The sequence below is a fragment of the Loxodonta africana genome, chromosome 1 (assembly GCF_030014295.1).
Source record: "Loxodonta africana isolate mLoxAfr1 chromosome 1, mLoxAfr1.hap2, whole genome shotgun sequence".
Taxonomy (NCBI): domain Eukaryota; kingdom Metazoa; phylum Chordata; class Mammalia; order Proboscidea; family Elephantidae; genus Loxodonta; species Loxodonta africana.
In genome coordinates, this window is record NC_087342.1 from 94248217 (window position 1) to 94320305 (window position 72089).

Consider the following 72089-nt stretch of genomic DNA (forward strand, 5'->3'; position numbering starts at 1 on the left):
ACGGTAGTCAAAATAGCCTGGTACTGGTACAACAAGAGACACCTAGACCAGTGGAACAGAATTGAGAACCCAGATGTAAATCCATCCACCTATAGTCAGCTAACCTTTAAGAAAGGACCAAAGCCCATTAAACGGGGAAATGACAGTCTTTTTAAAAAATGGTACTGGCAAAGCTGGATGTCCATATGTAAAAAAAAATTAAACAGGACCCATACCCCACACTATACACAAAAACTAACTCAAAATGGATCAAAGATTTAAATATAAAACTTAAATGATAAATATCGTTGAAGAAAAGATAGGGACAATGCAGAGGCCCTCATACATGGCATAAATTCAGTACAAACATAACTAACAAGGCACAAACACCAGAAGATAAACTAGATAACTAGGAACTCCTAAAAATTCAACACTAAAGTTCATCAAAAGACTTCACCAAAAGTGTAAAGAGAAAACATACATACGGGAGAACTTTTTGGCCATGACATATCTGACAAGTGTCTAATCTCTAAAATCTATAAAGTAACACCTCAATAACAAAAAACCAAATAATCCAATTAAAAATAGGCAAAGGATATGAACAGACAATTCACCAAAGAAGACCTTCAGGTGGGTAACAGACACATGAGGAAATGCTCACGGTCAGGAGTCATTAGAGAAATGTAAATCCAAACTACAATGAGATACCATCTCACCCCACTGCACAAATAAATTAAAAAAAAAAAAACAGAACATAACAAATGTTAGAGAGGTTGCGGGGAGACTGGAACTCTTATGTACTGCTGGTGGGAATGTAAATGGGTTCAACCTCTGTGGTTAAAGATATGTCGCCTCCTTAAAAAGCTAGAAATAGAAATATCATGTTGTTGTTCTTGGGTGCTGTGGAGTCGATTTCAACTCATAGCAACCACATGTGCAAAAGACCAAAAATACTGCCCGGTTCTGCACCATGCACACAATCGTTTTTATGCTTGAGACCCTTGTTGCAGCCACTATGTCAATCCAACTCCTTAAGGGTCTTCCTCTCTTTCCCTGATCCTCTACTTCACTAAGCATGATCTTCTTCTCCGTATAATCCAGTAATCCCACTCCAAGAATACATCCTACAGAAATAAGAGCCATCACATGAACAGACATATGCACACCGATATTCATCGCAGCATTATTCACAACAGCAAAACGATAGAAATAACCTAAATGCACATCAAAAAATGAATAGATAAAGAAATAATGATACATACATACGATGGAATACTACGCAACAATAAAGAACAATGATGAATCTGAGAAACATCTCAAAACATGGATGAATCTATGCTGAGTGAAATAAGTCAGTCACAAAAGGACAAATATTGTATGAGACCACCATTATAAGAACTCAAGAAAAGGTGTACACAAAGAAAGAAATAATCTTTGATGGTTACGAGGGACGGGAAGGTGGGGGAGGGGAAATCACTAACTAGATAGTAGACAAGTGTTAACTTTGGTGAAAGGAAAGACAACACGCAATATAGGGGAAATTAGCACCATTTGACCAAGGCAAAGCCATAGAAGCTTCCTAAATATATCCAAACACCTTGAGGGGCCAAGTTACTGGGGTTGATGGTCTCAAGAGACATCTAGATCAACAGGCATAAGACAGTTGAAAAAGAAAACTTTCTACATCATACTTTGTTGAGTGGTATCTGGGATCTTAAAATCTCGGGAGCAGCCATCTAAAATGCATCTATTGGTCCCATCCCATCGGAGCAAAGGACAATGAAGAAAACCAAACATAAAGGAAAATCTCAGTTCAAAGGACCAATGAACCAGAGTGTCCACCAGCCTGAGCCCAGAAGAACTACATGGTGCCCAGCTACCATTACCAACCACTCTGATAACAATAGAGGGCCCCAAGCAGAGTAGGAGGAAAATGTAAAATGAAATTCAAATTTACAAAAAAAAGATCAGACTTACTTGTCTGACAGAGACTGGAGAAACCCCCAAGACTATGGCCCCCAGACACCCTGCTAACTCAGAACTGAAGCTACTCCCCAAGTCCAGCTTTCAGCCAAAGATTAGACAGGCCTAGAAAACTAACAAAACACATGAGGAACCTGCTTTCTTAGCTGAATCAAGTATAGGAACCCAAATGGGCAACACCTGCCCAAAAGGAAAGAGGAGAAGGCAGGAAGGGACAGGAAACTAGGACGAATAGACAAGGGTGTAAAGGGAAAGGGGGAGAGTGCTGACACATTTTGGGGATTGCAATGTCACAAAACAATTGCTGTGTAAATTTTTGAATGAGAAATTGATTTGTGCTGTAACTTTCACCTAAAACACAATTTAAAAAATGACATCTCTGAGTTCAATGATGGGAATAATGAAAGTGCTCCATAAATCCAAACTCTCCATTCTGTCACTTCCTAGCTTGTAACTATATTTGTGTTACCAAAAAAACAGTTTCCTGGCTGAGTTCCCTTTCTACATGCAACTATACAATTCTTTTCCCTTTGCTAATATGGTTTCACTCTGCATATCCCTCCCATTTCTTAAGAAGGACTTTCGCTCACATCAGACAGGACTTCTCTCTAATCACCACTTTCTGCCCTCATCATCTATTGTCCCTGCCTGTAATTTCATTATTGTTTATTTGCCCCTTCTTTTGCCCTAATCAATCTGAAACATACTCTTTTTCTCCTTTTGGGAAATCTTATGTTCTCACCACACTGAGAACTCTAATCTTTAATTTTTAATGTACTCATAGGTTGGTACAACATCTTAAAAATTTGTCTTCTTTTGAAAACTACAGTCCCCACCAATTTGTGTTTCCATTGCACTTCGTAAACAAATCTATTGTAGCTCCTGTTGCACTGTGTAACAGCAATTTTATGTAGGCTCTGAACTCCTAGGACACAAGATCTGGAAATCCCATTAATTTGTGTAATGCCAGCACCTTGAAGAATGCTTTTGTACAATAGAAGCACTAATACATTTTAATCAATTTTTATTCCCCAAAAAGAATAAATACTTTTTCTTTGTGAACTTAGGATGTATTTCCCTTATTCCCACTGTCACCTCCCAAAGTGGTGTAAAATGTTATTTGCAGAGTTCTTATGAAGATTAAAGGAGATAATTGGAAAATGCCTAAGCAAGACCTATAACTACTGATTTCATTTCCCAACATTGTCCCTGCACTTTCCTGTGATAACCAGCAGGTGGGTAGATGACCCTCAACCAATCTCTGTCTCCCTGTCTCTTTCTTCAATCTCCCCCATCTGCATCAAAGAGATTAATTTTCAGCCAGCAATGAAAAAAAACAGATACTAGCAATTTCGTTTCCATTTAATTCTGGTCAGAAGCTTCCCAACGACACCTGAAAAGGAACAAGTATTCTTATTCCAGCATTCATCAACCATCCAAGCAATCCTTCAAAACTGGAAAGGGGAGAGTTCTTGACAACCCACATAGCCACATCCTGTTTCTTTCCACAACTCCAGGTATTTGACCATCTCCACGTGACTCATAATCTGCCGCTTCCCCACCTTCTCTCAGGGGCTTCGAACTAGACTAATGTTAGTGCTAATGCTATAGAATTATTTGCTGGAGACAAATGATGTTACTTTACTCCTTGGTTGTGTACAAAGGCAGCTGATTTCCATAAAGGCCTTTGTCCAGCAAGTTGACCTGCTTCAACCTAAAAGACAGAGCCCAGGGCTCAGGATAGAAAGGCAACATGGTGTTCAAGGACAGAGTCTTTGGATGCTACCTCTGCAAGAAGAAAAGAGACAGCTGTAAAAAGCTCCACATTTTCTTTCACTACTCATCCAATAGTACCTTGCATAATTTTTGGAAGGTACAAGACACTCAGTAATATTAGCCCTCTAGTCTTACTGTCACCTCCCTAATCTCGAAGCTGTTCCTATAACCATGGGACACCTGGGTTACCAACAGTTCGTATTGCTGCTTTGCTTTAGCATATGTCAATTTAGTAAAGAAGTAACTGCTCCACCCAGCACCCAAGGCCCTTACTACAAGTAGGTTGTCTCTGTTCTTTAATGTGGGTGTTCACTCCGGTCAGCAGGTCTTCTCCCTAATCCACCTCCTCTTCCGACTCCACCCAGTACTGCTCTTACTCATGTGGCTCATGACTGTTCTTTTCCCCTGCTGTCCCTCTGAATCATATCTTCCTTCTAGGCTGGTTCAGGTCTCACTTCTGCAAATGAACTATATTTTCCAGTTTCCTGTAAATACTCCAACCTATGTGCACAGCCCTCTTCTCTGCTATTTGTTACTTTTAAATTAATACCCATTTGTGCTTTCATTGTAATTTAGACACATCTAGATTTATTCTCAGTATATTGTTTATTAAATCAACAGCTATTAACGATTACTCTGAACTAGGTATTATTCTAGGAACTGAGAGAAGTGTGCACCAAGGATATAAAGTCTCTGACTCATGGAGTTCGTGCTCTATGCATGTTTCTTTCTGTCCTAGTGGATATTGATCTTCACGAGATCTTCATCCTGGTGTTCTCAGCCCCTAGCGCATTCTTTGGAACCTAGCAAGTGTTCAATAACTGTTCCCCTTTCAATTTCACTCCATGGTTCTGTGGTCCACATAGCACTTATAATCTTGGACATTTCTAGATGATCCATTAAAATGTGCTGTTTAATTGATATCTTGCATGAAGAGGAAAGTGAGATGACCCTTAAGGGACATTTTCCTTTTCTGACTTTGAAAGTGATGATTAGGAAGGTAATCTCTGCCATGTCACTCTCACCCCACCCCTTTGATTTTGCACATTTGTTTAGCAACTTCCTAAAGAAGCCTCCTACCAACTGATTCCAAAATCAAAAACGGTGAAATCTTTAATTTACAGAAAAGAATACTTTAGTGACCAAAAATTTTGACAAGTATTAGACCTGTATATTAGAAAATACTGAACTTATAATCATCAATCAAAGAAATATTCCTTGGGCCCTTGAGTATCCTTTATTCACTCCTCTTCTTCAATTTTAATATAATCAAAAAAGCATTCATCAACACCTGTGCTGCTGTCTCTCAGATTTACCTGCCCCTTTCCCTTCTGCGATTTCCAAAATATCTGAGGGATGTTTCTCTGTCGTCATTTTTTCTCTTTTTCCTAGCCACAAATATTGGAGCCCAGGCAGGTGAGAGGCTCTTAGTATCAGCATTACACACTCCTTTTAGGTTCTCCTCAGGAGCTCTGAGTACATGCCATGGCACTCATCGGTCTTTCCTGGTCATTTCTCAGTGTCCCTAATTAAATCCTTTATGCTTGTAACTACTGGATAATCATTAATCATTTTCTTTATGATTATTTTTGAATCCTATTTTAAGACTCTTTTTCTACTTCAAGGTCATGAAGATATTCTGTAATGTAATCTTTTAGAAGTTTTATTCTAATTTTTTATGTAGAGATACACATGGAATTATTTTTTGTGTATCATGTCAGACAGTTGTCAAAATTCCTTTTTTTCCCGTAAAGATATCCCAATGATCCAGCAACATTTATTGACAAGACCATCCTTTCCTGGCTGCTCAACTGAAAACAATGAGATCACAAAAGAGAGCATACTGTATGATTCAATTCATATAATGTTGCTAGTCATATGAAGGGATGACTATTAGGTTGTAAAGGTACACAGAAGAGCAAGGAAGTAATTGCTATACAAGTCTGGATGGTGGGGTATCTCGGGGTGGGCGGGGGAGGCAGAGGAGTGTGGATAGGAAGGAGCATGGGAAGGGCTCCTGGGGTGTTGTCCCGGTGCTCTGTTTCTTGATCTGGATGGTGCTTCCATGGATGGTAGCATGATAATGATCTGTGAAGTAGTACATTTATGGTTTACAATTTTTCTACATGTGTGTTCTATTTCACAACAAAGTGTTAAAAATATGTTTAATTTCCTGACCAGTCCCTAGTTATCAGTATTTATTGACTACTACAAAGCTATCAGCATATTTCAAGTCTCTGGGGATGTAGCAGTTAACTGAAAACATAGTAATACAATACGACCATTGCAAGGCTATGGTGAGAATTCAGTGAAAGAAAGTATCTGGAAGGGCATAACTCAATGCCTGGCAGAGAATAAGCAATAATACATTATTTGATTTCCCTTAGTTTTTCCCATGACAATCAGAGTTGGGATAATAGATCTCTTTGATGACAGGAATAACGTAGAAATAGCAGCATCTTAACTTTTTATTTTTACTTTTAGTCGTAGCCAGGGACTTCCCATAGAAGCATGCTAAGTCAGACATCATGTCTCTGATCAGCCTACATGCCTAGCTCTTCCATTCTGCCCTCCACATTTTACTTCACTCTGCAAAGTGCAGTTGCCAAGCTAACCACCTAACCAAGTCTAAATTCAATCCACTAGAGGAAGCTTTCATCCTTTTTTTCTTCATCTAACTTAGTCATCATGCCCTCCCCTATCTTCTCCCCAAGACTTTAGGTAAGACCTTCTGAGTAAATGTATCTGCTAGAGACAAGTGATGTTACCTCACTCTTTATCCTCATTGGTTATAGGAAAAAGAAAAAGTTATCTGAAAAGGGATGGAATTTCCAGTAAAGCTCTCTTTTGCCTCCAAAGTGGCTCACCTAGAAAGAAAGAAAAACTACAAGGCTGGTATGAGGACTGGGCCTCTGGTTGCTACCTTTAAAAGGAAAGCAAACACATTTCTTCTAAATACCTCATGTTCTTCCCTTATTCATCAAATACCAGTTTCAAATGTACATCTGGGAACCCAAAAGGTGCACAGTAAATATCCACCTTCCATTCCTATTGTTACCACTCTAATCTGTATGCCCAACCCCTTATAACTACCCTTGGATTGCTTGAAGTTTCCATAGTTAATGTTGTTTTCAGTTGTCATTCCCATCTTTCTAGATGTATCATTTTTGCCAATTTTTCAATGCCTTTACGAGCATAGTTCAACTCTGTATACCCATTCTGATCCCCCACCACTATTTAAGAAGAAATTCCAGTTCCAGTCAAACAGGACTCCTTTCTACCACCTCCAGACCGCACCCTATAGGCCCTCATGTGTTTTTCATTACTGTTCTTTTTCCGGCTGGTCTCTTACCAGCCTGAAACATAACCCCTTCCTCTAAATTCTCAGTCTCACTTCCTCTGGGAACTCACATCTATACGTATAAATGTTTCCTTTTGTTGTAAATATAGGTTTGTAACTAAGCTTAACCATTTTGTTCCGTCTTTAAAATTAATGGCATCAATATGTGTTTTAATTTTTTTTAGATGCATCTATCGTAGTTCTTGCCACGTTGTTTTACGTTAATTTTCTACATCTGTCTTTAATGTGGGCTCTGGTTTCCTAAAAAGCAGGAACTAAAATCATATGGACCGTTGTATTCTTGCATTAGAAGACTCCTTTGCACGTAGGAAGCACTTAAACTTTTTGTGAATTGAATATCCCCAACTAGATTGTATTATGTAGATATATAAATTGTGGCTTCTCAGTCAAAACAGTAAATGGCAAATGACTAAAATCGTTGCATTAAAATTATGAGAAATAGACATCAAGAATATTTTTCTGTGTGAGGGTATTAGATTCAGAAATACTCAAGGAAGATACAATTCCTTCCACAAAACTCTTTTCACCAAATTACTGTTCACTGCTGCCGTCCTGTGTGGCTCCAACAACAACTTCTGCTCTGTGGAAATGAATAATCATTTCTTCCTTGAAACAAAGAATGGACTGACTGGTGGCCAGGGATTAACCAGCCTCAGAATCACTTCCCAAATGATACACAATACTCATTTCATCATTCAAGTATCAGTCACAAAAAATCCTCTGGATGCTGGTTGCTTGGATCTTTGAAAAATACCCAATTGCTGTCGAGTCGACCCACGTGTGTCAGACTAGACCTGTGCTCCAAAAGGGATTTCAGTGGCTGATTTCAGAAGTCGATCCCCAGGACTTTTTTCCAAGGTTCTTCTGGGTAGACTTGAACCTCCAGCCTTTTGTTAATAGCCAAGCAGGTTAACCATTTTCACCACCCAAGTTATTTCCACTCTCCACTATTCCCCTGTATATCCACAGTCTTGCCAAAACTGGATCCTGATATTTCATAGAACTACATGGTTCAAACTTTCTCGAGATTCATCTCTCATTTCTCCATAGCAAAGGTCAGTGAAGTTTTCCTCAAAGTGGATGGAAGCCCAGTAAGGGAACTATCTCCACAGTAGTGCTACAAAAATGTCAACATTTATTAATTACCATCTATGTGCCAGGAAACTTGCTCAGCCTGGGAGCTTTAAGGTCATAGAAGATGACAGGACTTAAAGGGTTCAGCAAATAATTTGGGGTGGAGAGCACAAAAAGTGGGAAAGGAAGTTGAGACTGAGGTTGCAGGGCAGCTGGAGTTCAGATGTCTCTTAGGTCCTCTTCTTTTACATAAATCTTGTCACCTGCAGCAAGACAAACACCATTACTGTCATCCCTGGATTCAGGACTCCAAGCTCAGGCCCACCTTCCTCACTTCTGTTATACTTGTTCCCTCTCTTGTCACTGCCCCATCCAGGCCCCAGGCATTAGGTGGTCATTCTTGCACTTGCCATTGTCCTCCAGGTGGGCAGCAGTGAGGAGTCAGGGAGAGCCCTAAAGTGATAGAATTTGGCCCAATCCCAAGCTGGCTTTGGAGGCAGCCTAAATGCTTGAAGTCTCCAAAATATCCTGAGAAGGAAAGTGGCCACATTACTGAAGCCACAGAATAAGCTCAACTTTGGGATGATAGCAATAAAGGAAGGATAACTGATCACACTGTGTAAAATCGCTCTTTGAAGGGATTCCAAAAACACCATGTATTTTCTCAGCTGACCTCTGTTGATTATCTGATAAGATTCAGGAGTTTCCCCTTCCTGAAAGCTTTTATCGCCTTGGCTTTTATAATAACATATTTCCAGTTCCTCAACCTGTCTGCTTTCTCTCAGTTTTCTCTGAGTACTTCTCTTATTGTATTTTGTTAACAATGGATTTTTGCATTAATTTTGATTCTGAAGAATATTGTGTTAAAATAACATTAATCTTGGTTACTGATCTTTTTGGTGCTCTTTTGTACCGAAGGCAAATGCCTTACTAGTCCCAGCCCCGCTTTGTATAATCCCCCTTAAAATATGGGATTGTGTAGGATTCTGCTCATTCTGCTCTTCTCATTCTGAACAATCTCCTTGGGCAATCTCATACCTTCAGCAGTGCCCTACATACATACAGATCACTGACAAAGTTATTTATCTCTAGCTTTGGCCTCTCCATTTAGCTTCATACACCAATTTTCAACTGTTTACAGAACTCCCTACTGAGTTGTCTAATGGACCTCCAACCCAACATGTCTAAACTAAGCTCTTCATTTTTTCCCCTAAACCAGTTTCTGCTCTTATACTTACTATCTCAGTAAATGTCACCGTCACTCAATTTATCACCCAGGACAGGAGTCTGTGTCCAGTCAGTGAGCAAGCCTGTACATTCCATCTCTGACATATCTCCTCAAATCTGTCTTCTCCTTTACATACATTCTGTCATTACTATAATTAATATCTTATTATCACCGGAACTAGTCTATATTACCACCAGACTCATTATTTTATGTATAAATCTGAACATATATGATCAAAATATCCACAGTTGTACTGTTGATTGCCTGCCAGGCTGTCAAATTCTAACCCCAACTTCACCAATTACTAGACCCGTGATTTTGTAGAAGTTATTAAGTTTTAAAATCAATATCCTCTTTGTAAACAAGGAATAATACCAGTGCCTACCTAAAAGGATATCAAGAGAATCAAATGGCACTATGTATATAAAAGACTTGGAACTGTTCCAGGTACACAGTAAGTGCTCCAAAAATGTTACTAATTATTATGTCATTATCCCACCTAAAATTCTTTGGTGGTTACACAATTACTCTCAGCATAAAATTCAAAGCAGAGGATACATGGTACATAAGGTCTTTTGAAAGGTTCCCTGCCTACCTTATCAGCCTCCAGTCATGTCCCAGCATGCATTCTATTTATAACCATGATGAACTCCCTAAATGGATCATGTTATTTTAACCTGCTGTTTCTTTCTATGTTTTTCCTTCTGCCTGGAATGTCTTTCTTTCCGTGATGTACTGTACCTATTTCTCAAGATTTATGCATTCACCCTTACTAGAGGACTTTCATCAGCCTTGCCCAATGCGTGTTGATTGCACCTTCTCTGAGCTGCCAGGCTCCAGTTAGCACCATTATTACAACATTTGACATATTGTATTCTAATAATCATTTTCTTTTCTTGTACTTCCTGGCCACAGAAAATGTTTGTTTATTATTACGTGATCTGCACCCAGAAAAGAGCCTGTGACAAAGTAAGTATTCAACAAATACACCTTAGATGAATTAATAATATACTAAACAACTCAACAGACATCTGTTGAGGAGCTACTATATAACAAAGGACATGTGCTAAGCTGTACAGGTACAAAGATGATAAAGAGGGTGTTTCTGATTCATGACAAGATGACCAGCTAGCAAGAATTACTGGTTTTCTCCTCCCTCATCACAGTTCTCTATGGGAAATTTATGAAAGAACAAAGAAAGCCTGGGTCTGAGGAACCAGCATGAAAATTATGAGAAACATCTGGAGAGGTCAAAGGCCACCGTGAACTAGTGTGCATGGAGCAAGGGGTTGGAGAACATGGAGTCAGGAGCCTAGTTTGGCTTGTGGCTAGCTGCAGCAGTGATAAGACTTGTTGGTGGAGAGCTTTTAAATTTTCCTCTTTCCTCTCTACAACATTGCCTTGGGAGAATCACTGTCTGTCTTAGTGTCTTTGTAAGATAGAAATCAGTAGCAAACAAAGCCCCATGGTGTTAGCAGGGTAATATCAGCCTAACAAGAAAGCTGTGGTGGAATGAAAAGCTGATGAGAATGGTTATACGTCAAGAATGATTCTCTGATACCTAGGACTCCTCCATTCTGGGGCTCTTTCTCTCTTGTCTCCTTAAATTCACTAACATTATGAACCTGATATCACCAATAGTAACAAATACTATAAAGGCTTAGGAATTATCTGAATGAAGAATACACAAGACTCATATGGAAGATACTTTTAAATTATATTAAAAGACATAAGAAAATATCTGAATAAATTAAGAGATATTACATGCTTAACATCGAATATTACAAATATGTGAACCTTTCCTCAAATTAATCTATAATTTCAATGCTATCACAACAAAAATTCCAAGTAGAATTTTTGAGAAACTTGATAAACAATTAAAAATTTGTATGAAATAATAAATTAGCTTAAATAGCTAAATCAAAAACAAAAAAGGAAAGAGAAGAAATAGTTCTACTAGATACTAAGACATACTACAAAGTCACAGTACTCAAAACAGTAGGATACTGGCACAAGAAGAGACAAACAGATCAATGGAATGAAGCAGAGACAGACCCATTATAATGGGAACTTTATATATATAACGAAAGGGCCACCAGAAACCTATAAAGGGTGAACCATTTATTAGTTGTTGGGAAAACTGGTCCACTAAACGGAGAAAAATAAAACTTAACCTCCATTTAACATCAAATACAAAGGTGCATCACAGAGGAATTGAAGAATGAAACGTGAAATTTAAAACCACAAAAAATATTGTAAGAGAATATCTCTGAGACTTCATCGTGGGAAAGAACTTCTTATACAAACCCCCAATACAAAAGCATGAAATAAAAATATCAATAGATTTTATTACAAACTATTAAGGATTTCTGTTCAACAAAGGAGACGAAGAAGGAACGTGCCAGAATTCAGACTAGGAGAAAGCATTTGCAATGCTTAAAATTGACAAGGGCCTACTAGCAAGACTATACAGGAAACTCCTGAAAATCAGTAAGAAAAAGATAAGATCTCACAGTAGAAAAATGGGCAAAAGATATGAACCAGCAATTTATAGAACAAGAATCCCAAGTAGCTAACAACACATAGTCCAACTATTTAAGTAATTAAAAAATGCAAATTAAAACAGCAGTAATATATTCCTTTATGCATACAAAATTGGGAAAAATTAGAAAGCAGGATAATATCCAATGTTGATGTGGACTTATGAGTTGCAGAAAATTTCAGGTACTGCTGGAGGAAATACACATTAGTGTAGTCATTCTGGTGACCAGCTGGACAGTACTTAGTCAAATTAAGGAGCTGCATCCTCAATGACCCTGCGACCCCTTTCTACGGTATATACATTCCAGAGATTCAGGTCCATATGGAAACATAGCATTGTTTGCAATAGGAAAAAACTAGATGCAATACAGGTATCCCAGGGGGAATATAGATACATGGAAGTTGTGCACAGTAGGATACTATGCACTAGTTGGAAGCAACAGATTAGAATACAAAATTAGATCTATAATGTAATATGACTTTGGTTAATTAAAAAGACGTACACTAAACAATACTATATGCTATACAAAGAGATATGCAAGTAAAAGGACACTCATCAAATCCATCAGAATGTTTACCTACAGGGTTGGAGCAAGAGGTTAGATATGGCAGTGGGGACTGGGGATTGAAGGGAGCAAATAAGGCAAGAAAGAGAACTTGCAGGTACCAATGATGATAGTGTGAGGAGTATGACTGACCTAACCCTCTTCACCTGAGGTGCAGCATAAGAATTACCAACAACAATAATGAATAAAATGTGGTCGTCATCACAGAAAGATCAAAAGATCACTAATGGGAAAAGAACTACAAAAACAGATAAATATATAAAATATATTCTGTACATGATAAATAGGAAATATGGAACCCCAGAAGAAGTTTTGCCATTCAGGGAGTGCAAGTGGTATTCAGTGGCAATAGCAAACAAACTCTCTACTAAGCACCTATCACACTGTGTGGCGATTATGTGTTGAAAGATGTATCTGGCTCCACTACCAGACTCTGGGCTCCTTGAGAGTTTGGACTTGCCCTTTTTCTTCATAAAATAGGGAGCATAGGATACTGGTTAAACAAACAGTCTTGGATCCAGACTTCATGGCTTTGAAAGCTAGCTCCACTATTTCCTGGCTGTGTGACCTTGGTGAAGTTGCTTAACATTTCTGTGCCTCATATCTCTCACATGTAAAATGGTGACAATAATACCATCTACCTCATAGAGTATTTATGAAGATAAAATTAGTTAATAAATGTAAAGCACTCAGAATAGTCCCTGACACATATTACTCAATAATTCATTAAAATTATTGTTGTTGTTATGTAGTTCAATGCTTTTAACTCATTAAGAGATCAATGTACACTTATCAAATTGAATTCTTCTTCCCTTCCTTATACACTACAGATCCCAAGAGACTTCCTCTTTTCTTCCAACTGTATCCTAATATCCCCACCGCAAAATAACTCACAGAGGTCCCCGGTCCCGAGGGTCACTACTGGAATGCAGAGCCTTTATGATGAGGACAGTGCCAGCAATGATGTTCACTAGGCCCACTGCCAGGCCTAGAGCACAGACCACAGTCTCCGTCGTCTCAGGCACCTGGATTGGCTCCTGGGCCTCTGGGGGAAGAATGAAGAGATGGGGTCAGGAGGTGCAATGAGGTGTGGGACTGGCCTGGGCTGTGTGTGGGCTTTGGAGGTTATAGACCATCTGATGGCATGTTAGCATGAAGAGAGGACTGAGACCTGGTGAGTGGTAAAACCAGGAGCTGAGGGCACTAGGCCCTGGGAGTGAAGAGGGCACAAGGGAGGTTATTCAGAGGAAAAGAGGCTCCATACCCCAGTGCTTGAGGAGAGGCTCCTCCAGGCCCCAGTGCTCCACCTTGCAGTCATAGACGTCCTCTGCTGAGGGCAGGAAGGTCAGGTAGTGGAACTTGTAGAACTTGTAATCTGTTCTGGGCAGGAAGAGGCTCTCACCAACACCCTCAATGACCGTCTGCCCGTTGCGTAGCCACGTGACATTGAGTACCGGAGGGAAGAACTTGTCAATGTGGCAGATGAGGGTGTTGGGCTGGCCCAGCTCCACAGGCTCCTTAGGAAACACGGTCACCTCAGGGGCATCTGAGGGGAGACAGAACCTGGTGAGTCCCCTGTTCTGGGATGAATGCAAAGGCTCCATCTTTGGGATATCATCTATCTCAGGATCATGATTCAGAGTTAAGAGTCTTATTCCACCGATCAGCCTCACTCAGCCCAACCTTTCTCTTGAGTGAGAAGGACGATCCAAGCCCTTGGCTGTACTGGACTAAGCCCATGGTTACCCAGGTAAAGATGACCAATCAGTAGTGGGCATTTGGGCCTCCCATTCTGTGTGTAGCAGAGGAGCCCTCTCATCCCTTCCCAGCAGGGCTAAAGAGGAAGAAGCAGAGATACACTGTACCATTGGTGGCTTGGGTGTAGTTCTTATGTTGGATCCCATACTTCAAGTTGCTCTCCATTCTTGCCATGTAGCTCAGCCCACCTTCAGCATCAAAGGAAAAGGCTTTGCCAAACTCTGGCAGATGCCAGACAGTCTCCTTCTTGTCCAGATTCACAGAGAACATCTCATCCTCATCAAACTCAAACATATACTCCCCTGATGGACCATGCGTTTGTGTAAACATAGCAAAAGTTGACACATGGTCTGCTGCATAAAGAAAGAGATGATAAAATGTAAGTATGAATATGTAAGTGGTGGAGACAGAGAAAGGATAAAGATTTATTAATATAAAAAGGCAGGAGGAAAATGGTCAAAGGAAGAACATAAGGGGGAACACCAAAAAAGGAGATAATGTAGAGTGGACGATAGCAGCTATAAAAAGAAATAAGAAAGGAACAAAATGAGAAAAGAGTATCATTGAGGAGTCAAGATGCTTCCTTGGTCTTTGAAAGTCTAGGCATCATGACCCTCCAGAAATAGCGATAATAATAGTGACAGGTAACATTTATTGAATATGTACTATGTGCCAGGCACCATTCTAAGTACTTTACATATATTTTCTCATTGAATGGTGACAATAACCCTATGAAGCAAATACATTCATAATATTTAACAGATTATAAAATACAGTGAGTTTAAGTAACTCACTCAAGGTCACACAGCTGTTGGTGGAACTAGTAGAGATATTTTTCTCTACTCATAAGATCTCAGAACTCTAGAGATTTACGAATAATTTTTAAAGTCATAGGATGAAGGGAATTTTTTTCTATTTAAAGAGGAAACAAACAAAAATAGAAAATTGAGGGACAGAAGAAATCATTCTTCAAATTTAAGTACTTTTTATAATCTTTAAGTTTCTGTTTTAGTTTATGAACATGAAACTCCAGGATGCATTCTTTTTTCAGAAGTTTTCACTTTAGGCATATTAAATTCAAATGTGTGGTACAGCTGTTTTGAAAACAGTTCTAAGCTGCTTCTTTGAATTTGTATTTTTCATGTTTATTTTAAATGAAACTACAAGTTGTTGCTGAGTTTGAAATACCTGTGGGATTTAAGTTATTTTGCTTCTTAATCTTATCAGTTTATAAGAAGTAGAAAAAAACTAGAGAATAAAAGAAACTGACATCATTAAATAAAGCAATGAAAATATGACAATTTCTGGGTTTAGAATAATAGATGAATAAGAGTGAAAAGGGACCTTAGGGGTTATCTGGTCCAACCTTTTAACTCTTGGATTTCCACTATAGCAGCCACAGCCATTGGGGAAGCCATCCTGTGCTTGGACACTTCTATTGAGAGAAAGATCATCCCTTCATAAGCACACTTAGGTTCCTGCTCCATTTTAAAAGTTTAGAGGCATTACTTTCTGAAAAGAGGGTAAAATAAAAAGAGACAAAATCCTCTAAAAGTTGAGAGAAAATTGGCCAACATGATGTAGTTTGTACTTCTTTCGATACTTTATTTTTTTGAACATTTTCACAAATCTGGGGTCTAAAGATTCACCAGATTGAGACACATAATTTTTCTTCAAATATCTTTTTCATTCAGACAAAAAAAAAATTGTTATAAGCCTACCATATGCCAAGCATTGTTAGACACTAAAGATTCAGATAAAAATAAGATAAAGTTCTTGTCCTCAAGATGCTTACAATCCACTGAAGGAAACAGACAAATAAACAGACAATTACAGGCACAGTTTGATAAACACAGAAATATTGGTATGCACAAGGTGCTATGAGGAACAAAGAGGAAGTTCATTGAAATCAAACAAGGTATTAGGGAAGCAAATAATGTTGCTTGAGTTTAGACAGTCAGAAAACAGAAAAACATGTTAAAAAAAAAGCCATTTCTCAGTCAGTGAGAAGAATGCCAGACATGTAGGCCAGCATGACATATGACATACTGGGATAACTGTAAACCTTTCAGTATGATCGAAGCCAAGGCATATGTGGAAGAGCAGCAGGAGATGAGAAGAGAGAGACAGGCAGGGGTCAGATCATGATAAGCCTTGCATGCAAAGCTCAGGACTTTGAACACTATCCTTGAAGTCAGAAGGAATTATTGAGGGGCTTTAGAAAGGGAAATGGCGTAGCAGATCTGCAAGTTAGGAAGACCACTCTGGCAGCAGTATGCAGGATGAGTGGCAGAGGGCTAGTTAGAGGCAAGATCAGTAGCACTTGTAGCAGTGAGAAGAGTGAAAATGGGCATAGAAGCAGATGGAAGACAGAAAAGTAATGAATTTGAATGACATTAAAGGGATTCAGCTCTACAGGATTTGTAAGCAACGTGGAAAGTAAGGGAGATGGTCCTAGGTGACCTTTGGATTCCTAGACTGGTCAATGCAATGAACTTGATTCCATTAAATAAAGAGATGATGAAGAAAGAGGGACCAATTAGGAGAAGATGCTGAGTTCAGGTTGTGGCATATTGGGTTTAAAACATCTAAAAAGCATCGCAGTAGAAATGATCAGTTGGTGGTTTTATCTAATGTTTGGATCTTAGGAGAGAGATTTGGGCTGGTGACAGGGAACTGGGAGTCATCAGTGGTAGCTAAAGGGTAGATGAGATTGTCCAGAAAGAGTGCATTACAGAGACCTGAGAATATAACCTGGGGAATATGAAAACTAAGAGACAATTTCAAAGCAGAATAAGCTGGATGTTGCCTGTCTACCATTACTGAACATTTTGATAAAGGGCACAATAGATGGATCTTGACCAAAAGGAGGAAAAACGTGGAACAGTGTTTCAATTTCTTATGAAAACCAGGTCTACTGGATCCACTGAGACTGGGGAACCTGAATCTATTGCCCTGAGATTATTGTTAAACCTTGAACCAAAATTTCCCCTGAAGTCATCTTTAAATGTAATAACAGTTTAGCTCAATTAGTAAATAATGTTTGCACTGAACCTTGAGACCTTTTAAAGAATTATCTATATGAGATCAAATTGACAACAGTAACTCTATAAGGCATAAATGAAAAGTTTAGAGGGCAGTGAGTCTAGGCTAATGGTGGTGAAACAATATGGGTAGAGATGGTGAGAATGGTGACACAATATAAAGAATGTAACCAATGTCACTGAACTGGACATGGAGAAATTATTGAATGGGTGTATGTTTTGTTGTACATATTTTCACCAAAAGTAAATAAAAATAAAATAACAAAAATGAGGAGGATCTAGAGAAAAATAAGGACGTAGTAAGTTAAAGGAGGATTAAAAAAAAAAAAAAAAAAGTTCCAAGAAGAAATAAGAAAGAAGTGATTACAGTGCCAATGTCATCAAGAGCTCAAGTCAGATAGACACGAAGAAATACCCACAATGTTTGGTCTTACATAGGGGTCATTTAAGGCCAGGTTGAGAGTATCTTCAGTGGCATATAGGAAACAAATGTCAGAATGCAGTGGATTAAGGGCTGATTGAAATAAAAGAAAGTGAAAAGACATTATAAACTCTTCGAGAATTTTAGCTATGAAGGTAAGGATACAGAGAATATCTCTAGGGTAGGATGTAGAGTTCAGGCTAAGTTGGGTTTTAATTGTTGTTCATATTTTTGTTTTTAAGGTAGAGAACATGCTTATATGTTGAGAAAGAAGGAGCCAGTAGGGAGAAAAGCACTAAATATAGAACTGAGTTAATTGTTAATATCTATCAGTAGCCCTAAAAAACATTCACGTCTATACAAAGTTATGTTCACTATGGTGTTTGTTATAACACGACATTGGAAATAACCTAAGTGGCCATCAACAGGACAATAGGTACTTCTGTTTCTCCCCAGTCTCATCTCTCTTTCACTTCTACCCACCTCCAGGCCCCATATCTTAAATAAAACTCTACAGGGGTCACACAGTGCATCTTTTAGGAATCTGCTTTTATATGAAGAACACTAATCCTTCACAGGAAACCCTGGTGGTATAGTGGTTAAGTGCTACGGCTGCTAACCAAGAGTCTGGCAGTTCAAACTCACCAGGTGCTCCTTGGAAACTCTATGGGGCAGCTCTACTCTGTCCTATAGGGTCGCTGTGAGTCCGAAATTGACTCGACAGCAGTGGGTTTTTAATCCTTCGCAGCACTAGACTTTTGGATGGCAACATGGCTCACAGATTTGATGCTCCCTGATGTCAGGACTGTGTAGAGAAAGAGCATTCACTATGATTTATAGTTCCTGGTTGAATGTTGGTAGTTGTCCAAAGTCTAGGCCTCTCAAGGCAGCAATAATTCCCTGCTTCACTCAAATCACAAGGTTAACAAAAACGTAGACACAGCTGTCTTGGGTGAAGAAAGCATTTGAACCAACCACAAAGATCCTGGGAAGGTCCTAGGATCCCAGGAGAGAGGGAGGAACACAGGAGCACCCTTAGGGCTTTCTCTTTTAGGTCCCAACACACAGACCACTTGGCTGAGAGTCCCTCATAGGCCACAAGAAGCAGAGTCTAGAGATCCAGGAGAGTTATGAGGGACATAGTATCCCTGAGGGTTCAGTTAGAAAATCACTGGGGGCAGAACTCTGGGGAATGCAAATGGTATGATCATCAGAATCAGGTCTGGGTTTATATTTTGGCTCTTTGACTTGACTTGTAACCTTGGAAAATATATTAATCGTTTTGAGCTTCAGTTTTTCATCTTTAAAATAGAAGTAATAATATCTTCTTTGAAGGTTCTTGTGAGCAGTGTATGAGGAAAGATACTAATTACATGTCTAGTAAATGATGGCTGCTATATTGGAGCCCTGGTGCCTTGGTGGGTTAAATGCTATGCCACTGGAATCCACCAGCTGCTCATTGGACACCCTATGAGACAGCTCTACTCTGTTCTACAGGGTCACTATGAGCCAGAATCAACTCAATGCAACTTTTTGTTGTTCTTGTTTTGGATTGTTATTATTATCATGAGACCAAAAAGGAACAAAGGGGGACCTCACTCAAGGGAAAAAAGAAGAGCGAGAAGGGGCAGAGAGGAAAATAGATCAATGGTTTCCTGAAATCTCTCGTTTCTAAAGCAATGTAGTAACCCCATTCCTACCCTCACTCCCCTGTTCTCTCATCCTCCTGAGCACTTACCCTTGATAGCTCCAGCTCTTTGGGCACTCAGCAGACAAGCCAGGGCAACGGCTCTCAGAATCATATCTTTGATCTGGAACATTCTCTTTTCAGGACGCACGTTGTGAGGTCTATGACCATTTCAAGCACAGGAACACTAATGAGGAATAGGTGGCAAGAGTTCTAAAATTGTAGACTTGGATTACTCTAAAATGGCCAAAAGGGGTGGAGAGGAAACAGCTTGGCTAGGCTCAACCAGTGAGAGAAATTTTAGAGCTGACATTCTCTGTTGCTAGGTAAAGAGAGCACTGAAAGGGGATGGAGAAGAAATGGGAGAATTTTTAGGGGCCAACATGGTCCAGGGGTCTCCAATTCATAGATTATTTTCAGAGTTAGAGAGACCTGAAAAGAGAAGCCATACGAACATTCTTCCAACAGCAGTTGTTTTATATTATGTTCTGTTATATGATAAAATTAATCTTTCATTCATTCCACATTCCCATTGTTGATATTCAGATTATTTTTGAAGATTTTTATCCATTATTTTTTCTAAATTATTTAATCACATTTACAAAAACATTGTGTTGATATTTAGGTACAAATCTAGCAAGGAATTAAATTAATCTTTCTGTCCACCTCCCTGAAATATCCGTCTTTTATTTAATTCTTTATGTAAACTTTTGATAGTTTTATTTAACCCAACCCCAGTGCCATGTTTTATTTAGAGGTATTAATTAATTTGAATGAAGTTGACTTTCGAGTATTTTCCTATTCCTGGTTATTTTTGTTAATGAATTTCCAGATAATTCTCATTACTATTTATTCATATTTCTTTTTTTTTCAAGTATGTAAGCTGTCTGAAAATGTTAATTTTCTCTTAAAATTACTATTTCATTTCATTGTCAGTAAGAATGTCCATTTCAGCATTAAATATGGTAACCATGGGCACTCTTATTTTGATGTTTTTAAGTGGAATTTCTCTAATGCTTTCCCATTACGTGTAATTTTCATTCTTTGTTTTATATGCTTATCAGCACAACGAAAGAATCATTTTTCATATTCTTATTTTAAAGATTTTTACTTTGAAGTACTTCTTTGGTATTCATAGATAAAGTCACAGAAAATTTAATGTTATAATGAAATACATTCTATTAATTTTTCTTGTTTTGTGGTAACCCAAAAAACCCAGTGCCGTCGAGTCGATTCCGACTCATAGCAACCCTATAGGACAGAGTAGAACTGCCCCATGGAGTTTTCAAGGAGCGCCTGGTGGATTCGAACTGCCGACCCTTTGGTTAGCAGTTTTGTGGTGGCCTTACATTAATAATAGGTAATAAGTATTAGCAAATTAGTATGTGCCAGATGCTGTCTTTAGTACTTCACAAGTATTATCTCATTTAATACTCACCCCAAACCTAAGAGGTAAGTATTATGAATGTCCATTTGAAAAATAAATTACCTGAGACACTGAGGGGCTAAGGACTTTGTCAGGTTATCTGTAGCAAGTCAGTGACATACAAAGGAATCAAACTCAGACAATTTTACTGCAGAACCTGAGCTTTTTCCCTGTTCAATGCTGAACTGATTTCTCATCTTAACAGACACCTTATGCTATGTAATTCTTTTTCTATATGCTACTATTTTATTTACATCTTCATATCTATCTTAATAAATGATGCTGGTTTGACGTTTTATTAGATTTTGTGGTCCCACAGGATCACATTTACAAGTTTATAAAACAGATAGTAACGCTCTTTGAAAGTTTGGAAAGTATTCACTGTAAACACATCAGAATCAGATGGTTTGGAGGAGGTAGGAGTCCCTGGGTGGTGCAAATGGTTAAGCGTTGGACTACTAACAGAAAGGCTGGTGGTTCAAACCACCCGGAAGTGCCTCAAAACTGACTCAGTGACAACAAACAAGAGCAATGACAGAGTCTCTGATGATTTTTTAAATTTCTTTTTCTTCCTCATTTACTGGTCTGTTTATATTCTCTCTGGACTTTACTTTTCCAAAGCATTTACAGATCTGTTTATCTCATTTGACCTCCTGAACGTTGCTATAAAGGCAGGTTTTGTCGTCCTCTTATCAAAGATGAAGAAATCGAAGTTCAGAAAGGTAAACAATTTCCTCGAAGTTACATACTTACTCAGTAGTACAACTGGCATGTCCTTGCTCCCATACGTAAGGTCCCTGGACTGGGCCATGCTGATCCTGATGACAGTCCTATATAAGGACCCTGGATCTCCTGCACCTTTCAGGACTAACAGACCTCTGGGAGAAAGAGAATACACATGGGAGCTAAGCCTAAACACCCCCTTAAGCAGAGGAAGGTAGACAGCCTCCAGGGCTCACGGTGAGGTTTGGGGTGGGTAGTCTAATCTCTCTATAAATTATGCCACCGAATGATCTTTTACAAAGTGAGATTGCACTTGCTCCATCCCAGACTATGTTCTGTGGGAATGAGGGGTGACAGGGCTGGCGGGAATGATAATTTCCATACATGGGCCACCAGAATATTTGAGATCTGCTTCAGAGCAAGGAAAACATGTAATCTGCCAAGCCCTCATGATCTGCCCAATTGCTCAAGAATGAGATTCACTGCCCTCTATCTATCATCTTAAGTGCATCATACACTTAAATTGTCAGCTCTTTCATACTAAGCTTCTGCCCAGTGAATAATGAGTCATATCAAGCTCAGTGCTCATTGGCTCCTTTCTTGGGGTTTGTCCAATCTCAGGGGACACAAGAAACTGTTTTGGTTCATGGCCTTTGATATTTCAGAAGGGGCCTCCATTTAGTGAGTCCTTCCCTGAAGGCAAGACTTGCCACCTCTCCATTCTTTTCCAGCTCCACGATGGTGTTGCAGGTCCCTGAGGCCCTCTGGACAGCGGCTCAGACAGTGTTACTGATGGTGCTGAGCAATCCCAAGGTCCAGGGCAGGACCACTCCAGGTAAGTGCAGAGCAGCAATTCCTGAAGAGCCTGACTCAACTCCCAGGGCCCCTTCCCTGTAATGGCCCAGACTCTGAGACAGGTTGTGGGGGTGCCTGCCATAGCTCAGGGTCTTTCCTTCCCAGCTAGAGAATCAGGCTCTCCCACTGATGCTCTCCTGCCGGCCTATGAGAGTTCTCTCAGGAACACAGGCACAATGAGCAGGGAAGAAGAGATACTGCCAAGGAGTCAGTATGGCTATCTGTTGTAGGAAATAGAGACTAGAGGTCTGGGATTTGGAGGAGCACGATTTCCAGAAGGAGGTCAGCCTCTCAGGCATCTTCCCTTCTGCATCACAACCTTGAGGGGACTCATATAGAAAGCCACTGGCTGAAATGTCCTGGCTCTCAGGCCAACCCGGCCAATTCAGTGCTCAGGGAGAGGGCCTTCATTCTCTAGGGCAGAGCAGGAACCTGCACCCCTTGGACAGTGATGGCAAGAGAGGGAGGAAGGTAGAGAGACAGGCGGTGGTTCCAGTCCCTGGCCACATTCTTGTTGAAGGTCATTCTCTCAGCCTTTCCAGGACTTGATCAGAGTATTTTTTTAGGGCTGATTGAGATTTGTAGGAAGAATGAAATGAGATTTTGTGGATATATGAAAAGGACTGAGGGTAGGCCACCAGAGGGCCAAGGAAGGAGTACCAAGGGAGAGACTTCTTCCTCCTGCTGCCTCACTGTGGATAGCTGAATATTACAACTGCCAGGATTCTGTGTCTGTCTGGGTGCTTCTTAACTTTCTAGTCCACATTTATACCCAACACCATGAGAAGCAGGGCTAGAAAGTAGATCATCTTGGTTTCTCACTAACCCTCACTTTTTCTTTCCTAGAACCTCTTTTAGGCCCCTCTGTGCCCTTCCCTAAGACACACTGTCTTCATTTGAATTTCCTGAATACAGCCCTCAAGCCCCAAGGCCCCTCTCTTTTCAGTTGGACCAGTTTGCTGTAATGGGAGGGAAACTAGCAGATGTTATTCACAAATGGGTGCTGGAGACTAACTAGCAGTACAGCTCAGCTGTGCAGCCTGTGCCTTCAGAATCCTGGGAAATAGAGAGGGATGAAGCTGGGAAAGGAGGAGCCTGAAGATGAGGTTGGATGATAGAGAATAATGTTCAACAGGTGATGAGGGGATGCAGCGCCCGGATCTCATAGGAAGGGCTGGTCTGCAGAATAATGGGCAGTGGTGGGAGTCATGGTCATCCCATAGGTGGAATGAACAGAGAGCAGAGTGGTGCCTGTGATGGTGGGAGAGGGAAGTAGTGGAGAGGCAAAGCGTGGACTAAGATCTGTAGGAAGAATGAGATGAGAATGTATAGGAATGTAAAATGGATTGAGGGTAGGTTACCAGAACAAATACTCAGTAAAAACCTGCAGGAGAAGCTGGAGTCACAGGGGAATGTGGATAGAGTAGGCAGGAAGTTTCTACAATTCCCTTTGCACTTTTCTGACTCCCAGCCTCAAAGGGACAGAAGAGAAAAGGCAGGGAGAACAGCCTTTAGCTTAAAGGAACCAGAGGAGAAAAGCTTAGTTGAGATGGCCCCTAATGAGTATGAAGTGATAATGTAGCCTATGGGGGCTCAAAAAACCAAACTTTTGGAGGCTACATCTTTTTAGCTCTGACAGACTTTAAAAATGAGCTGTTATGTCTGAGGTTCCCTCATCACCAAACTCACTATCCCAGGGTGTTAAGGCCACAGTCCCAAGCCCTCCCCATCATAACAGCTTGGCTATTAGAGAAGCTCATTGTAGATTTGAGCTTTTTGTCATTTTTACCCTTTTTGTCATTTTTATCCCCTAAGTAAAAGCATTAGAAAAATGAGAGGTGGGAAGATCTAGTCAGCAGAGAGTCAACAAAAGCTTTTCAACCACTAAGATCTGGTCCGAATGGCAACTCCGGGGGCGATTTTCTAGCAGCCTGTGGGCTGAGCTGGTCCCTCCATCCTAGGTATTTCTTTAGAATCTTGTACATATTAAAACAGATCATACATTGAAAAGGGGAAGGGACTAACGTATACGGAGCAGTGTCAGATACAATGCTACATGCTTTACATAAGTTAACTTATCCAATTCTCACAGCAGTAAATGGTAGTATTGCTATTTTACATTTCAAGAAATGGAGACTTAAACAGGTTGTTACTTGTCCAAGATCACATTGTAACAAGTGGTACAGCTGGGACTTGAAACCATACCTGTAATGTGTTCTTTTTCTCACATCATACTGCCTCCACTATATTCTCCTACAATTATTTTTAAAAATATATCCCGTTTTGAATGAGAGATGATTTTGCTTAGGTCAGTACTTTTCAAACTGTGCACTGGGCAACTCAGAGTTGCTTCAAAGGTTCCACACAGTCTAGGTTTCTCATATACACATACCCAAAAAAACCCATTCCAGTAGAGTCCATTCCAACTTACAGCGACTTTATAGGACAGAGTAGAACTGCCCCATAGGGTTTCCAAGGCTGTAATCGTTAGGGAATCAGACTGCCACATCTTTCTTCTATGGAGCAGCTGATGCTTTCCAACCACTGACCTTTCGGTTTGCAGCTGAGCACTTCACTACTGCATCACCAGGGCTCCTCATACAGACATAAAACATGAAAACTTTAAATTGTAAAAAAAAAATACACTCATCGTTTACGTCTACTTTGCAGGTAACATTGCATCTGAAAACAAAAAAGGAATCTTGCTTTTGTAAAAAGTTTCAATTGCTTTTCTGGACTGACAAAAATGTTCCCTGATTGGTAAATGGGGAGGGAAAGTGAGGAATAACCTATTAAAATGATAGGACACACATTCAGAGCTAGGACAGTTGGGTGGGAAGGGACAGTCTGAGGGGTTTGGGAGTTCAAGGGACTGGGGCACAGGGCACCAGGAGAGGAGGCAGGGTGGGCTGTCTGAGCCAAGAACTGGGATCTTGCCTTAGCACTGACCTGTAGACTAGAGGCTTTTATGGTGGTCCCTGAGGCTAGTCACACCAGTTGTGCCGCTTCTGGTTGGGGGGCACATGAAGCAGTGAGGTAGAACTGAAGTCACCACATGAACCAAATTTATTCCAGCCATCACTGTGATGACAGAGTTAGCGGCCAGATGACCCACAACCAGCCCTTCTTTCTCCTGGAAACTCCAGGCCTAATAATATCCTCAGAAAGACTTCTCAATATTTAAGGTTAGAGTTGGCTGCGGAGCTTCATATGGGGTTTTGGGTTCCTCAGGTTTGGCTTCAATCTTTCCCACTACCTCTAATTTAGTCCTTGCCCGATATGGTGAAAAGCAGGTGCGTGTCCTATTTGGAAAACATCCCTAGCTCCACCACACATTAAATGTGGTCTCAGAAGTTGTGTGATAAAGTGGACCTGGTATTTAAATGTGTAATATTATGCTTAATGAATTAACAGAGCTTCCTATTTAAACACACTTTTAATAAACATTTTAGAGTTTCCTCTTATATTCCAGGCACATAGTTCATTTGGGGAGTCGCTATGAGTTGGAATCAACTCGACCGCAGTGGGTTGGGTTTGGTTTTGGGTGTGGATTTGTACAGGAAACCCTGGTGGAGTACTGGTTAAGTGTTAGAGCTGCTAACCAAGAGATCGGCAGTTCAAATCTGCCAGGCGCTCCTTGGAAACTCTTAGGGGCAGTTCTACTCTGTCCCATAGAGTCGCTATGAATCAACTCCATGGCATTGAGTTTGGTTTTTTGGTTTTGGACTTGTACAACTAAATATAAGAAAGAAAAAGAGAGGAGGGGAACACCACGACTACAAACACGGCTACTGGGCCCGGAGGCACCCGGACGGGGAGACCGTGGCGCGCAGGGTCAGCGCTCTCATGCCGCCGGCCCAGGGCGACTTCGGGTCTGAGGCCGGCGGGAGGGCGGCGCGAGGCGCACTGGGCGGCGAGGCGGGAAGACTCCGCCTGGGGGCGGCCGCTCTCCTCAGGCCGAGAGCCTCGGGCCCGGGGGCGGGCTTGGAGCGCCACCGCCTCAGCGCCGCCCTCTCTCCGCAGAGAATTACCTGCTCCAGTCACGGCACGACTGCTACGCGTTTAACGGGACGCAGCGTTACATCCACGAGTATGTCCTTAACCGAGAGGAGTTGGTGCGCTTCGATAGCGACGTGGGGGAGTACGTGGCGGTGTCGGAGCTGGGGCGGCGGACCGCCAAGTACTGGAACAGCCAGAAGGACTACGTGGAGATGAGACGGGCAGAGGTGGACAGGGTGTGCAGACACAACTACGAGCTAGGGGAGCCCATCCTCCTGAAGCGCAGAGGTGAGTGAGGCTGCGGCCGCGGAAGGGCGGCGGCGGGAGGGTCTCCGTCCGCGGGCCTGGCTCACGGGGGCCGCGGGGTCAGTGGGGTCAGCGGAGAGATCGCGGGGCGAGCGGGGCCGCCTCGCGAAAGTTGAGCCTTCGGTCAAGCCGGCAGGATTTTGGGTCGGGGGATGATGAGGGAGGGGAACTAGCCTGGAGTCTTAGTACTTGTCCAGGGGAGAGGGGGCAGGACCAGCTGGTTAACTGAGGTGAGAAGACATGGATATCTTCCAGATTTGTGTTGTGGAAGATGATGGTGGTACCTTCCAAGCAAAATAGACGATGTAGGGAGGAAACACGTGTGAGGGAAGATAGTGCCTTCGCTTTGGGGTCTGTTGGGTTTGAGATGCTTGAGGGACACCCAGGTGGACTGTGTAATAGACAGTTACAGTAAAGGGTCTGGAGCTGGGGAGAAGGGTCTGGACCGGATAAGATACTCTGATAAGATTGTCTAGGGAGAGGAAATCCAGTGAGAAAAGAAGAGAACAAAGGACTGAATCCCAGGACCATGACATTTGTGATGCTGGCTAAGAGAGAAAGGCCTGTGAAGGCAACCAAAAAGTAAAGGAGGAGTGTTAGGAGAGTCCACACAGAGAGCAGCCACAGAAGCTGAGGTAGAGGGTTAACCAAGAGGGCACAGTAGACAGTGGTAGAAAACTTAGGAAGTTCATGTAAATACAACTTGAAATGTGGGTTTGGGAATCAGGGAGACCTTGAGGAGGGCAGGTTGACTGCAGCAGTGAGAGCAGGAGCTGGGCCACAGTGGGCTGAGAAGTGAGTGGGAGGTGAGAAGTTAGGGGGGATGAGGATGAGGGTGGAGCATAAGCTTCTCAGAGGCTGAGATAACATTTTATTCCTGTTTGATTCCCCAGCACTGGCACGGAGTAGCTTTGGAGCTGAATTGTACTGTTCTTTCAGGAAACCTGAGTGTGAAGGTGCCTGCAGGGTCAAAAAGACCTTTCAAGGATGGGAGAGAAGAATATTAATTTCTTCCTGTTAGCTTGTAGAAGGGGAGACTAGGTGCACCAACCTGAGGAAACCAAACAAAAACAAGGACCCTTGTCACAGAGAAAAGAGAAAAGATGAAGGGTGGGGCAGGTGGAAGCTGTCTAAGGTTACACCTTTTGACCACTTTTTTCTCAGAAAGGCAGAAGGCAAAGTCATCTGCTAAGACTGAGATGGGGGGCAAATTGATTAGGAATTAGGAGAGCGACATGTGTTTAGGAAAGTTGCTGAGGTAATTAGGTGAGCCAGAACCAAAAATCCGATGTCATGAAGTCAATTCCGACTCATAGCAACCCTATGGGACAGAGTAGAACTGCACCGTTGGGTTTCCAAGGAGTAGCTGTTGGATTCGAACTGCTGACCTTTTGGTTAGCAGCTGAGCTCTTAACCACTGTCACCAGGGCTCCAGTTAGGTGAAAGAGGTACTCTAACAATAGGATTGGCAAAAACTGTTGAGGGCCTTACCAGTAATTTGTAGGGACACGAAAATTGTACGTGGCACCATTGTCTTTAATGATAACCAGCTCCAGATTGCAGAGAGCTCTGGATGCCAGCCTACAGAGTTTGAGTTTATCTTCTAGGCCAGTGAGTCCCCAGCCCAGCTCTGCTCACCGGAATCTCCTGGAGATCTTCTTTAAGCACAGATTCCTCAAACCTACTGCCCATAGATTCAGATTCAAGGGATGGCGAGGTCTGAAAGCATGTAATTTGAATTATCTCATTAGTTATTCCCATGTAGCCATGTGAGTGTTGTCAGGCACTGAAGATTTTTTTAATCTAGGAAAATGACAAGGTCAGGGCTGAGTTTTCAGAAGAGTGTGAAATGAGTTGGGGGGAGGAAAGACTGGATTTAGGGATATCAAGTCAGAGACTGTTATTGTTGTAAATAGTCATAAGGGCATGAATTTGAATGAGGGAGAACATGGAAAGGTGGGTGAGGAAAGGGGGATGGGAGTTGTGGCAATTCTAATATGGATGCCCAATTAAGTTCTAGAAGTAATTGAGCAGATGGTTTGTGGGCATTAGACGAGGTGGTCTTAGAGTAAATAGGAATATTCTGCTTTTGTGAAACGTATTTTGAGCTGGGTCAGAGATGAGACTACCTGGCTTCTAGATAGCTCCAGTGCTCCCAAGAGGTCGGTGGTGTACTCATGGCAAAGTACCTATGGTGGAATGTTCTGGGATCTTAAAATGTGCCCAGGGATAGCCCCTGATTTACATGGGGCCACAAGTCCTATGGGACCAAATTTAAACCGAATTCACAATTGGGATTGAGATAGTGTTGAACTGTCTGATGGACTATGACTGTATAAAGGTGATTGAAGTAGGGTGAGACACAAGGTGTCCCTAAAAGGAAATCACTTTGCGTAAAGAAGGCTGGCAGTTTTGACAAATCTGGGCAGAGGGCAAAATATCAGTGGAAGCAATGGGTGTGTGAATAGTTCAAGACTATGCTTTTACCTGACCCAGCCCCACCTCAGGATATTTGTGTTCTCTGGGAGATAGAGAGCAAAAAACTGAGTTATTAAGGACAGAGAATCTCTGTGAATGGGCTTTCTCTAGGGGTGAATGGAACTTTTCTGCCCCTAGAGATGGCAGAGGCCAAAAACAAGTAACTGCATTGGGTGTTAGGAGATCACAGGAAGTAGACATCAGTATGGACATCATTCTAAGAGCAGCAGAGCTGTATAAGGAGAAGAGAGGACACCAAGGACAGAGAGCTTTAGGTACAAGTATACCTAACTGTTTGTGACAACCCTCGAGGAACCCGAGAAGACATAACTACAGAGAAGGAACTTGGTAAAGTGCTGGAATTCCTACTAACCAGACACCCAGGGGCTCAGAATATTGGGTTAGGGGATAAATACAGAAAATTTGTGTGGTTTTTTTGTAAGGGAAAAATCAGAAAATATACAGGATATTTAAAGAATAAGTCATGTCAAACTTACTTTACTTCCTTTTTATTTTTCTTTAAAATGAAGTTATTAGACTGATAGACCAAAAGAATATCATTGTCCAAGCATATCTAAATTTCAACAAATTATTTTCATTAAGATAGAGCATTGAAAATATAGGTACTTTCACACGTGGTTAAACATTCTTTGTCCAAAGACTATTAGTTATTGGCTTATAGTTAAAATTTTTGCTAAGTCTTCCACAGAGTGCTGACTTTATCTCTCTCCTGTTCTTCTCAATCTTTATTATGTAGTTCAAAATCATGCATATTCCATTTGAATGTCTACTTCTGTCTTTTTTTCAATACTACCCTTATTTACTAGCCTGATTATGGAAACTTTAGTGGCACAGTGATTAAGAGTTTGGCTGACAACCAAAAGGTTGGCAGTTCATATCCACCCAGTGCTCCTTGAACTCCCTATGGGGGCAGCTCTCCTGTGTCCTGTAGGGTCACTATGAGGTCAGAATTAACAGCAATGAATTTTTGGGGGAATTAAGTCATTTGTATTGTAAATATCTAGAAGTAAATTCCATAATGAAAATGTCTAAGAAATAATAACCTCAAGTGCCATTGCCTTTTTGTTTGTTTTTGTTCCGTGCTTATAGTCCAGCCTAAAGTGAACGTGTCCCCCTCCAGGAAGGGGCCCCTGCAGCACCACAACCTGCTTGTCTGTCACGTGACAGATTTCTATCCAGGCAGCATTGAAATCCGGTGGTTCCGAAATGGACAGGAGGAAACAGCTGGGATTGTGTCCACCGACCTGATCCGTAATGGAGACTGGACTTTCCAGATCCTGGTGATGCTGGAAATGACCCCCCAGCAGGGCGACGTCTACACCTGCCATGTGGAGCACCCCAGCCTGGACAGTCCTGTCACTGTGGAGTGGAGTGAGTGACTCCCCTATGGCTCTGCTGGGCCCCATGTTCTACAGAGCAGGGGATGCTCTGGCTTTGGGGTCCGCTCATGGTGTCTCATGTCTCTATATACTGAGTCACGCCTACCACATCTTTCTCCTGTACAAACCCTGACTGTGGTTCTGAGCTGGAGGCAGTGAAGACTTGCATGTCCCTGACCTGGGGGATCCTGAGGATTCACAGTTCTCCCCTCTTGTCAGAAAATATAGGGACCTCAGGCCCCTTCCTGCATGACCCTCACACATGAGAATGGTCCTCTTCCCTCAGCCTTTTAACTATCCCGAATTATTTTGAGAGGCAGCTACCAGAAATCAGTGTTTGTTCCCTTGATGAAGTCACCGCCCTAAGCTCTAGAACTTAGGGGTCCTTTAGGGTTCCAAATTTAGTCCTTCTCCAAAGACTACTGCCCTCACGATAGCATTCTACATCACACTCGAATATCTCAGACAGGACCTGAGTGGGTACTCAGATGGAGCTAAGACTGATGCAGGGTCTGTTCTTCCCAGAGGCACAGTCTCATTCTGCCAAAAACAAAATGCTGACTGGAGTCGGGGGCTTTGTGCTGGGATTCATCATCCTTGGAGTGGGCATCTTCATGCATAAGAGAAGCAAGAAAGGTAAGGGACCATCAGGGGGTGGCTGAGACTCAACCTCCCTTGTCTCACTCATCCATCTTCCATGATAAGGGACTGAGAATTCTGGAGACCACAGAAATAGATGGCCGAGGAGCTAAGCTGGTGTTTAAGGAGAGAGGAATCCCCAGGATGTGATCTTATCTCAGCCAGATGCAGGGGGTCTTCAGTACTCAGGCTTTTGCAGGGGGGTTATTAGTGATGGCTTAGTCTCCAAACTTTTTTTTTAGTCTCCAACCAGCCCTGTCTTATTTCCTAATGACAGGATCAGGGCGACTGGGGACAGAATGGGAAAGTTTATCTAATTATCTAAGGTGTTTTTAATGACTGAAAACATCCTCTTTCTTTCATTTTAGTTCAACAAGGTGCTCGATAAAACAGGTAATATTTCTGCTTCGTTTTTCTTCAGGGGGTAGATTGCTACAAAAACATTCAGAGGGTGGATTGCAGACAGATATTAATTCCCTTCACTGCCTTGTGACACTGACTGGGCACACTGTAATTAGGACATTCTGGGGAGAAGTCTCAAGGCCTGAATTTCTCTTTCAAACACAGCCCTTGGGTGAGGGCAGGAAATGAGCAACACTTTGCTGCATTGGTGAAGGAAGCCCAGAAAAACTGTTCTTTTTTTTTTTTTTTTCAATCAGACTAAGACTTTGTTCTCACCATAATTTTTCTTTCCTGGGATATAAATAAAGAGGGGTCAGCAACCTGGGATAACTTTTTCTTTTACCCCCACAGGGTTCCTGATCTGACCTAAAAGTGTGCCTTAGAACAAGTAGCTGTCTATTTCTTTAGCCCCAGAAAGCTGATTCTGGGACACACCCTCAGCTTCCCAAGAGGATGTTAATGAAAAGTAATTGCTCTGCTCTCTGATTCCGTGCATAGCTTCTTTCATGGGGCATCCAGCCATGTTCACCGGTCCCTAACGCCATAAATAATCAAAACCCACTGTTATTGTCTGTTTTCTTTTAAGAGTATATAAAAAAATTACCCTGTCAATTTTGCCATTGTTTTTGCTTGAGGGTTTGGATAAAGAGTAGGTGTTAATGAAGAAATTACTGTTGTTTACACTTAGGTAAAAAGAAAAATGTGAAAATGAGGACATCCTAATTATTTGAGAAGGCAGCCAGTTGAAAGTGGACCTCTTCTGAATTTGCCGTATTTCATTGGGCTTCCCCATATTCATTTGGTACCTTTATTCTTGTAGGTCTGAGAACATCATCTTTAGTTAGTCAAGGATGAACAGACCCAGAATTCTGGGGTTATAGAACCCGTATTGAGACAGCATGGATTCAACAGATAATTCATTATGAGTATGTTATAACATTTTACTGGTAATAAATTAATATGAGAATTAAAAATTAAAACTACAATGAAATAAACATTAAACCCCTCTTTGGATACTATATGCAGTCCTCAACCAAACATGGCTTAACCTTTTTAGTGCATCACGTTACAGAGAATATAGACTTCTGCTCTAAGTCTGTATTCATCAGAGGACCCCAGACCTCCTACCCTAGTAATGCATACAGTGGGAAATGCATTCTCAATGTTAAAAAGACTCAAAGCAACAGATGTAGCACTTTTTCCAAACATAAGCCTACTTTTAAAATCAAATTATTATGGATTTTTTTGTGTCATCTTAAATTGCCTTTAAATTCAAGACAGAGAACATATTTAGTCTAAGGATTGCTCTGTGAAGTATAGAGTATTACTTTCTAATGCATGTACTGAGTGCTCAGCAGCTCTCTGATAGACCAAGTTGGTGGTTTCTTACAAGCTGCTCCTGCATCTCGTTTGCCTTTCGGCACCTGCCCCCGTTCAGTTCCCATGAGCTGCTTTGTTCCTCTCATACAGCTTCCCCTCACCCCCCGAATCATGCCCGACATGTGTGCACCGTCCTCACCCATTTCAAACAGAGGTCCAGGCTGAGGGTGCAGAGGTGGGTGTCACTGACACAGAAGTAAGGAAAGCTGGGGTCTACATAAGGGATGGGATTGAGGGAGTTATAGAGGGAGTCCAGGAAGAGAAGCCATGAACATGGAGAATCAACCATGTCTCATGTAATCAGCTAAGTGCTTGATGCATTATGCCTCGTAACCCAGGGAAGAGAACACAGTTTTATTTTCTTTTTAAAGATGTGAAATGGGGCCTTGCTAAAGTGACACAGCTATCACATGGCAGAGCCACAAATAAAATTTAGATTTAACTCAAAACCCATGTTCTTTCTATTACTAAATCTGAGAGAATTTATAGAGAAATATGGCCCTTGCTCAGTTAAGACACCGTTATCCCTGATTAGCATCATTTTCGCTAAATCAGTAAATGAAAACACTGTTTCTTTGTTTTGTGTAGTAATTTCAGCTGTCCCATAGTGAGGTGACCAGGGTAGTTGTCTTAGTCATCTAGTGCTGCTACAACAGAAATACCACAAGTGGATGGCTTTAACAAAGAGAAGTTTATTCTCTCACAGCCCAGTAGGCTAGAAGTCCAAATTCAGGGTGCTGACCCCAGGGGAAGGCTGTCTCTCTTTTGGCTCTGGAGGAAGGTCTTTGTGATGCATCAGTCTTCCCTTGGATTGGGAGCATCTCAGTGCAGGAATTTCAGGTCCAAAGGAAGCGCTCTGCTACCAACACTGCTTTCTTGGTGGTATGAGGTCCCCATGTCTCTCTGCTCACTTCTCGCCCTTACATCTCAAAAGAGATTGACTTAAGACACTGTCTAATCTTGTAGATCTCATCAACATAACTGCCAATAATCCATTTTATTACATCATAGTGATAGGATTTACACCACACAGGGAAATCACATTAGATGACAAAATGGTAGACAATCATACAATACTGGAAATCATGACCTAGCCAAGTTCATTTTGGGAAACACAACTTGATCCATGGCAGTAGTGTAAAGGAAATAAATATGGACCCTTTATCTCTCCCATTGTCCTTTTAGGCTTCAGAGCCACCACTTCAGAAACCTATTCAGGGGATATTAATACAATTGGAAGATGAGCCATTCAAAAAAGGAGAGAGGTCAAGGGTATGCATGAAGTTCTTAAAATCTAGATCAGTATTAACTCCACAGACCCAGAGCAGACAAATCCCTCACCCAGAGCCTCCAAGCACTGAGTATTCCAAACCACATCCAACCACAGCCTTCCCCAGCCATTCTTGTTCCTCTTCCTTCCCTGTGCTATCAACTAGAGAGTACCCAGGGCAGAGTGAGCATTCTCTAGGACCTAGCTCCTGGCAGGTTCAGAATATACTCTCCTAGGGAATTGATGACACAAGAGCTGGAATAGGCCCCTAGAATAGCAGAAAGAAGGCATCAGACACATCTAGCCTTGACATACCAAACCCAGTGCCGTCAAGTTGATTCCGACTCATAGCGACCCTATAGGACAGAGTAGAACTGACCAGTAGAGTTTCCAAGGAGCACCTGGCAGATTCGAACTGCTGACCTTTTGGTTAGCAGCCGTAGCACTTAACTACTATGCCGCCAGGGTTTCGCAGGTGTTAATTGGTCTCCGGGATTTCTCAGGAAGGATACAATTTCCAGAAGAGTGCAGGGCATGGAGACCAGCAAGTACAGGGTTGCATCAAAAGCATTCTTCAAAATTTCAATATTTGTCCAGTACTTTCTATGTGTCTGGGCCCTTGTCATGGATTGAATTGTGTCCCCAAAAAATATGTGTCAACTTGGTTAGGCTATGATTCCCAGTATCATGTGGTTGTCCTCCATTCTGTGATTGTAATTTTTTTTTTAAGAGGATCAGGGTGGGATTGTAACACCATTACTAAGGTCACATCCTTGATCCACTGTAAAGGGAGTTTCCCTGGGATGTGGCCTAGACTGCCTTTTATCTTACAAGAGATAAAAGGAAAGGGAAGTGAGCAGGGAGTGGGGCCCTCATACCTCCAAGAAAGAAGCACCAGGAGCAGAATGCACAGGGGAAGACTGCCAAAAAGGACCTTCCTCCAGAGCCAAGAGAGAGGAAGCCTTCCCCTGGAGCTGATGCCCTGAATTTGAACCTCTAGCCTACTAGACTGTGAGAAAATAAGTTTCTATTTGTTAAAGCCATCCACTTGTGGTATTTCTGTTATAGCAGCACTAGATGGCCAACACAGCCCTTTAGATTGGTAGGATCATAAAGACAGGCAGGAATTGGAGGAGTCACCGGGTACATAAGTCATTGAGGACCATAGAGATTCAAAGGAAACCTAGGACTGGAGCTTTAAAGTAGACCTGAAGCTGGGTTCTCCCCGCATCCTTTACTGTGATAGACTGTCACCTGCAGTAGGACAAATGTAATAAGTTTAGGACTCCACTTTAGCATTGCATTTCCCATCCCTTTACACCCGCTTGCTTTATTTTACGTCCTTCTTAGGTCTCTAGGGAGAAGGTGGTCTCCCGAGACAACATTGTTGCCTCCAGATGAGTAGTAGTGAAAAATCAAAGGATACCCTAAGGAGATGGCATTTCATCCTCTCCTGCTCTCCAACTGCCCACAACTCTGAGCCTCCAGAGACAATGAAGCCCAACTATGGGACAATGAAAGTTGAAGGACATAGAAGTTGGGCACACTGAGTGAAAGTGCTCTTTAAAAATGCTGTAATGATCATCCAATAAAAGGCTCAATGGATATGTATCTTAATTGACATCTTCTGAACATCTAACACTGTTAACTCTTTATTTTTGAAATTTTTGCTCCCTTGGCTTATGTGATAACACATTCTCCTAATTCTCCTGTCTCTCTGCTTCTCTGAAATCTCTTTGAGCACCTCTCTTTCTATGCCTTTTGCATAGAAAGACCAGGATAGGCTATGCCGAAGTAAAAATAGCCCCCATATCTGGTTTTTGCTCATGCTACATGTCAATATGAGTCAGCAGGGGAGCAAAGCTCATCAAAGTTATTCAGGGAACCACGCAGAGAGAAGCATCTTCTTGACATATGCTCCCAAATCTCCAAATATGAGTGAACTATACACTGGCTGTTGATGATCCCTCCTGGAAATAACAAGTGTCACTTCTCACATTTCATTGACCAAACAAATCACATGGCTGCACATAACTTCAAACAACATGGAATCCTTGGAGGTACAAAGTATTCAATAAATATATATTAAATGAATAATAAAATTCTCACTTAAACAGGAGACGTTTACTGAGGACTTTCTATATACCAGAAACTCTGCTAGGGCTTATGGGTAAAAGGAGCTTCTAGTGCCTGAAAAGACTACCTGCTGGCCTATAGAGGCCTTCTCGGATGCTGGCAAGTTTCTAGTTTTTGACCAAAAACATTCATTGGCTGTACATTATTATTTTATGTATTCATAGTATATGTGCTCTATTTTAAATAAAATGGCTAAAAACAAGTATAAAGGAGGACATTGGTAACTCGAAGTAAAGACAAGAAGCAATTCCAAGCAGAAATAGTGGACTTTAATAATGGTGGAAACAGAGAACTAGGAGGCTAGAATTCTAAATTCAGGGCAGCGGCTCATGGAAAGGCTTTCTTTCTCTGTTGGCTCTGGGGGAAGTTCCTTGTCATCAATATTCCCTGGACTAGGAGCTTCTCAGTGCAGGGAACCCTGGTCCAAAAGACCCACGTTGCTTCTGACACTTCTTTCTTGGTGGTGTGATGTCTCCTTGTCTCTCTGCTCACTTCTCTCTTTTATATCTCAAAAGAGATTGACTCAAGATGTACCCTAATCTTGTAGGTTGAGTCCTGCTTCATTAACAGCTGTCTCTAATCCTGCCTCATTAACATTATAGAGGTAGGATTTGCGACACGTAAGAAAATCACATCAGATCACAGAATGATGGACAGTCACAATACTGGGAATCATTGCCTAGCCAAGTTGACACACATTCTGGGGGGACATGATTCAATCTATAACATCATCCTAACAATTTCTTTTCCCTAGAACCACTCTCAGTACCACATGTCTTAGGCTGAACTCTCTAGAGAAGCAAAACCAGTGAAGTATATTCATACATATACCAGTGTCGTCGAGTTGATTCTGACTCATAGCAACCCTACAGGACAGGGTAGAACTGCCCCACAGAGTTTCGAAGGAGCGCCTGGCAGATTAAACCGCTGACCCTTTGGTTAGCAGCCGTAGCACTTAACCACTATGCTGCCAGGGTTTCCGTTTCATACATATAGAGAGAAATTTATCTCAAGGAAACGGCTCATGCAGTTATAGAGTCTGGCAAGTCCCAAGTTCATGGGTCAGGCATCAGGCTGGAGGCTTCTCCTGACTCATGGAGCTGCAGGGGCTGACAAACCCAAGATAGGCAGTTGTCTTGTGTCCCCCAAAAATATCTGTCAACTTGGCTAGGTCATGATTCCCGGTATTGTGTGATCGTCTACCATTTTGTCATCTGAAGTGATTTTCTTTGTGTTGTAAATCCTATCACTATATTAATGGGATGGATTAGCAGCAGTTACACTGATGAGACCTACAAGATTAGATTGTCTCTTAAGCCAATCTCTTTTGAGATACAAAAGAGAAGTGAGCAAAGAGACATGGGGAACACATACCACCAAGAAAGCAGTGTCAGGAGGAGAGTTCATCCTTTGGACCTGAGGTTCCTGCGCTGAGAAGCTCCCAGACCAAGGGAAGACTGATGCATTGCAAGGACCTTCCTCCAGAGCCGACAGAGAGAGAAAGCCTTCCCCTGGAGCCAGCACCCTAAATTCAGACTTCTAGCATGCTGGACTGTGAGACAGTAAGCTTCTCTTTGTTAAAGCCATCCACTTGTGATACTTCTGTTATAGCAGCACTAGACAACTAAGACAGTGGGTCAGACAGCAGGCTGCTGGCTGAAGTCCCAAGAACTGGAGGACAGATGATGACAAGCCAAATGCAGGATCGAGAGTGAGCAAAAGCTTATGAGCTTTGACAGAGCATCCATATGCAAGCCACACCCCCAAGGAAACTTCCCTTACAACTGATTGGCTAATCACATCCGATCACATCATAGAGACGATTACATTATATTACAAAATGGAGGATAACTACATCATTACATAACTGCCAAACTACATCATTACATAACTTTCAAACCACTGAGGATCATGGCCCAGCCAAGTTGATAGACAGCCTTAACAATCACAGCCTCCAAAATTAAGAGCTGAAACAGGCCATAGATAGAGATCTAGATCTAAAAAGCACCATTAATAAAATCTAACAATTAATTACATAGATATTTCTACAACCAACAAAAAGAGAATGTAAAACTTAAGCACACATAGAACATTTACAAAAACTTAACATTTATTAAGCTGCAAAGGAAGTCTCAAATGAACTCCCCTTAAACAATATCTCAGAGACTTTGCGCTTTGGCAATAAAACAATTTAAGTCAATTAAAATGATAAACGAATTAATCCATGTACCTAAAACATGCCACCAAATAACCATAGGGTTAAATATGGAAAACAGTACTGAATGAAAAACCATGTATCAAAAGTAGTGGCTAGAAGGAAATGTCAAGTTTTAAATCAATTTACTAGGAAAAGAAAGACTGAGAACAAATGAGCTAAGCATTAAAAAAAAAAAAAAGCATTAAAGAGATGGAAATCAAGAAAACAGCACAAACAAAAGAAAAATATAAATATTAAAGATAAGGGCAGAAATCGGTGAAATAGAAAACAATAGAGAAGATGACCAAAATCAAGTTTTGATCCACTGAGAAGCTTAATGAGGTTTATTGATTTCTGGCAAGGTTATTCATGAGAAATAGGGGAGATTCAAATGAACAAATACAGAATGAAAAGGGTAAAATAACTACAGACATATTTTAAAATGATAAAAACTGGTTGTGGTCAACTCTAGGCTAGTAAATTGGAAATTTTTGAAAAAATGGAATAATTTCTAGAAAAATTTAAAAGGTCAAAACTACAGGGAGAAACAGAAAACTAAAATGACATACACATGAAAGAAACTGAAGCGTTAAAGAATACCAAAATAAAAATCCCCCAAAGCAAGTTGCCATCAAGTCTATTCAACTCAAGGTGATCCCACATGTGTCACAGTAGAGCTGGGCGGTATAGAGTTTTCAATGGCCGATTTGTCAAAAGTAGATCACCAGGCCTTTCTTCTGAGACATCTTTGGGTGGCCTTGGATCAACCACAAGCCTTTGGTTAGCAGTGAGCTTATTAACCATTTGCACCACACACACACACACAAAAAAAATAGCCTCCCCAAAAGGTCTCTGTCATAATATTACAGGTGAGTGAGTCCTAGCACGTTTCCAAGGAATAGATTATTCCTATCTTATACATATTGATCTAAAAAACAGAAAGGAACAAAAGCTTTCAGATCATTTTGTAAGGCTGGTGCACCTCCTTATTGCCAGATTCAGCTAAGGAAATAGCACAAGAGAAACAGGGGCTCATCTCATCCATGATAACATTCACATTGCTCAAATTTTAACCTAGAAATGCAATGATGGTCCTAAATCAGAAAAATCCATAATGTGATTAACATGTCAGTACACTAAAGAAGGAAAATTCAATAATTTCAACTTGATCCACCTCAACAAATGCATAAAATAATAAACAAATTTTACCACATGACAAAGATAATAAGCTAAAAAATCTATGGCAATGGTATTTATGGAGAAATTAGATGCATTACCTTTCAGATTAGGACAAAGATAAGACGTGCTTTATTGTTGCAATTGCTTAAGACAGTAGTGAAGGTTCTGGACATCACTATGAGACAGAAGAAAATCAAGGCTCTAAAGAGTGTACATGATACAATAGACAGGAAATTTTAAAGAATCAACAAATTATTAGGAAGGTCCAGCAAGTTCAGTTCATACCAGAAACACAAAGATTAATAGTGCAGCAATCATTAACTAGAAAACATAATTAAATTAAATAATGAGATAGCATTTACATAGCATAAAAACTATAAGGATTAGGATTTTGTTTTCCATAGTTTTTTGTTTTTTGTGTGTGTGTGCTTTAGGTAAAAATTACAGCCCAAGGTAATTTATCATTCAAAAATTTATACACATATTGTTTTGTGACATTGGTTGCAATCCCCATAATGTGACAGCAGGCTCACCTATCCACCCCGGGTTCCCTGTGCCCATTTGTCCTGTTGCTGTCTCTTCCTGCTTTTGGACAAGAGTTGCTCATTTGGTCTGCTATATCTGATTGAACTAAGATGCATGTTCCTCAGGTGTGTTATTTTGTGTTGTATAGGCCTGTCTAATCTTAGTCTGAAAAGTGGGCTTCGGAAATGGTTTCAGTTCTGAGTTAGCAGAGTGTCCAGGGGCCATAGTTTCAGGGGCTCTTCCAGTCTCTGTCAGACAGTAAGTGTCTTAGTCATCTAGTGCTGCTATAACAGCAATACCACAAGTGGGTGGCTTTAACAAAGAGAAATTTATTTCCTCATAGTAAAGTAGCCCAAAAGTCCAAATTGAGGGCGTCAGCTCCAGGGGAAGGCCTTCTGTCTCTGGGTTCTGAAGGTAGGTCCTTGTCCTCAATCTTCCCCTGGTTGAGGAGCTTCTCAGGCAGAGAGACCCCAGGTCCAAAGGACGAGCTCTGCTCCTGGTGCTGCTTTCTTGGTAGTATGAGGTCCCCAACTCTCTCCTTGCTTCCATTTCTTTTTATCTCTTGAGAGATGAAAGGTGGTGCAGGACACACCCCAGGAAAACTCCCTTTACATTGGATCAGGGAGGTGACCTGAGTAAGGGTGGTATTATAATCCGACCCCAATCCTCTCAACATAAGATTACAACCACAAAATGGAGGAAACCACAGAATACTGGGAATCATGGCCTAACCAAGTTAATACACACATTTTGGGGGGAACAGAATTCAATCCATGACATCCGAATTCAGGGTGCCGGCTTCAGTTAAAAGCTTTCTCTCTCTGTTGGCTCTGGAGGAAGGTACTTGTCATCAGTCTTCCCTGGGTCTGGGAGCATCTCAGCACAGGAATCTCAGGTGCAAAGGACGCCCTCCGCTCCCAGCACTGTGTTCTTGGTGGTATGCGGTCCCCCTGTCTCTCTGCTCACTTCTCTTTTATATCTCAAAAGAGACTGGCTTAAGACACTATCTAATCTTGTACATCTCATCAATATAACTGCTGATAATCCATTTTATTACATCATAGTCATAGAATTTACAACACATAGGAAAATCACATCAGACGATAAAATGGCAGACAATTATATAATCATACAAGGGAATCATGACCTAGCCAAGTTCACAGATATTTTGGGGGAACACAATTCAATCATGACAGTAAGTATAGTCTTTTTTCGTGAATTTGAATTCTATTCTAGATTTTTCTCCTGCTCTGTCAGAGCTGTCTGTTGCAATCCCTGTCAGAGTGGTTGTTGGTGGTAGCTGGGCACCATCTAGTTCTTCTGGTCTCAGACTGCTGGAATCTCTGGTTCATTTGGTCCTTTAGTCCTTTGGGCTAATATTTTCCTTGTGTCCTATTCTCATTCTTATCCTTATCCTTCTTTATTGTCCTTTGCTCTGGATGGGATGGTACCAACAGATGTATCTTAGATGGCAACTCAAAAACTTTTCTTAAAACCGCAGATGCTACTCACCAAAGTGGGATGTAGAACATTTTCTTTATGAACTATGTTATGCCAATTGACCTCGATGTCTCCCAGGACTATGATCCCTAGGCCCCAGCCCTACCTACTCAGTCCCTCAAAGCGTTTGGATGTGTCTAGGAAACTTTGATGCCTGTACTTTGGTCTGGTTGTGCTGACCTCCCCTATATTGTGTCTTGTCCTTCCCTTCACCAAAGTTGACACTTGTCTATGATTTAGTTAGTGGTTTCTCCTTCCCCTCCCTAAACCACCCTCATGCCCATCAAAGAATTCTTCGTGTATAAAACTTTTCTAGAGTTCTCGTAGTGGTTTCATACAATATTTGTCCTTTTGTGATTGACTTATTTCACTCAGCATAATGCCCTCCAGATTCATCCATGTTGTGCGAAGCTTCTTGGATTCATCATTGTTCTTTATCATTGCTTAGTATTCCATTGTAGAAATTAGCCTGCTGCAAAAGACCTCTTAAAAGTGTTAAAAAGCAAAGATATCACTTTAAGGACTAAGGTATGCCTGATCCAAGGTATGCTGTTTTCAATTGCTTCATGTACATGTGAAACCTGGACAATGAATAAGGAAGACTGAAGAAGAATTGATGCCTTTGAATTATGGTGTTGGCAAAGAATGTTGAACATACCATGGACTGCCAGAAGAACAAATAAACAATTGTTTTGGAAGAAGTACACCCAGAATGCTCCTTAGAAGCAAGGATAGGGAGAATTTGTCTTAGGTACTTTGGACATGTTATCAGGAAGGACCAGACCCTGCAGAGGTACATCATGCTTGGTAAAGTAGAAGGTCCTTGAAAAAGAGGAAGACCCTTCATGAGATGGATTGAAACAGCAGCTGCAACAATGGGATCAAACATAAAAACAATTGAAGGAATGGCACAGGACCGGGCAGTGTTTCATTCTGCTGTACATAGAGACCCTAAGAGTCAGAACCAACCCCTCCGCACCTAACGACAACAACAACTGTGGCTAATGATCCTCATGTGTCTTTAGCTGCCAGGGTGTCTTCTTTGGTGGAGTGCCTGCTCGTGTCATTTGCCCACTTTTTAATTGGATTATTTGTCTTTTTGTTATTGAGGTGTTGCAGTATCTTGTAGATTTTAGGGATTAGGCCCTAGTCAGATATGTTGTAGCCAAAATTTTTTTCACAGTCTGTAGATTCTTTTTACTCTTTTGGTGAAGTCTCTGATGAGCTTGTGTTTAATTTTTAGGAGGTCCCAGTTATCTAGTTTATCTTCTGGTATTTGTGCGTTGCTAGTTACGGTTCATATCCTTTTTATGCCTTATATTAGAGCCCCTAGTGTGCTCTCTATTTTTTCTCCCATGATCTTTATCTTTTTAGGTTTTATATTATGTCTTTGATCCATTTTGAGTTAGTTTTTATGTATGGTGTGAGGCATGGATCTTGTTTCATTTTTTTACTGATGGACATCAAATTATGCCTGCGCCGTTTGTTAAAAGGACTATCTTTTTTCCCATTTAATGGATTTTGACCCTTTGTCAAATATCAGCTGCTCGTAGATGGATGGATTTACATCCGGGTTCTCAATTTTGTTCCACTGGTCTAGGTGTCTGTTGTACCAGTACCACCAAGCTACTTTGACTACTGTGGCTGTATAATAGGTTCTAAAATCAGTGTGAGGCCTCCCACTTTGTTCTTCCTCTTCATGAACGCTCTACTTATTCAGGGCCTCTTCCCTTTCCATACAAAGTTAGTGATTTGTTTCTCCAACTCCTTAAAGAATTCTGTTGGGAAGAGAAACTGGATGACTGGGAGCTCCTAAAAATCAAACACTTGTGCTCATCCGAAGACTTCACCAAGAGAGTAAAAAGATTACCTACAGATTGGGAAAAAGTTTTTAGCTATAACATTTCCAATCAGCGTCTCATCTCTAAAATCTACATGATACTGCAAATCTCAATGACAAAAAAGATGAATAACCCAAATAAAAAGTGGGCAAAGGATATGAACAGGTGCTTCACTAAAGAAGACATTCAGGTAGCTAACAAATACACGAGTAAATGTTCACCATCATTACCCATTAGAGAAATGCAAATCAAAACTACAATGAGATTCCATCTCAGTCCAACAAGGCTGGCATTAATCCAAAAAACACAAAATAATAAATTTTGGAGAGGTTGTGCAGAGACTGGAACATTTATACACAGCTGGTGGGAAAATTAAATGGTACAACCACTTCGGAAATCGATTTGGCACTTCCTTAAAAAGCTAGAAATAGAACTAGCATATGATCCAACAATCCCACTCCTTGGAATATAAAAAAAAAATCCTTGGAATATAGGCTGTAGAAATAAGAACCTTTACATGAACAGATATATGCATACCCATGTTCACTGCAGCACTGTTTACAATAGCAAAAAGATGGAATCAACCAAGGTGCCCATCAATGGATGAATGGTTAAATAAATTATGGTATATTCATACAATGGAATATTATGTATCAGTAAAGAGCAATTATGAATCCGTGAAACATTTCATAACATGGAGGAATCTGGAAGGCATTATGCTGAGTGAAATTAGTCAGTTGAAAAAGACAAATATTGTATGAGACCATTATTATAAGAGCTCAAGAAATACTTTAAACAGAGAAGAAAATATTCTTTGATGGTTATGAGAGGAGGGAGAGAGGGAAGAAGGGAGAGGGGTTTTCACTAATTAGATAGTAAAGATAAGAACTATTTTAGGTGAAGGGAGAGACAACACACAATACAGGAGAGGTCAGCACAACTGGACTAAACCAAAAGCAAAGAAGTTTCCTGAATAAACTGAATGCTTCAAAGGCCAGCATAGCTGGGGCAGGGGTTTGGGGACCATGGTTTCAGGGAACATCTAAGTCAATTGACATAATAAAATCTATTAAGAAAACATTCTGCATCCCACTGTGGAGAGTGGTATCTGGGGTTTTAAATGCTAGCAAGCAGCCATCTAAGATGCATCAAAGGAGTCTCAACACACCTGGAGCAAAGGGGGATGAAGAACACCAAAGAAACAAGGTAATGATGAACCCAAGAAACAGAAAGGCCACATAAACCAGAGACTACATCAGCCTGAGACCAGAAGAACTAGTTGGTGCTCTACACCAACGATGATTGCCCTGACAGGGAACACAACAGAGAACCCCTGAGGGAGTAGGAGAGCAGTGGGGTGCAGACCCCAAATTCTCATTAAAAAAAACCAGACTTAGTGGCCTGACTGAGACTACAAGGACTCCAGAGGTCATGGTCCCCAGACCTTCTGTTAGCCCAAGACAGGAACCATTCCCAAAGCCAACTCTTTAGACAGGGATTGGAGTGGACTATGGGATAGAAAATGATACTGGTGAAAAGTAAGCTTCTTGGATCAAGTAGACACATGAGACTATGTGGGCAGCTCCGGTCTGGAGGGGAGATGAAAAGGCAGAGGAGGTCAGAAGCTGGGTGAATGGACATGAAAATTGAGAGTGAAGGGAAGGAGTGTGCTGTCTCATTAGGGGGAGAGCTACTAGGAGTAGATAGCAAGGTGTATATAAATTTTTGTATGAGAAACTGACTTGATTTGTAAACTTTCACTTAAAGCACAATAAAAATTAAAAAAAAAAAAAGAATGCTGTTGGAATTTGGATCTGGATTACATTGTATCTGTAGATCACTTTGGGTAGTATTGACATTCTCACAATGCTGAGTCTTCCTATTCATAAGCACAGTATGTTCTTCCACTTATGTAGGTCTCTTCTGGTTTCTTGCAATAATATTTTGTAGTTTTCTTTTTATAGGTCTTTTACATACCTGGTTAGATTTATTCCTAAGTACTTTATCTTCTTGGGGGCTATTGTAAATGGTATTGATTTGGTGGTTTCCTTTTCAAAGTTCTTTTTTTTTTTTTTTTTTTTGACATAGAGGAATCCAACTGATTTTTGTATATTAATCTTGTATCCTTTTAATTTGTTGAAATCTTCCATTAGTTCCAGTAGCTTTCTTGTGGTATCTTTGGGGTTTTCTATATATAAGATCATAGCATCTGTGAATAGGGATAATTTTACCTGTTCCTTGCCAGCTTGGATGCCCTTTACTTTTTTTTCTTGTCTTATTGCTTCAGCTAGTACTTCCAGTACAATGTTGAATAAGAATGATGATAAAGGGCACCCTTGTATGGTTCCCATTCTCAAGGAAAATGCTTTCAGTTTCTCTTCATTTAGAATGATATTGGCTGCTGGCTTTGTATAAATGCCCTGTATTATGGGTGAGGAATTTCCCATCTATTCCTATTTTACTGAGAGTTTTTATCAGGAGGAGGTGTTGGACTTTATAACATAGCTTTTTCTGCATCAATTGATAAGATCATGTGGTTCTTTTGTTATGTAGTGGATTACATTGATTGACTTTTCTAATGTTAAACAATTTGTGCATACCTGGTATGAATTCCACTTGTTCATGATGTATCTTTTTTTTTTTTTTTATATGCTATTGAATTCTATTGGCTGGAATTTTGTTGAGAATAATTGCACCTATATTCAAGAGCAATATTGGTCTATAGTTTTTATTTTTTGTGGTGTCTTTGCCTGGCTTTGGTATCAGAATTACGCTGGCTTGATAGAATGACTTCAGGAGTATTCCTTCATTTTCTATGCTCCGAAATAGCTTGAGTAATATTGGTGTTAGCTCTCCTCTAGAAGTTTGGTAGATTTTCCCTGTGAAGCCGTATGGGCCACATCTTTTTTTGTTGTTATTGGGAAGTTTTTTGTTTTTTACCTCTTCAGTCTCTTTTGTTATGGGTCTATTTAGTTTTTCTAACTCAGTTTGTGTCAGTTTAGGTATAGGGAATGTGTTTCTAGAAATTTGTCCATTTGCTGTAGTTTTCAAATTTGATGAAGTACAATTTTTGTAGTGTTTTGTTATGATCCTTTTATTTCAGATGAATATGTTGTGATATCACTCATCTCTTTTCTTATTTTATGGGAGAAAGATGTGGCAGTCTGCTTCCATAGAGATTTACAGCCTTGGAAACCCTATGGGGTCGCTATGCCATCAACTCAATGGCAGTGGGTTTGGGTTTTGTTGTTTGTTCTTTATTTCTTATTTGGGTTACATGCTTCCTCTCCTGGTTTTCTTTTGTCAGTTTGGCCAATGGTTTGTCAATTTGTTGATCTTTTCAAAGAACCAACTTTTGGTGTTGTTGATTCTTTCCATTTTTTTTTTTCTATTCTCTATTTAATTTATTTCTGCTCTGGTCTGTATTATTTCCTTTCTTCTGGTACTTGAAGGCTTCTTTTGCTGGTCTCTTTCTATTTGTTCAAATTGTAGTGTTAATGTTTTGATTTGGGCATCTTTTTTGATATGTGCATTTATTGCTATAAATTGACCTGTAAGTACTGCTTTTGCTGTGTCCCAAAGGTTTTGGTAAGACGAGTTTTCATTCTCATTTAACTGTATGAATTTTTTTATTCCATCCTTAATTTTTTTTCTGTTACCCAGTAGTTTTTAAGCAAGGTGTTGTTCAGTTTCAATGTATTTGATTTTTTTTCCTTGCTATTCTATCTTTTTTTTTTTTTAATTCTATCACCAATTAATATTGCCACTCGTGCTCTTTTTTGTTGTTGTAGTTATTTGTGCTTGGTTTATTTTTTTCACCCTTTAAGTTTTAATTTGTTTATATCTTTGTGTCTAACATGTGCATCTTATAGACAGCATATACATTGATTGTGTTTTTTTAATCCATTCTGCCATTCTCTGTCTCTAGTGGTACATTTAGGCCATTTACTTTCAGTGTAATTATAGGTAGATATGAGTTTACTGCTGTCATTTTGTTGTGTTTGTGTGTGTGTATGTGTGGTGTTGACAGTTCCTTCATTCTGCTTAATTTTCTGTGCTGAGTTCTTTTTGTTCATGTATTTTCTTTTCATCTGTTTCATTATTTTTGATTTTGTGTTTGCTGAGTCTTTATGTTTTTCTCCTTTTTTACTTTGTTAGGTAGGTTTGTTAACTTACTTTGTGGTTACCTTGAAATTTACCTTTATTTTTCTACATTTAACCCAGTTTTTTATTTCTTGCCTTCGCCTTGACTTCCTTTTCATATAAAAGTTCTATGACTACACCATTTATTCCCTCGTTTTCGTTTTGATGTTGTCATTGTTTACACATTGATGTCTCTGGTTCCCTATTTTCAGTACTTTAGCTTTGTTTTATTTTTGTGACTTCCTTGTCTGGGTTGTTATGTGGTTAATCTGTCCTGTGTCCTAGTCTTCGATTGGTGTCTGATCTTGTTGGTTCTTTAAAGGGAGGACTCCCTTTACTATTTCTTGTAATTTTGGTCTGGTTTTTACAAATTCCTTTTATTTCTGTTTATCTGGAAATGACCTAATTTCACCTTAATATTTGAGAGGCAGCTTAGCAGAATATATAACCTTGGCTGGCAATTTTTTCTTTCAAGGCTTTATGTATGTCATTCTAATGCCTTTTGCATGCACAGTTTCTGCTGAGTAATCTGAGCTTAGTCTTACTGGCTCTCCTTTGTAGGTGGCTTTTTGTTTATCCCTAGCTGCTCTCAGAATTCTTTCTTTGTCTTTGGTTTTGATGAGTTTGATTATGATATGTCTTGGTGCCTTTCTTTTTGGATCTGTCTGGTATAAAAAAAAATTAGGATTCGTTAAACTTCTCGGTTAGATATTTTATTGTCTTTCATGATATTAGGGAAGTTTTCTGCCAGTGAATCCTCAACAATTCTCTCTGTGTTTGTCTTTATCCCCCTATTCTAGTACTCCCATCACTTGTAGATTTTTCCTGTTGATAGTATCCCACATTATTCTTAGGCTTTCTCCATATCTTTTCATTCTTTTTCCTGATTTTTCCTTACACAAAATGGTGCCAAGGAATTTATCTTCAATCTCACTAATTCTGACTTCCATTGTTTCAATTCTGCTCTTATGACCTTCCAGGTTGTCTAGTTCTGAAATTTTATTGTTAATCTTCTGGATTTCTAGTTGCTGTTTTTTTATGGTTTTTACCAGCCTGTTTATTCTGTCATTTTGTTCTGTTGTTTTCCTGAGTTCTTCTATTGCTTTGTCTGTGTGTTCCTTGGGTTGATCTGTGTGTTCTCTGATCTCCTTCTTGATGTCCTGGAGAGCTCTGTATATTAGTCTTTCGAATTCTTTATCAGGTAGTTTCATTGCCTTATCTTCCTCCAGAAGGTTTTCTGATTCTTTGTTTTGGTCGCTTGCTGGAACCATCTTGTCCTACTTCTTTATGTGATTTGATATTGACTGTGTTCTCTGAGACATCAAGAAGTTATTGTATTTATTTATTAATTATATGTCTGTTTACTGCATCCTGAATTTTTGTTTAGTTTAGTTTTGGTACATCCAAGTAGGCTGGGTTTGTGTGCTACTCTTGTCAGTGGCATCATTTAGGGTCTCACCTGTTGTGATCAGAGCAGCTACTAGGTGTGTGAGCCTGGGAATCTGTTCACTGTTCTTGTGGGTGTGCTGAAGATGTACACAAAGTTTTTGGTGAAGTGATAAATCTGTCCTGTTGCTCACCTGGCCATGGGTGAAGGGGGTGTTCTCCATGATCATTGAGTTGGATGTTGTATGTGTGCTTTGCTGCTTACCAGTTGATCAGTTCACAGGAGCCTGGGATGTTGGTCATTAAGTGTGAGGTGCAGAGACTCAGCTACCGTTCTGGGTGGGTAGGGCTACCTGGAGGTGTTCAGATCAGGCACAGGTGTCTGATGTCAATGGGGAGCAATAAGGGCAAGGCAGGGGGTGTCCACTGCACTTGGGTGCACATATAGGAGGGGTGCCCCTCTCCGTTAGAGTGCATAGTGGGGGCAGGCAGTATAGCCGGTCTTTGTGCACCCAGTGCATTGGCTGGAGGGATTGTGTGTCCCCACTAATTCTCAGGCCCCTATTGTAGGCAGCTAGATGGAATAGATGGTAATTGTGGCCTTCAGGCCTCTGGTGTGGGTGGATGAGTCCCCATCTTAGGGATTGATGCAGTGTTGAATGTCACAAATCTGCAGCTCCCACTTGGCTGCCACAGGTAAAAATAGGCTCCAGGTGGACACCCTGCCCATTTTGTCCTAATGAGGGCATGCCTTGTGGGGTTGACCTCCCAAACCGGCCATGAATTTCTGGATTGAGGGCATGGCAGTGTTGAATGCTGCTGGACTGGTGTCAGAGCAGGGGGAGGGGTGTAAGCATGTGGGAAGGAAGTGCTCCTTGGCCATGGAGTTCTGGTGGGGGAAGGGTTATGGTGCACACTCGGTGGTTTAGGAACTGGCATTTAACTTTCGCAGCTCTGGTATCACTACTGTTTTTTCTGTAGGTGCATGGAGATTCGCTGCTGCCTGGATGCATCATATGGAATGGATTTGAGCTTTGGAAGTTGCAGCTTGCCTCAACCTATACTTGCTGTGCAGATTCAGCTAGCAGTACGCCAGCGATCCTGCAATCCATGATTCCCCATTTCCACTATCCTTGAATTGTCTCTCCTTCCACCTGTCGCTCAGTCTGATTGTTTAGCTTTGTCTTTGATGATTAGGGTTCCTGGATTATCATATAAATGCTATTCATTTGCTTTTTCATGTCTTTTTGTCAGAGAAATGAAATGAAGTGTCTGGTTATTTTACCATCTTGGCCCCACCGCCTCTATATTATTTCTTGAACTGTAAGTGAATGTGTGATCGTTTAAAAATACAAAGGTTATTTTAAAAAATATTCACAGTATAGGAATAAATTAGGGCAAACAAAATGATGGCACCTAATTTCATGGGTAATTATTTAGCCCTTGGAAGCAGTGTTTATAAAAATATAATAAAAACATGGGCAATTACTTAAAATATATAGTGTTAAGCAACCTATGCAAGATTAAAAGATTCCAATATGATAAATTTGTTTTATTAAAAAAAACAGATGTAAATGTTTTGGGAAAAAACACTAAAAAGAAATACACTGAAATAGTCATAATCATTTTTTTAAGATGGGGCAAGATTACTTTCTCTTTTTACTAAATTTATGGACTTCTAATCTTCACTGAGCAGGTTTCACTAGTATAAGAAAATATGTCTTAATTTTCATCATTTTATAAAACAATTAAGAATGTGATCGACTGCTTTTTCTGCACTTGGTTTCAGAAGTCCTCCAGCATCCAGTGGCCTACCTGAGAGGAAGCTGGATTCTGACAACAAGGAGGCAGTGTTGCCACCAAAATACTCTGTTGTACATAGTAGACCACCTAAGAAGGTATTGTCCAATCCCTACTTACATTGCAGGCCTATAGAAGTTTCATTCTGGGCCAAGACTTAAATCACAGAGAAAGCTCTATTACATGGCATCTGATATTTTCTTCCCAACACTGAAGATGGCAGACCACTTGGTCATTTCACTTCTCCCTTGACAGAAATCCCTATATTCTAGAGAGATCTGCAGTAACACTGCAATAATCCTACTAAGCAATCTGTGGTTTTTCATGTGGTATAATCCAGATTTCCAACTTCTAACTCATATAGAAAAGCAGGATTTCCAGTTTTTCACCCTTGTCTAAGAACTGGGGAGTCTAGAATATTATGACTTTCCAAGAAGTATTTATATGGAATTATCAAGAGGGTGACTAATAATTCTACTTATACAGTCAATTAATCAAGGAGTAGATTGGAATGTTGAGTACATAATGATGAAACTTCATGTCTTAGTTATCTAGTGCCGCTGTAACAGAAATACCACAAGTGGATGGCTTTAACAAACAGAAGTTTATTCTCTCACAGTCCAGTAGGCTAGAAGTTCAAATTCAGGGTGCTGGCCCCAGGGGAAGCCTTCTGTCTCTGTCAGCTCTGTAGGAAGGTCTTTGTGTTGTATCAGTCTTCCCTTGGTCTGGGAGCATCAAAGGAAAAGATCCTCAGGTCCAAAGATGCGCTCTTCTCCCAGCACTGCTTTCCTGGTGGTATAAGGTCCCTCAACCCTCTACCTGCTTCTCTTTCCTTTTATGTCTTCTAAGATAAAAGTCGGTGCAGGCCACATCCCAGGGAAACTCCCTTTACATTGGGTCAGGAATGTGACTTCAGCAAGGATGTTATGTCCTACCCTAATCCTCTTTAACCACAGACAGAGATTTTGATTTGTAACACACAGGAAAATCACAAAATGGAGGACAACCACACAATACTGGGTCTCATGGCTGATGAAGTTGACACATATTTTGGGGGGACACAATTCAATCCCTGACACCTAAGCTATAAAGTGTCCTGTCTATTGGTGAGACTTGCAGTTTACACCCTTAATTCTACATTAAGTGGCAAAAAGTACTAGCAGTGTGCTGGCTAATCCCGAAATTCCAATAAGTGCAGTTACTCCAAGAATAATTTCAACAGATAATGTCCTTGTCTTGCCTCTAAGGAATGATTATATAAGAATCCAAAAAGGACTATTATTTTTATTAGGAAGAAATTTCCTCTGGTATGAATAAGAAATATATCTTTCTTTTTTTGTTGTTGAAGTTAGTTTTCAGATCATTCTCTTTGCATTTTTTAATTATTTCCAGCAACTGAAATATCTGTGACATTGGAAGAAAAAGTAAATATTTCTTAGTATTTATCATGTCCCAGGAACTCAACTAGTTGGTAATGTGAGTGATTATGTAATGTAGCCCTTCATTCTAGGGTTGAGGAAAGAGAAGCTCAAAAGAGTAAATCATTTGACCAAGCTATAGAGCCAGTGTCTCATGACTCTGAACACACTGCCCTTTCCTCTCTACCACATAACTATATCCATTAACTGAGATTCAGAGTATGTATGATAAAGTGAAATATTGTTTTGTATTGGGGGGTGATGGAAGGGAAAATAGTAAATTCAAGCATGTGGAATTCATAGAATGAAGGTTTGCTCAACTTTATTCTAGATATTCTCCTGATCTCAGATAAACTCATGTTTTTAATTCCTGGACTTTGGATTTAGGCATAACTAGGATTTAATGCTAATACATATGCTAATAATTACTACCTTGGGCCTTAAAAGCACTGCTTATTAGCCTCCTATCTATTTATTAATTAATTTGACAAACTTTACTGAGTATCTCCAACTGTTCTAGGTGCTAAAAAAAAAAGATTTAGTAATTAAGAAAAATGCAAGTTCATTATAGTTAAATGAGATACTACATCGGGAAGTGTTGCTTGGTGAGAGAAAAGCAATCAGTACATAGTGATATGATTTTTACCTCAGTTGTCCTGTGAGAATCAGAAGGTGAAGTCATGAACTTTTTCACAATGCCCAGCTTCCCACCACAGGTACTCATGCATCACTAAAAGGGAGAGTCTAGAGTTAAAGCCATTTCCTGCTCTTTGAAAACTGACCAGGGACCTCCCAAAGATGCATTAAAAATTTCAAGCACCCCCCACCAAACACTAAATACTTAGATCCTCACTCCCTAATCTGTTTCACAACTGCAAAATGTGATCTCCTAGCACGCCACACAACCATATCTGTTTCCTTACGTAAAAGGAGGTTGTCAGATGATCCTCTTGCCACATATTAATCATCCCAAGCCTCCTCCACCTCCTCCCCAAAGCCTGGGGTCAGGCCTTCTTAATAGATACGTCTGCTGGAGACAAGTGATGCTGCTTCACTCTCTATCACCATTGGCTGATAAAAAGGTCTATGAAGGGATGGGGATTTCCAGCAAATGTTTCGTTCTCCTTTCTTAAAATGCCTCAGTGTAAAAGCTATAATGCCTTTCCAAAATGGAATTAAGTTGAACAGAGATGGATGAGAAAGATTTTGGGTTTGAGGACTTAACTTGTGGGAGTTGCCTTCAAAAAGACGTAAGAGAAATTCCTTCCAAAATGACTCATGATTCCTTTATTATCCAATGATATTTCCTACAAGGCAAAGCCTACATGATTCCCTAGACAGACACATCATGCCATCCCTCTGCAACAAAGACCCAAAAAAACCTAAATATAACAGATAAAACAAAAATCCTGGAACCCTAAGCATAAAATGAAGAGATAAAGAACTAGATCAAACACTGAATGGAAGTGACTCTTTGTTCTCGGGCTGTCTCAGGACTCTTTATTTGTCTTTGATTTTGGCAAGTGTGATTACAGAGAATGAAGAGAGAGATGGAGTGGAGGTTCCATGCCACCTAACATAGCACAATATCACCATCTTGAAGCACAGCCAGCAACAGACAGGGAGTATGGGAAGATACCTTCTCAGAGCTCCCAACAGAAGACAGAGCACCAGCCCCGTATGCCCAAACTACCCTCCTTTCCACTTGAACAGCTACTGAACAGACAGAAACAACCCCATGCCAGTCTCTATCCAACACCCCCACCTATCTGGTGATGGGCTATGAAGGCTCCCACACTGCTGGACCAAAGTCAAAAGGAGGACAGTGTGCCCCTTGTCACCCTCAACCATCTCACCAAACTAGCGTACAGCAAAGCAAGCTCACTCAGCCTGCTGCTGCCCTGCCCACCTGGACAAGGTGGTGAGAGCTATCATACCCACAGATGAGCAGCAGCAAACACTCCTGGTCTAGCCACCCTAACATATCAAACAAAACAAAGAAGCAGGATGAAACAAATGAACACACAATCAATAAGTACAGAAGATAATACCTTAATGTCTTGGACACAGCAGACAATAACAAAACATATAAAAAAGCAGGGCAAGAAGGCTCCAGCAAGTGACAAAAATAAAGAATCAGATAGTCTTCTTGTAGAATAAAAGTCAGTGGAGCTACCTGATGTGGAATTCAAAAGACTAATGTTTAGGGCTCTCCAAGAGATAGCAAAAAGGTCAAGGAAAACAGATAAAACCAAGGAAAAATTAGACAAAATCATTGAAAACATAACCAAAATCAAGAAACACACAGACAAAGCAACATTGGAATTCAGGAAAATAATACAAGAACAGAATGTCAGAATAAATAAACAATTAGAAACCATACAAAAACAGCAACTGAAAATCCAAAAGATAAACAACAAAATTTCAGAAATGAACAATTCCATAGAAGGTTTAGGAGCAAATTTGAAACAATGGAAAACAAAATCAGTGAGATGGAAGACAAATCCATTAATGCCACTTTGTGAAAAAAAAATCAGAGAAAGGAATGAAGAAAACCTAAGAATTATGTAGGTCACAATCAAGGGCATAAATTTCTGCATGATTTAGAGTTCCCAAACCAGGAGAGAAAATGGAAAACGCAGAGAAGATTGTTGAAGATTTCCTGGCAGAAAACGTCCCAAATATCATAAAAGAAGAAAAAATGACCACCCAAGAAGCTCAACCAACCCCATATAGGGTAGATCCCAAAATAAAGGTACCAAAATATATCATAATCACACTTGCCAAAATCAAAGACAAAGAGTCCTGAGACAGCCTGAGAAAAACAAAGAGTCACTTACAAAGGGGAAACAATAAGACTAAGCTCTGATTACTCAGCAGAAACTTTGCAGGCTAGCAGGCAATAGGATGACATACATAAAACCTTGAAAGAAAAAAACTGCCAATGAAGAATAATAGATCCTGCAAAACTCTCTCTCAAATACAATGCCAAATGAAGACATTTACAGATAAACAGAAATTAAGGGAATTCATAAAAAATAAACCAAAATTACAAGAAATATTAAAGATAGTTCTTCAGTTAGAGAACCAACAACATAGGACAACAACTGGAATCTAGAACACAGAACACCATCAGCCAGAAACCAGCCAAGGTAAAGGACTCTCAATAATAGAACACAGCTAATTAATTAAAATAGGGGGAAAAACAAAAAAGACATCCATCTGTAAATGATGACAACTTCAAAACAATACAAGCGGGAATAAATAGTGTAAGTATAGAGCTTTCAATTGCAGAGGAAGTCAAGGTGATATCAAGTAATAAAAGACTGGTTCAAACTTAGAAAGATAAGGGCAAATTTCAAGGTAGCCACAAAGAAAGCTAGCAAACCTACTCAACAGAAAAAAAAAAAAAAAAAAGACAAAAAACAAAGTCTCAGTAAACACAAAATCTGTAATAATGAAAGAAAAGAAGGTCCACAAAAAAAAAGGAACTCAGCACAGGAAAGTAACAACAAATAAAATGTTAGCACCATAAAAAAAAAAGAAACCACAACAATAGGACAGCAATAAACTCACACGTATCAATAATCACACTGAATATAAATGGCTTAAATGCACCTGTAGAGAGACAGAGAATGGCAGAATGGATAAAAAGTCATGACCCATCAATATGCTGTCTCAAAAAGACACGCCTTAGAAACAAACACATAAATACATTAAGAATCAAAGGATGGAAAAAATGTCAAGCAAACAGTAAACAAAAAGGGCAGGAGTGGCAATACTAATCTCAGATGAAACGAACTTTAAGGCAAAATAATCCATAAAAGACTAGGAAGGACATTATATAATGATTAAAGGGACAATCCAGCAAGAAGACATAACCTTTATAATTATCTACACACCCAATGATGGGGCTCCAAAATACATAAAACAAACTCTAACAGCACTAAAAAGAGAAATAGACAGTTCAAGATAATTACAGGAGACTTCAACACACCACTCTCAGTAAGGGACACAACATTTAGAAAGAAACTCAACAGAGATACAAAAGATCTAAAGTCCAAAATCAACCACCTTGACATCATGGGTTGAATTGTGTCCCTCAAAAACGTGTGTCAGCTTGGCTAGGCCACGATTCGCAGATCTGGGTGATTGTCCACCATTTTGTAATCTGATGTGATTTTCCTAGGTGTTGTTAATCTTACCTCTCTAATGTTAATGAGCCTGGGTTACAGGCAGTTATGTTAATGAGGCAGGACTCAGTCTACAAAATTAGGTTGTACCTTGAGTCAATTTCTTTTGAGATATGAAAGCAAGAAGTGAGCAGGGAGACGGGGGAGCTCATACCAATAAGAAAGCAGCACCGGGAGCAGAGTGTGTCCTTTGGACCCAGTGTTCCTGTGCTGAGAAGCTCCTAGACCAGGGGAAGATGGATGATAGGGATCTTCCCCCAAAAATGACAGAGAGATAAAACCTTCTAAACTCCTAGACTGGGAGAGAATGAATTTTTGTTTATTCTTCACTTGTGCTATTTACATTATAGCAGCATTAGATAACTAAGACAGGCATATATAGAACACTCCATCCAACAGCAGCAAAGTATACATTCTTTTCCAATTCACATGGAACACTCTCCAGAATAGACCACATTTTAGGCCACAGAGCAACTCTTAGTAATAGAAGAAATCAATGAGTAAATAAAAAATTCCTAGAACCAAATGAGAAAGAAAACACATCATACCAAAACCTTTGGGACATAGCAAAAGCAGTGCTCAGAGGTTAATTTATGGCAATAAAGACATACATAAAATAAAAAAAAAAAAAGAATGGGCTATAAACAAAATGTTAGCCCTACAACTCTAACAGAAACAACAAAAGAAACCCACCACCACCAGAAGAAAGGAAATACTAAAGATCAGAGCAGAAATAAATGAAATAGAGAACAGAAGAACAATGGAAAGAATCAACAAGACCTAAAGTTGGTTCTTTGAAAAGATCAAGAAAATTGACAAACCACTGGCCAAACTGACAAAAGAAAAACAGGAAAGAAAGCAAATAGCCTGAATAAGAAATGAGACAGGTGATATCACAACAGACCCAACTGAAATAAAAAAGGATCATAACAGAATACTATGAAAAATTGTACTCCAACAAATTTGAAAAGCTACAGGAAAGGGACAATTTCTAGAAACACACTACCTACTTAAACTAACACAAATTGAGATAGAAAATCTGGACAGACCCATTACAAGGAAGAGATTGAAGAGGTAATTAAAAAAAAAAAAAAAAACATGGCCCAGATGGCTTCTCTGGAGAATTCTACCAAACATTCAGAGAAGAGTTCACACTACGACTACACAAACTATTTCAGAGAAGAGAAAAGGAAGGGATACTCCTGGATTCATTCTATGAAGTCAGCATAACCTTCACACCAAAGCCAGGAAAAGATTCCTCAAAAAGAGAAAATTACAGACCAATATCTCTCATGAATATAGATGCAAAACTTCTCAACAAGATTCTACCCAATAGAATTAAGCATCATATGAAAGTAATAATAATAATACACCAAGATCGAGTGGGATTCATACCAGGTGCGCAAGGACGGTTCAATATTAGCAAAACCAGTCAATGTAATCTACCACATAAATAGAACAAAAGAAAAGAATCACATGATCATCTCGATCAACACAGAAAGGGTATTTGATAAAGTCTGACACCACTCCTGATAAAAATTTTCAATAAAATAGGAATAGAAAGGAAACTCCTCAACATAAGAAAGGGCGTCTATGCAAAACAAACAGCCATCATCAGCCTAAATGAAGACAGAATGAAAGCATTCCCCCCTTACAACAGAAACAAGACAAGGATGCCCTTTAATACCTCTCCTATTTAACATTGTGCTGGAAGTCCTAGCTAGAGCAATAAGACAAGAAAAAGAAATAAAGGGCACCAAAATTGGAAAGGAAGAAGTAAAACTATTCTTATCTGCAGATGATATGATCCTATACATGGAGAACTCCAAGATTCCACCAGAAAACTATTGGAAATAATAGGAAAACTTAGCGGAGTAGCAGGATATAAGATCAACCTCAAAAATCAGTTGAATTCCTATATACCAACGAAGAGAACTTAAAAAAAAAATCAGGAAAATACTATTTATAATAACTCCTAAAAAGATAAAATACTTATGAAAAAATCTAACCAGGGACATAAAAGACTTACACAAAGAAACCTACAAAACACTATTGCAAGAAACCAACTAGACCTGCGTAAGTGGAAAAACATACCATGCTCATGGATAGGAAGTCTCAACACTGCGAAATGTCAATCCTACCCAAAGCAATCAACAGATACAATGCAATCCCAATCCAAATATCAACAGCATTCTTTACCAAGATGGAGAAACTAATCACCAGCTTTATATTGAAAAAAAAAGAGGCCCTGGATAAGTAAAGCATTATTGAAGAAAAAGGACCAAGTAGGAGGCCTCACACTACCTGGTCTCAAAACCTACTACACAGCCACGGTAGTCAAAATAGCCTGGTACTGGTAAAACAACAGACACTTAGATCAATGGAACAGAATTGAGAACCCAAATGTAAATTCTTCCTCTACAGTCAGCTGACCTTTAAGGAAGGACCAAAGCCCATTAAATGGGGAAAAGACAGCCCTTTTAAAAAATGATACTGGTAAAACTGGATGTCCCTATGCAAAAAAATTAAACAGGACCCATACCCCACACTATACACAAAAATTAACTCAAAACGGATCAAAGATTTAAATATAAAACCTAAAACGATAAATATCATGGAAGAAAAAATAGGGACAATGCTAGAGGCCCTCATACATTGCGTAAATTCAGTACATACATAACAAGGCACAAACACCAGAAGATAAACGAGATAACTGGGAACTCCTAAAAATTCAACCCTGAAGTTCATCAAAAGACTTCACCAAAAGTGTAAAAAGAGAACCTACATACGGGAGAACTTTTTGGCTATGACATGTCTGACAAGGGTCTAATCTCTAAATCTATAAAGTAACACCTCAATGACAAAAAAGCAAATAATCCAATTGAAAATGGGCAAAGGATATGAACAGACACTTCACCAAAGATGACCTTCGAGTGGTTGACAGACACATGAGGAAATGCTTACGGTCATTAGTCATTAGAGAAATGTAAATCCAAACTACAGTGAGATACCATCTCACCCCATTGCACAAATAAATAAATTAAAAAAAGAAAACAGAAAATAACGAATGTTAGAGAGGTTGCGGGAAGACTAGAACTCTTATGCTCTACTGGTGGGAAAGTAGATTGGCACAACCAATGTGGTTAACGATATGTTGCCTCCGTACAAAGCCAGAAATAGAAAGATCATGTTGTTGTTAACTGTCATGGACATGGGTTCAACTCATAGCAACCCTATATACAACAGAAGAAAATACTGCCCCATACTGCACCATCCTCACAATCTTTTTTATGCCTGAGCCCCTTGTTGCAGCTGCTATGTCAGTCCATCTCCTTGAGGATCTTCCTCTCTTTCGCTGACCCTCTACTTTACTATGCATGATGTTCTTCTCCACATGATCCAGTAACCCCACTCCGAGAATACATCCTACAGAAATAAGAGCCATCACATGAATAGACATATGCATACCCATATTCGTTGCTGCATTAGTCACAACAGCAAAATGATGGAAACAACCTAAATGCAATCAAAAAATGAATAGATGAAGAAATAATGGTAAAAAAACCTACATACAATGGAATATTACACAAAAATTAAGAACAATGATGAATCTGAAAAAATCTCAAAATGTGGATGAATCTACACGGCATTATGCTGAGTGAAATAACTTAGTCACAAAAGGACAAATACTGTATGAGACCACTATTATAAGAACTCAAGAAAAGGTATACACAAAAAAAACAAATAATCTTTGATGGTTACGAGGGGCTGGAGGGTGGGGAGTGGAAAGGAAATCACTAACTAGATAGTAGACAAGTGTTAACTTTGATGAAAGGAAAGACAACTCACAATATAGGGGAAGTCAGCACCACTTGACCAAGGCAAAGCCATAGAAGCTTCCTAGATATATCCAAACACCTTGAGGGGCCAAGTCACTGGGGCTGATGGTCTCAAGAGACATCTAGATCAATTGGCATAAGATAATTCATAAAGAAAACTTTCTACATCCTACTTTGGTGAGTAGCGTCTGGGGTCTTAAAAGCTTGGGAGCAGCCATCTAAAATGAGTCTATTGGTCCCATCCCATTGGAGCAAAGGACAATGAAAAAAAACAAACATAAAGGAAAATCTCAGTTCAAAGGACCAATGAACCACAATGTCCACCAGCCTGAGCCCAGAAGAGCTACATGGTCCCTGGTTACCATCACCAACCACTCTGATAACAATAGAGGGTCCCAAGCCGAGTAGGAGAAAAATGTAGAACAAAATTCAAACTTACAAAAAAAAAATCAGACTTGTTGGTCTGACAGGGACTGGAGGAATCCCCAAGACTATGGCCCCCGGACACCCTGCTAGCTCAGAACTGAAGCTACTCCCCAAGTCCAGCTTTCAGCCAAAGATTAGACAGGCCTAGAAGACAAACAACACACGTGAGAAATGTGCTTTCTTAGCTCAATCAAGTATAGGAAACCAAATGGGCAACACCTGCCAAAAAGGAAAGAGGAGAAGGCAGGGACAGGAAACTAGGACCAATGGGCACAGGTGTAAAGGGAAAGGGGGACAGTGCTGACACATTTCAGGGATTGCAACTAATGTCACAAAACAATCAGTGTGTAAATTTTTGAATGAGAAACTGATTTGTGCTGTAAACTTTCACCTAAAACACAGTTTTTAAAAACGACATTTCCTAGCTCAGTTATGGGAATAACGAAAGTGCTCCATAAATCCAAACTCTCCATTCTAACTGTCATTTCCTAACTTGTAAGTATACTTCTGTTACCAAAAAAGTTTCCTGGCTGATTTCCCTTTCTATATGCAGCTACACAATTCTTTTGTCTTTGTTAATATGGTTTCACTCTGCATAACACTCCCATTTCTTAAGAAGGACTTTCACTCACATCAGACAGGACTTCTCTCTAATCACCACGTTCTGCCCTCATCATCTATTGTCCCTGCATGTAATTTCATTATTGTTTATTTGCCCCTTCTTTTGCCTTAATCAACCTGAAACATACTCCCTTTCTCCTTTTGGGAAATCTTATGTTCTCACCACAGTGAGAACTCCAAGCTTTAATTTTTAAGATACTGATAGGTTGGCACGACATCTTAAAAATTTGTCTACTTTTCAGAAAGGGCCACATGAACCAGAGACTACATCATCCTGACACCAGAAGAACTAGATGCTGCGCAGCTACAACCAATGACTGCCCTGACAGGAAACACAACAGAGAACCCCTGAGGGAGCAGGAGAATAGTGGGATGCAGACCCCAAATTCTCATAAAAAGACCAGACTTAATGGTCTGACTAAGATTAGAAGGACGGCAGTGGTCATGGCCCCCAGATCTTCTGTTGGCCGAGGACAGGAACCATTCCTGAAGCCAACTCTCCAGACATGGATTGGACTGGACAATGGGTTGGAGAGGAATGCTGGTGAGGAGTGAGCTTCTTGGACCAGGTGGACACTTGAGACTGTGTTGGCATCTCCTGCCTGGAGGGAGGATGAGAAGATAGGGAGGTTAGAAGCTGGCGAAATGGACACGAAAAAAGAGAGTAGAGGGAGAGAGCGGGCTGTCTCATTAGGGGGAGAGTAATTCGGGGTATGTAGCAAGGTGTATGTAAGTTTTTGTGTGAGAGACCGATTTGATCGGTAAACTTTCACTTAAGCACAATAAAAATTATTTTTTTTAATTTGTCTTCTTTTGAAAACTACAGTCCCCACCAATTTGTGTTTCCATTGTACTTCATAAACAAATCTATTGTAGCTCCTGTTGCACTGTGTAACAGCAATTTTATGTAGGCCCTGAGCTCCCAGGACACAAGAGCTGAAAATCCCATTATTTTGTGTAATGCCAGCACCCTGAAGAATGCTTTTGTACAATAGAAGCACTAATACATTTTAATCAATTTTTACTCCCCAAAGAGAATAAATACTTTTTCTTTGTGAACTTAGGATGTATTTCCCTTATTCCCACTATCACCTCCCAAAGTGGTATAAAATGTTATTTGCAGAGCTCTTATGAAGATTAAAGGAGATAACTGGAAAATGCCTAAGCAAGACATATAACTACTGATTTCATTTCCCAACATTGTCCCTGCACTTTCCTGTGATAACCAGCAGGTGGGTAGATGACCCTCAACCAATCTCTGTCTCCCTGTCTCTCTCTTCAACCTCCCCCATCTGCATCAAAGAGATTAATTTACTGCCAGCAATGAGATACTAGCAATTTCCTTTCCATTTAATTCTGGTCAACAGCTTCCCAACGACACCTGAAAAGGAACAAGTATTCTTATTCCAGCATGCAGCAACCATCCAAGCCATCCTTCGAAACTGGAAAGGGGAGAGTTCTTGACAACCCACATAGCCACATCCTGTTTCTTTCCACAACTCTGGGTATTTGACCATCTCCACGTGACTCATAATCTGCCGCTTCCCCACCTTCTCACAGGTGCTTGAAACTAATTTTAGTGCTAATGCTATAGAATTATTTGCTGGAGACAAATGATGTTACTTTACTCCTTGGTTGTGTACAAAGGCAGCTGATAAGTAATGAGGATTTCCTTAAAGGCCTTTGTCCAGCAAGTTGACCTGATTCAACCTAAAAGACAGAGCCTAAGGCTCAGGATAGGAAGGCAACATGGTGTTCAAGGACGGAGTCTTTGGATGCTACGTCTGCAAGAAGAAAAGAGACAGCTGTAAAAAGCTCCACATTTTCTTTCACTACTCATCCAATAGCACCTTGCATAATTTTTGGAAGGTACAAAACACTGAGTAATACTAGCCCTCTAGTCTTACTGTCACCTCCCTAATCTTGAAGCTGTTCCTATAACCATGGGACACCTCGGTTACCAACAGTTCATATTGCTGCTTTGCTTTAAAAAAAAAAAAAAAAAAATTTTTTTTTTTTTTTTGCTTTAGCACATGTCAACTCAGTAAAGAAGTAACTGCTCCACCCAGCACCCAAGGCCCTTACTACAGTAGGTCGTCTCTGTTCTTTAATGTGGGTGTTCACTCCGGTCAGCAGGTCTTCTCCCTAATCCACTTCCTCTTGCGACTGCACCCAGTACTGCTCTTATTCATGTGGCTTGTGACTGTTCCTTTTCCCCTGCTGTCCCTCTGAATCATATCTTCCTTCTAGGCTGGTTCAGGTCTCACTTCTGCAAATGAACTATATTTTCCAGTTTCCTGTAAATACTCCAACCTACGTGCACAACCCTCTTCTCTGCTGTTTGTTACTTTTAAATTAATACCCATTTGTGCTTTCATTGTAATTTAGACACATCTAGATTTATTCTCAGTATATTGTTTATTAAATCAACAGCTATTAACGATTACTCTGAACTAGGTATTATTCTAGGAACTGAGGAGAGAAGAGTGCACCAAGGATATAAAGTCTCTGACTCATGGAGTTCGTGCTCTATGCATGTTTCTTTCTGTCCTAGTGGATATTGCTCTTCACGAGATCTTCATCCTGGTGTTCTCAGCCCCTAGCGCATTCTTTGGAACATAGCAAGTGTTCAATAATTGTTTGCCCTTTGAATTTCTCTCCAAGGTTCTGTAGTCACATAGCACTTACAATGTTGGACATTTGTAGATGATCAATTAAAATGTGCTGTTTAATTGATATCTTGCATGAAGAGGAAAGTGAGATGACCCTTAAGGAACATTTTCCTTTTCTGACTTTGAAAGTCACAATTAGGAAGGTAATCTCTGCCATGCCACTCTCACCCCACCCCTTTGATTTTGCACATTTGTTTAGCAACTTCCTAAAGAAGCCTTCTACCAACTGATTCCAAAATCAAAAAGGGTGAAATCTTCTTTAATTTACAGAAAAGAATACTTTAGTGACCAAAAATTTTGACAAGTACTAGAACTGTGTATTAGAAAATACTGAACTTAATTAATCATCAATCAAAGAAATATTCCTTGGGCCCTTGAGTATCCTTTATTCACTCCTCTTCTTCAATTTTAATATAATCAAAAAAAAACCATTCATCAACACCTGTGCTGCTGTCTCTCAGATTTACCTGCCCCTTTCCCTTCTGCAATTTCCAAAATATCTGAGGGGTGTTTCTCTGTTGTCATTTTTTCTCTTTTTCCTAGCCACAAATATTGGAGCCCAGGCAGGTGAGAGGCTCCTAGCATCAGCATTACACGTTCATTTTAGGTTCTCCTCAGGAGCTCTGAGTACATGCCATGGCACTCATCGGTCTTTCCTGGTCATTTCTCAGTGTCCCTAATTAAATCCTTTATGCTTGTAACTACTGGATAATCATTAATCATTTTCTTTATGATTAGTTATTTTTGAATCCTATTTCAAGACTCTTTTCTACTTCAGGGTCATGAAGATATTCTGTAATGTAATCTTTTAGAAGTTTTATTCTAATTTTTTATGTAGAGATACACATGGAATTATTTTTTGTGTATCATGTCGGACAGTTGTCAAAATTCCTTTTTTTCCCATAAAGATATCCCAGTGATCCAGCAACATTTATTGACAAGACCATCCTTTCCTGGCTGCTCAGCTGAAAACAATGAGATCACAAAAGAGAGCATACTGTATCATTCAATTCATATAATGTTGCTAATCGTATGAAGGGATGACTATTAGGTTGTAAAGGTACACAGAAGAGCAAGGAAGTAATTGCTATACAAGTCTGGATGGTGGGGTATCTCGGGGTGGGCGGGCGAGGCAGAGGAGTGTGGATAGGAAGGAGCATGGGAAGGGCTTCTGGGGTGTTGTCCCAGTGCTCTGTTTCTTGATCTGGATGGTGCTTCCATGGATGGTAGCATGATAATGATCTGTGAAGTAGTACATTTATGGTTTACAATTTTTCTACATGTGTGTTCTATTTCACAACAAAGTGTTAAAAATATATTTAATTTCCTGACCAGTCCCTAGTTATCAGTATTTATTGACTACTACAAAGCTATCAGCATATTTCAAGGCTCTGGGGATGTAGCAGTTAACTGAAAACATAGTGATACAATATGCCCATTGCAAGGCTATGGTGAGAATTCAATGAAAGAAAGTATCTGGAAGGGCATAACTCAATGCCTGGCAGAGAATAAGCAATAACACATTATTTGATTTTCCTTAGTTTTTCCCATGACAATCAGAGTTGGGATTATACATCTCTTTGATGACAGGAATAACGTAGAAATAGCAGCATCTTAACTTTTTATTTTTACTTTTAGTCGTAGCCAGGGACTTCCCATAGAAGCATGCTAAGTCAGACATCATGTCTCTGATCAGCCTCCGTGCCTAGCTCTTCCATTCCGCCCTCCACATTTTACTTCACTCTGCAAAGTGCAGTTGCCAAGCTAACCACCTAACCAAGTCTAAATTCAATCCACTAGAGGAAGCTTTCATCCTTTTTTTCTTCATCTAACTTAGTCATCATGCTCTCCCCTACCTTACTTTAAGTAAGACCTTCTGAGTAAATGTATCTGCTGGAGACAAGTGATGTTACCTTACTCTTTATCCTCATTGGTTATAGGAAAAAGAAAAAAGTTATCTGAGAAGGGATGGGATTTCCAGTAAAGCTCTCTCTCTTTTTCCTCCAAAGTGGCTCACCTAGAAAGAAAGAAAAACTACAGGGCTCGTATGAGGACTGGGCCTCTGGTTGCTACCTTTAAAAGGAAAGAAAATATTTTTCTTCTAAATACCTCATGTTCTTCCCTTATGCATTAAATACCAGTTTCAAATGCACATCTGGGAACCCAAAAGGTCCACAGTACGTATTTATCTTCCATTCCTAGTGTTACCACACTAATCCCTATGCCCAACCCCTTATAACTACCCTTGGATTGCTTGAAGTTTCCATAGTTAATGTTGTTTTCAGTTGTCATTCCCATCTTTCTAGATGTATCATTTTTGCCAATTTTTCAATGCCTTTACGAGCATAGTTCAACTCTGCATACCCATTCTGATCCCCCACCACTATTTAAGAAGAAATTCCAGTTCCAGTCAGACAGGACTCCTCTCTACCACCTCCAGACCGCACCCTATAGGCCCTCATGTGTTTTTCATTACTGTTCTTTTTCCGGCTGGTCTCTTACCAACCTGAAACATAACCCCTTCCTCTAAATTCTCAGTCTCACTTCCGCTGGGAACTCACATCTATACAGATGTTTCCTTTTTGTTGTAAATATAGTTTGTAACTAAGCTTAACCATTTTTGTTCCTTCTTTAAAATTAATGGCATCAATTTATGTTTTGATTTTTTTTAGATGCATCTATTGTAGTTCTTGCCACATTGTTTTATATTAGTTTTCTACATCTGTCTTTACTGTGGGCTCTGGTTTCCTAAAAAGCAGAAACTAAGCTCATATGTACCTTTGTATTCTCGCATTAGAAGAATCCTTTGTACATAGGAAACACTTAAACTTTTTGTGAATTGAATATCCCCAACTAGATTGTATTATGTAGATATACAAATTGTGGCTTCTCAGTCAAAACGGTAAATGGCAAACGGCTAAAATCATTGCATTAATATGTATGAGAAATAGACATCAAGAATATTTTTCTGGGTATTAGATTCAGAAATATGCAAAAGAGATACAATTCCTTTCAGAAAACTCTCTTTTCACCAAATTACTGTTCACTGCTGCTGTCCTGTGTGGCTCCAACAACAACTTCTGCTCTGTGGAAATGAATAATCATTTCTTCTTGAAACAAAGAATGGACTGACTAGTGGCCAGGGATTAACCATCCCCAGAATAATGTCCTGAATGATACCCAATACTCCTTTTTTCATCATTCAAGTATCAGTCACAAAAATTCTTCTGGATGCTGGTTGTTCAGACCTTTGAAAAATACCCAGTTGTTGTCGAGCTGACCCCACATGTGTCAGACCAGACCTGTGCTCCAAAAGGGATTTCGTTGGCTGATTTCAGAAGTCGATCCCCGGGCCTTTCTTCCAAGGTTCTTCTGGGTAGACTTGAAGCTCCAACCTTTTGTTAGCAGCCGAGCAGGTTAACTATTTGCACCACCCAAGTTACTTCCACTCTCCACTACTCCCCTGTTAATATCCACGGTCTTGCCAAAACTGGATCCTGATATTTCATAGAACTACACGCTTCAGACCCTTTCGAGATTCATCTCTCACTTCCCCATACCAAATGCTGGAGCCCAGCCAGTAAGAAGAGGATAGCATGAGCCATGTACTTATGTCAGGGCTTTGCTCAAGAGCTGTCCTAGAATATTCTGTGGGCATCAGTAACCTTGTCCCAATATTTTCTAATTATTTATTGTCCCTGTTCAATGCTGCTGATGAGGTGTCACTTTGTCCTTTAGTGATTCTGGCCCAGAATGCCATCTTGGTCCACTCTCCATATCTTAGTTTCCTTTTATGATCAGGTGTGCTTACTTTCCTGGAAAGTGGTTAAGTGGTTAAGTGGCGTAGTGGTTAAGTGCTACAGCTGCTAACCAAAATGTCGGGAGTTTGAATCAGCCAGGCGCTCCTTTGTGACTCTATGAGGCAGTGCTACTCTGTCCTATAGGGTCATTGTGAGTCGGAATCGACTCGACAGCAGTGGGTTTTTTGGACTGGTGCTTACTTTCCATAAACCATGCTCTTCGTTACAGTTCACAGTCCTGAGTTTTTTACCCTAGGTGCCACTTCTTCTTGCCAACACTTGTGCTCATCCTTCCCATCTCCCTTTTCTACTCTCATTTTTTCTTATCTGCCCCAATATCCATAAAAAATACCCTGTCTTCCTAAAATCGTCATTTAAAAAAATATGCTTGTTTTGTTATTGATTGATTGAAACAAGTGTCAGGTTGTCTCTATTATTCAATCCTCACCTCTCTATTTGATAACAGTCTGCATTTGGGTGGGAGGCAGTGAGAGGTTGGATTGGCACCGCTGTTGAACAGACACACGTTCAGCATACACCCAATTTTTTGTTCCCAGCCTTCATTTCTGCCTTCGGTACATGCATCAGCTACACTTTCAGAATTTAGCTGAGGGTTTATTCTCATTCTTTCACACATCTGTGAGCTTCCTTCCACCCTACGCTTTTTAACAGTTTTTGAAATTTTCACTGGTAACCAAGTCTGCACCTACCCTTCCTTCTTTAATATTATTAAAGAAACAATACTCTTTCTTCACATGGCTTTATTAAATCTCAATTTAAATGGCTTCTTGGTGTTCAAATAAAATCTTAGGAGAAAAGAGAATTCAATGTATGACCCCAGGGCATCATCTTGAACAAGAATATTTTTGAAATTTTAAGTATGTGCTGACGGAGTGATTTCCAGAAAGAGTAGCCCAGAGTTCTTGTTTCGACTCCCTTGTTTGGAATTGTACACATTTTTGTTTCAATAGTAGTTTCTTTATATAATTTGGCATATTTTCTATTACAATATTACTTGGTTATTCTTTAGTTTTGTTAAAGTTGTTGAATTCTTATTATACCCTTTTAACGAGTTACTCTGGCATAAAAGCAAGCATATGAGCTGTTGGCATTTGCTTACTTGTCTGTTTCAAGAATCTCTCATTGGCTGGAATTACCAGTGCAATGCTATATTAATTTCCTAAGGCCACCATAACAAATTACCACAAACTAGGTGGCTTAAAACAATAGAAATTTATTCTTTCACACACCTGGAAGCTAGATGTCTGCAATACAGCTGTCAGCAGGATTATTGTTACTGTCGTTGATTTCCATCAAGTGAATTCTGACTCACGGAGGCCCCATATGTGCAAAGTGGAACTGCTCCATAGGGTTTTCAAGACTGTGATCTTTTGGAAGCAGATTGCCAGGCCTGTCTTCTGAGGCACCTATGGGTGTGTTCCAGTTGCCAAACTTTCTGCTAGTAATCAAGAGTTTAACTGTGCCATCCAGGGACTCCTCAGCAGGGCTGTGCTCCCTCTGAAGGCACTAGGGAAGTGTCTGTTCTATGCCTTTCCCCTACCTTCTGAAGGTTGCTGGCAATCTTTAGCATTCCTTGGTTTGTAGAAGCATTGCTCCTGTATCTGCCTGTGTCTTCCTGTGGCATTCTCCTCTGCAGGTCTCTGTGTCTTCTCTCCTTTTCTTATCTGGATACCAGTGATGTTGGATTTAGGGCTCACCCTAATCCAATATGACCTCATCTTAACCAATCACATCTGTAAATACCCTATTTCCAGATAAGCTCACATTTTGAGGTTCTAGGTAGACACGAATTTTGGAGGGACACTATTCAATCCAGTACCAATACTTAACACTGTTGATAGCAGCTTACATGCATGCTTGTCTCATGATTTTAATGGGATTGACTCCATGAATTCACATAATATCTTACACTGGTTATTCACTAGAGAGAGAGATTGAGAGCAAGACTGAGAGCAAGAGAAACTACATTGTTAAATGTGATTGGCTTAAAAGCGTGTGTGTGTATGTGTGTGCGTGTTTTCCCCTGTCTTTCTCTGGATTGGGAGTTAGTACTTTTCTAGTTGTATATAGTAAAATCGATCTGTTTATGCACTGGAAGACCTGATAGCTGATGTGGTATGAAAATTATTCCTACTTTGAAAAAAAAATTAAGAAGACTTTTACATGAAATAGGACTGGTGCGTTTATTAGAGGAAATTTTTAAATATTTAAATATAATTCACTGTTATTTTCCTACTCTATTTCTCTTATTTTCTCCTAACTAATTTAGGGAATTTTTATTTCATACAAAATCATCAACACTAAACTTTTTTGGTATATAATCTTGTTTGAGTTTTTCTCATATTCTTTAAAATATCTTTGTGTCTGTGATGTAACTTCTTAAGCATAAAATTTTGTATTAGCTTATATTTTTAACGTCCTTAATTTCTGTTCTCACTTTATCTTTAGCACTCAAATCTCTCTAATTTCATTAAGGTGACTTTATTTTTCTTTAACTTCAAGAGTTGAATTATTAGTTTATTAATTTTCACTTTAATTTTCTCAAAATAAATAAATTTAGAGTTATAATTTTACATTATGTTAGAGCTTTTGTGGAATCTTCTAAAAAGCACCTAAAATGTAAGGTCACCCATTTAATTATTTCCTAAATATCTAATCCAGTAAAATTTTGGAACTCAGAGTTGACGCAACGACAACTGGATAACTGGTTAGTATGTGTCTAGTGTTGTATTTTATAAAAACGTGGGGGAAATGTTTGTCTTTATGCCTTTAAAGAACAACATCCCATAGACAATACGTTATTCTGTGTTGTAATTTATATTCAAATTATTTACAATCATGTTTTTCTGTTTAATTTTGTTCTTTCTTGTCCTTTCAATCTATCATAGAGATGTTGATTTTATAGTTTCTGACTGCAGTTTGGTGTACCTAGTTGTTTGTATTCATTTTAACTTTTTCTATTAGTCTTTTTATAATAGAAAACTGTGAACATACAGAAAATTTCAAAGAACAATTAAGACTAAGTCACAATTCCATCAACCAAGTGTTTACAAATACATGACTTTTTAAAATATATTTGACACTATTTTGTTTGAAACTTTAACCTTCATGACTATTTTTAAGAATAAATTGGTTGTAGATTTTTAACATACAGTGTCATTTTTACCATACTTATTTTTTTTTATTTTACTTTAGATGAATGTTTACAGAGCAAACTAGTTTTTCATTAAAGTTAATTCACACTTTTTTTGTGATATTGGTTGCCAACCCCACGATGTGTCAGCAGTCTCCACTCTTGACTTTGGGTTGCCCATTACCAGCTTTCTTGTCCCCTCCTGCCTTCTTGTCTTTGACCCTGGGTTCCTGTGCCCATTTAGTCGCATTTTGTTTTATTGGCCTGTCGAATATTTTTGACTGAAAGGTGAACCTCAGGAGTGACTTCACTACCGAGCTATACGGGTGTCCAGGGACCATACTCTCCAAGTCTCTCCAGTCTCTGTCAGACCAATAATTCTGTTTTGTTTTTTGTTTTTGTGAGTTAGAATTTTGTTCTACATATTTCTCCACTCTGGGACCCTCAGTTGTGATCCCTGTCAGAGCAGTTGGTGGTGGTAGCCAGGTACCATCTAGTTGTGCTAGACTCAGTCTGGTGGAGGCTGTGGTAGTTGTGGTCCATTTGTCCTTTGGACTAATCTATCCCTTGTGTTTTTGGTTTTCTTAATCCTTCCTTGCTCCAGATGGTGTGAGATCAGTGGAGCATCTTAGATGGCCACTCACAAGCTTTTAAGACCCCAGATGCTACTCAACAAAGTAAAATGTAGAACATTTTCTTTATAAACTATGTTATGCCAATTGAGCTAGATGTTCCCAGAGACCACGATCCTCACAGCCTTCAGCCCAGTAATTTGGTCCCTCAGGAAGTTTGGCTGTATCTATGGAGCTTCCATGACCTTGCCTTAGACAAGTTGTGCTGGCTTCCCCAGTATTGTGTACTGTCTTGCCCTTCATCAAAGCTACCACTTGTCTCTTGTCTAGTTAGTGTTTTTCCCTCCCACCCCTCCCCTCCCTCGTAACTATCAAAGATTGTTTCTTTTTG

The 72089-nt window shown here is 40.0% G+C and overlaps 2 protein-coding genes across 11 annotated transcripts; one reads left to right on the forward strand and one right to left on the reverse strand.

Moving 5' to 3' along the window:
• Window positions 1-2639: 2639 nt before the first annotated feature.
• Window positions 2640-19640, reverse strand: LOC100662176 (HLA class II histocompatibility antigen, DP alpha 1 chain-like). Of its 4 annotated transcripts, XM_064284314.1 has the most exons (7): window positions 19470-19640; window positions 15633-15701; window positions 14374-14619; window positions 13773-14054; window positions 13403-13553; window positions 8519-8626; window positions 2640-8436 (listed from the first exon to the last, which is right to left on the reverse strand). In XM_064284314.1, the coding sequence occupies exons 1-6, from the start codon at window positions 19549-19551 to the stop codon at window positions 8560-8562; spliced, it is 897 nt and encodes a 298-aa protein (XP_064140384.1). In that variant the 5' UTR covers window positions 19552-19640; the 3' UTR covers window positions 2640-8436; window positions 8519-8559. The 4 variants fall into 4 exon arrangements, with proteins under 4 accessions (XP_064140384.1, XP_023398487.2, XP_023398486.2 ...); XM_023542719.2 differs by lacking the exon at window positions 8519-8626 and having other exon boundaries at window positions 19470-19636; XM_023542718.2 differs by lacking the exon at window positions 15633-15701 and having other exon boundaries at window positions 19470-19635.
• A 2590-nt stretch (window positions 19641-22230) lies between these two features.
• On the forward strand, window positions 22231-55851 carry LOC100671834 (HLA class II histocompatibility antigen, DP beta 1 chain-like). 7 transcript variants are annotated; one of them, XR_010321863.1, is made up of 6 exons: window positions 22231-22402; window positions 26446-26709; window positions 30316-30597; window positions 31131-31241; window positions 50185-50526; window positions 50993-55851. XR_010321863.1 is itself a non-coding variant. In XM_064284361.1 (6 exons), exons 1-5 carry the CDS (start codon window positions 22306-22308, stop codon window positions 31630-31632), a joined length of 774 nt encoding a protein of 257 aa, XP_064140431.1. In that variant the 5' UTR covers window positions 22232-22305; the 3' UTR covers window positions 31633-31637; window positions 50185-55851. The 7 variants fall into 7 exon arrangements, 6 of the variants coding, with proteins under 6 accessions (XP_064140431.1, XP_064140412.1, XP_064140422.1 ...); XM_064284361.1 differs by adding an exon at window positions 31613-31637 and having other exon boundaries at window positions 22232-22402; window positions 50185-55851; XM_064284342.1 differs by lacking the exons at window positions 50185-50526; window positions 50993-55851 and adding exons at window positions 31613-31637; window positions 35647-36366 and having other exon boundaries at window positions 22232-22402.
• The last annotated feature ends 16238 nt before the right edge of the window (window positions 55852-72089 follow it).

Coding starts and splice junctions, on each gene's coding strand:
- LOC100662176 (XM_064284314.1), bottom strand. CDS start 19,551: ATGTTCCAGATCAAAGATATGATTCTGAGAGCCGTTGCCCTGGCTTGT. Junction 15,702..19,469: donor AAGAGCTGGAGCTATCAAGG/GTAAGTGCTCAG, acceptor TTCTCTCAATAG/AAGTGTCCAAGCACAGGATG. Junction 14,055..14,373: donor CTACACCCAAGCCACCAATG/GTACAGTGTATC, acceptor GTCTCCCCTCAG/ATGCCCCTGAGGTGACCGTG.
- LOC100671834 (XM_064284363.1), top strand. CDS start 22,306: ATGGTGTTGCAGGTCCCTGAGGCCCTCTGGACAGCGGCTCAGACAGTG. Junction 30,598..31,130: donor TCCTGTCACTGTGGAGTGGA/GTGAGTGACTCC, acceptor TGTTCTTCCCAG/AGGCACAGTCTCATTCTGCC. Junction 31,242..50,184: donor GCATAAGAGAAGCAAGAAAG/GTAAGGGACCAT, acceptor TTTTTTCTGTAG/GTGCATGGAGATTCGCTGCT.